The sequence below is a fragment of the Eptatretus burgeri genome, chromosome 17 (genome assembly GCF_056783735.1).
Source record: "Eptatretus burgeri isolate ZD-2024b chromosome 17, Ebu_testis_v1, whole genome shotgun sequence".
In the NCBI taxonomy this organism is placed as follows: domain Eukaryota; kingdom Metazoa; phylum Chordata; class Myxini; order Myxiniformes; family Myxinidae; genus Eptatretus; species Eptatretus burgeri.
The window spans coordinates 35,977,821-36,049,909 of NC_140977.1; the positions used below are offsets into that span (position 1 = coordinate 35,977,821).

General features: G+C 44.1%; 1 protein-coding gene across 2 annotated transcripts; it reads right to left on the reverse strand.

Annotated features, from left to right (window-relative positions):
- Positions 1–11,906: 11,906 nt before the first annotated feature.
- On the reverse strand, positions 11,907–60,286 carry IGSF22 (immunoglobulin superfamily member 22). 2 transcript variants are annotated; one of them, XM_085860779.1, is made up of 26 exons: positions 60,154–60,286; positions 57,199–57,304; positions 49,393–49,527; positions 44,767–44,900; positions 44,276–44,375; positions 43,911–43,950; positions 42,562–42,745; positions 39,810–39,926; positions 35,767–35,929; positions 32,577–32,849; positions 32,274–32,434; positions 31,233–31,368; positions 30,992–31,116; positions 29,946–30,087; positions 29,429–29,725; positions 28,893–29,047; positions 27,709–27,856; positions 27,072–27,245; positions 26,776–26,904; positions 24,550–24,852; positions 24,349–24,437; positions 22,620–22,812; positions 18,532–18,831; positions 15,947–16,092; positions 14,280–14,460; positions 11,907–12,299 (listed from the first exon to the last, which is right to left on the reverse strand). In XM_085860779.1, the coding sequence occupies exons 2-26, from the start codon at positions 57,275–57,277 to the stop codon at positions 12,295–12,297; spliced, it is 3,909 nt and encodes a 1,302-aa protein (XP_085716905.1). In that variant the 5' UTR covers positions 57,278–57,304; positions 60,154–60,286; the 3' UTR covers positions 11,907–12,294. The 2 variants fall into 2 exon arrangements, with proteins under 2 accessions (XP_085716905.1, XP_085716906.1); XM_085860780.1 differs by lacking the exon at positions 60,154–60,286 and adding an exon at positions 57,923–58,180.
- Positions 60,287–72,089: the final 11,803 nt, after the last annotated feature.

Here is a 72,089-nt window from a genome sequence, read left to right on the forward strand (position 1 = left end):
GGACAGAAAAGCAAACTCTCAGGAAGGGAAAATTGGAGATTTTGGTTGGGGGGGTGGAGAGTTCAGGGGGGTAGTAATGATCATGGTTTTTGAAGGAGGTTATCTAAGATGGAGGCAAACAGCTGGCTTGAAGACCTAGAGGGAAGAACGAAGTTGAAGAGAAATGTGGAAGTTGGTCCCACAGGTGGGGAAAAACGAGGAACGAATGAGTGGAGAGGAGCAGTGATTCTAGATTTTGGGAGTTTCACCAGAAAGGGGTTGATGGTGGACCGTGTGCACCCTGCAAAAACCTGGGGTTGGGGTGAAGGGGAGGGGACAAAGCATGGAAAGAGCAGAGGGTACAAGACCAGAAAGGAGGAGGTAAAAGATTGAGAGACCACCGATGTATCTGCGCTGTGGATTCATTCACTGGATTAATATAATTCAGCCTTGTGGATGTGACCAAATAGCTGCACTGTCCACACGGACTAAGTTACAGTCGATGTACGGTATACGTGCAACCCCATAGTCTGCAATCAGGGTGTGTGACGTTGGGTGTGTGACAAGGACGAACTGATTAGATGTTGGTGAACATCCGAATTCGGATCTGATAATTTTTTTAAGTGATTCTTCACCATTGAGAGATCGGACCAAAAACGATGTAGTCCTGCATAGCATGATATTTCAAAAATTTATTGGGCCCGATATGTTCTCGTGGATCAGGTATTACATGGTGGAGGTACGTGCTCTACCGAGTACCCTTCTAGTTTTCATCTGTGCCAATGCCATGAGTACAATGTACCAAACAGTGGACGTTCAAAGATAACCTCAAAGCCACCATGAAGGTCTGCTCCATTAACATTGATACATGGAAACTGGAAGCAGATGCTCAATCGCATTCAAAATGGCGATCTATCATGGCAGACATGTCTCTGTTCCACACTGTTTTTTCCTTCCCTCTCCCACCCCTCTTGTCTCCTGCTCCCCTTGGTGTATGTTCTGTGTGTTACCTCTCATATGAGCCTCGACAGTGTATACAATTTTTTTTTGAAAAATGGTGTTAAGGTCTTCCAATCGTTAAGAACAACGGTGGAGAGAGACGTACAGAGAGGACAACTGCTCATGCCATGAATCCACCACCACCTCTACCAGCCGACGACTGATGTCCTCATTGTGGGAGAGCCTGTGAGGCTATAACATTGGGATTATATAAGCCACCGGCAGGACAATGGGCAACACCGCCACCGCCTCCACCAAGCTACCCATAAGTATCAGAATCATTTCCTCGCCGAGAGTTTGCCAATAAAAATGAATTATACAATGGACATGTTCATTTGTCAAATTTTGTTCAATTCAAGGGGCATATTGTTTGGGATCCTAATTTGTCAGGTGATGAATAATAGGAAAGGAGCCTGGGTCCTGGGAATAATTCCACCATGTAGTCGACATTCTGGAAATTGGTCGCCATTCTGGAGAAAGACCACCGAAACCACAATCACAATTATCCTTAGAATTCTCCGGTAGAGCCATAGTCCTTCAAAGATTGATGCCACATCGTGTTCCGATTTGAAACGATCATGTAGCTGAGTCTGACTCACGGCTCATGGCATGAAATTCCACAAACATGTGTCTGGCAGTCACTCCAAAACATGGACCTGAATGGCCACCGACTCCAAGTCGTGAAATTTATGAAACGAATTTTAGTGATTTAATCAACTTGTGAATGCATTGTCCCTCATCGATGACTCATGGGCACACTATTTATGTTGTCCACTGAAAAACATTGTGATGTTATCCGATTTGGTGCTGCCAAAGTGGTTTCTTGGCAAGGGTTCATTAATCCAGGGTGGTTGGCCATTTCCTTCCCAGCAGTAGTTGGGACGGGGATTTGTAATTTGTTCATCATGCCGGGATAGCTCGCCTACTTCGCGAAGGACAGTCCACCATCTAATACCAGCAGATGTGATGCCCAGTTTAACGTCCGTCCGATGGACGACACGCACATTGATGAATCACCCTACCTGTGAAACAATAGGATGACAGTTTCTACCTGGGTCGGGATTCGAACCCAGGCTGGACGGCCAACAGCTTAGAGGCGACAGCTCTGTGGGCCAGGCGGTTGTGCCAACAGCTCTGTGGGCCAGGCGGTTGTGCCAACAGCTCTGTGGGCCAGGCGGTTGTGCCAACAGCTTTGTGTACCTCCAGGTCAATAGGGCCAGGTGGTCGTGCCAACCGGAAAGGTTCATGTGAGACACTAATTCGTGTCCCTTAACAATTTTGATATATATATATATATATAGTCGAGGCTCGTGGAAGAGATAGTACGAGTACACTTAACGGATCAAGACAAAAGGAACAGTTAAGAGAGAGGGGCAGGATGGAGAAGGCCAAGATGGAGACAAACTTGGACAAACAATGGGATGGGGGCGGGGGCAGGGGCAGGAGAGGATGGTGGACAAGATGGATACAGAACAGAAAATGTAGTGTCGTGGCAGAGGTGTGAACAGGCAGACACGAGCCAGAGGGTACCACAACTCCGCTTTATTGTCTCGAGCGAGAGTGTGGGCGTAGGATGCCCGTAACTCCGCTTTATTATGCACACGATGCACTCTGCAGGCACACGACCTACAAGACACTGCTAATGATACCACATGCCGCTAATAATGCTACTGGTGCTACAAGTCCCGAGCGGGTGCGAACAGCTCTATGCATTGCAGACACGTGACTACCATCACAACTCCTCCACGTCCCTCAACGCTCTACGCATTGTGCTTTGCACGGGTATGCCAATACACCACAGAAACTTGTAATGTACTCGATAGACAGGGACGAAGGCTCTGAAGTGGGAACAACAGGTTTAATTCGGACACGGGCACAACACAGCACAGCACAGCACAGCACAGCACAGCACAGCACAGCACAGCACAGCATCCACACATGGGCGGGTCATCTGACTCGCTAAACCACGCCCCGATGCACCCAGGTATGCATACATTATCATAAACCACTGATCAATACGTATCAAAACTCAGGAGGGAAAACTGTAAATTTGGAATGAGGATTGTTTTGGGGGTGGGAGGAGGGTTTTGGGGGTGAGAGGAGGGTTTTGGGGTGAGGGGAGGGTTTTGGGGGTGAGAGGAGGGTTTTGGGGATGAGGGGAGGGTGGGAACATTTGAATTTTACTGAATTGGACTTTTTTAAACTTCTTTTCGAGTACTTGACAGCCTTGTGCTTGTATTTTTATGTCATGTAACCATTTTGAATAAATTGGCCCTTAAGCAGGGAGGGGTGTGTTTCACTAGCAAGTGGCTTGTATCGCTTGCCAAGCCATCCGTTCCACATTCCCCGCGTTGCAAGTGGCTTGGAAAATCATCAATAGAGGTGCTTGGCCAGCGGTGAGCAAGCTGCTTGCCAACACAAATTATCTATCTATAATTCCAGCAGTGTGTGTGTGTGTGTGTGTGTGTGTGTGTGTGTGTGTGTGTGTGTGTGTGTGTGTGTGTGTGTGTGTGTGTGTGTGAGTCTGAGTGTGTGTGTGTGTGTGTGTGAGTGTGTGTGAGTGTGTGAGTGATTGTGTGTGTGAGTGTGTGAGTGTGTGAGTGTGTGAGTGTGTGTGTGTGTGTGTGTGTGTGTGTGTGTGTGTGTGTGTGTGTGTGTGTGTGTGTGTGTGTGTGTGTGTGTGCGAGTGTCTGTGACCGCTGTTTCTTGACAACCTCTGGTCCGATCCCAAGTGGTTCCCAAGTTATGGCCATTTATTTACCAAACCAATGATAGGAAACTGTGCTGTGACGTCACAATTGACGTTATGTCACAATTGACGTTACGTCACAATTGACGTTACGTCACAATTGACGCTGGGGACCTGAGTATGTGCCTTTTCAAGGTTTGATATCGTTCTTCTTCATCCGTTTCAGCTGTTTCCCAAGTGTTTCCCAAATTATGACAGGACACGGTGCTATGACGTCATAAAAAATGTTTTTTTGTTTGTTTTTTTTTTGCTTGTACGGGCACGCACTCGTATTTAAAAACTACGACAAAAGAACATCGCATTTTATTAATGCGCAGTCTTTATACGGTGTATAATTGACAAAGTTGTTTCCTTCGCTGTCTGGATGGTTCATTAAAGCATTTATCAAATAGCGCTTAAGTTAATTTAAAGCTATTATGTTTTAGCCCGTGCATCAAGTCAATTTTAGTAAATTGTAGCGAAGCTTGAAAGGGAAGAAAGTGCAGTAATAACACTTCCGGTTGGTGGGTGGAGCAAAGAAACCGTCTGTGAAATTCCTGTGAATGGCGACGATGTTGCGCGATCATCGAGCTGTGACCATTCTGAGGTGGCGAGTTGTGGTTTTTAAAGGTTTAAAAGGGAGGTGAAAGCTGCGGTGGTTTAAGGATTTGTTTGTGACATATCCATTTCCACGATGCTGATAGATCTACAAGGATCGTCGCATCGCTCTGAATGACACGAGAGAAGGCAAGCACGGTACTCGTACTACGCATGTTTTGCGGTTGTGAGTTGTTGGCAACGTTTTCTTCGAACTATTATATTACTGCCACATGATGATCACCTTACTCAGTTGAAGCTACCGTAGCGTTGAGTCGTTCGTTTCCTGGACTTGCTGTTGAGTAATCGGTCGAGTCTTTCATTGCGAACGTACATTAAGGAATAATCGGAGCAGATTGTCTGGTTGGCGAACGGGTGCCTCCTCTGTTGGCTCGGACAGTGTTCGGACAGTTCTGCCCTCTCCCTCCCCTCCCCCACCTATAAATGTACAACTTGCTCTTTTGTTTATTTAGCTTCATTAAAACCAGCTCAACAACCCCACCCCCTCCTTATCCCCTCCTTCCCCCCCCCCTTCACTCCTTTATAGTTGTATTTTTATAGTTCATGATTACAAGGCACACTCTGATGGCTGAATTATAATGTACTGTTGTGATGTGTATATATATATATATATATACATATACCCATACCCGTTTTCCACTATTTTAATTGGGCCAGGTGAGCTTCGCTCAATCAGGTATATGTGTGAGCTTCTGCACGTGGCTCTGGTGGTTCTCTCGAAGGCAAACATACAAAATGTCATTCAAACAAACCGACGATTTGATGATATTACTACTATGACTACGACCTTCTGTCTCTGTCTGTGTCTCTCTGTGTCTCTCTGTGTCTCTCTGTGTCTCTCTCTGTGTCTCTCTCTGTGTCTCTCTCTGTGTCTCTCTCTGTGTCTCTCTGTCTCTCATGCCCCAACCAATGTATATGCCACCCACGTTTATTCACTAATGTCCTCCACTTCTTCCTCTCTCCTCTCCCCCCCCTTCCAATATCCTCATTCCTTTCCCTGAGCGATATCTGCATCTCTGTCCTCTGCAGCAATTTCTCCTCTTTCTTTCTTAAAGCCCAGCCTTCCATCTATCGACATATTACTAAAACTCTCATCTTGTATGTATATATGTATGTATGTATGTTCCCGAAATACAGCCAAAATGGTACACGATAGCACAAAAATTTTAGGGCCACCTTACTCACCATTCTTCTGCGGTGTGCAGTATCGAGTTTCGTTCAAATCGGGCAACAAAAAAACTTATTAAAAAAAAATCAATTCCTGATTTGGTGAAGTACTCTTCGGGAGAATTTGATCAATGCAAACAACCTCAGCGGTATGGTTCACTGGAGCTATCTTTTATTTTTTTCTTGAAATGATTTATTTTTAAAATCTGAAACATTTAGTATAGAAAAAGAACGATTTATTTTTAAGCATAAAATAAACATCACTATTTTGATCTAACACTTCCGTGTTCATTAATAAATAAAATTGTGTTTAGAAGATTACGTACATTGATTTCTTCGACTTTCTTTTCTCTGTGTTTTTTTTTTTCACATTGACGCGCAATATCAAGTTTCATTCAAATCAGGCAACGAAAAAAATTATTAAAAAAATCAATTCACGATTCAGTCAAGTACTCTTCGGGAGAATTTGATCATTGGAAACAACCTCAGCGGTATAGTTCGCTGGAGATATCTTTTTGTTTTTTTTAAATGCTTTTTCTTATCAACCGCTGTCAACGGGAACCCGACGGGTTCACGAGTCGTGTGGTTCCAATTATTTCTTTCAAATTATCGCCAGAAAACGTACCTGGTGCAATTTTACATTGTCTTGTCGACATAACCGTGCAGCCACAATGGCAATTGAGAAACGACCAAAACGCCCAATATAATATTCAAAACATCAGTTGCATAAATCCCCTATTCTGCCAAAAGTTGTTTCCAATAGGATAAACGTTTAAAAAGGGGGGAATTACTTTTAACTTCCAAAACTTCACCCCAATCTAATTCTTTTTGGGACGTCGAGGATGTTGGCGATATCACAGAGTGCATCGTCACTTGGATAGGCGATAAACTGGGGACCCATCTGTTAACCTCCACTGGAGGAAGTTGATTATCCCACGGTGTCTTTATTGAAGAGTAGGAGTTATCGCCGGCACTTAGACGTTACACTGTATCGGGAATGCAACCGTCTAGTCACTTGGTCGTCGATGTCACCACACGTTTAGGTTGATACCGGGCCATCTTTGATGTGCTATCTGGAACCCAGGCCAAACTCCAAATTCCTGCCCTCAGCAGCTCCAGTTGAACCTCGAGCCAGTCCAACCGGTTCATGGAAAATTTGGGCCAAAAACATTCCCTGGCCGACCCCACAATAAGGTGGGAATAATTGGGACTGTTAAATATTTCATACTTGTCGTACATTGAGAAATGGTATGAAGCATGAAATGTTTTCTCTGGATTTTGATGAAAAAGGGAATAATTGTGCTTTTCACTGAAGCAAAAATAATTTTGGCCGAGCCAAGTGTAGTTGTGACGCTCCACCAGGCCCGGTTTCTGCAGTGGAAAACGGGAAATGAGAGGTTAAAGTGTTTCGATACACGAAACAATATCTGCTCGATTCCACATTTACACCCTCTTCTTTCTCACCCACGTGCTCCTGTTTTACAGGTTCAGGCGACGAGTTGTTCGCCATCTACCTTGACCTGCACCAAAACTACACGATGCGTTCCACCCTTCGGTTCAAATGTAAATGTGTTTGCATTTTAATGACTCGACCACCTTTGCGTTTGATTTCCATCTTGTGTTTTACCGTTTGTTTGATTTCGAATTTGCCAATCGCTAAGCATCACAACAAAGGCGAAACATTTTAACACTGCCATACAGAAATGAAGCCTGGTGTTGGCTTAGTGGTTAGGGTGGCAGCTTGGGATCCTAGGGTCCTGAGTTGTTGGCTCAGTGGTTAGGGTGGTGGCTTGGGATCCTAGGGTCCTGAGTTCAAGCCCCGTTGGCCACTGAATTAATACACCAGGAGGTTGACTCAGCCTGTCATCCTTCCAAGGTCGGCAAATTGAGTACCAGCTTGCTGGGATAATTGAGCCATTCGATACATTATTGCAGTGCAGTGTAACCTCGATTAACCGCCACCCTCGCCTTCCGCCTGGAAATCAGGATTTCCCAATTTCCATAATGCATTTTTCAATTACGATCCGCCACCGCCAACGTTTTCCCAGTACATGAGTACTTATAACAATGAAAAACACCCTCGTTTATCCGCTAGCGCTAACCGCCAGCGGTCGCCTGTACTTCGCCACATCACGAATATTGTGCAATCATCTAAAAATAACCTTAGTCATCATTGGTGGTCAGCAGGAGCACGTGCTGGTCCCGTCTGCCTCGCTGGTCTGGTCCTCGGTGCATTGAGACTGTTCAGTTCAAATATTTCGTTCAGCATGTCTAGAAGAAAGAGGCCGAGATTGTGTTTGACACTCGATCAGAAACTCATGATATGCGAATACGCAAAGGAGAACTCGTCTGCGAGCCAGCAACAGATTGCTAATCATTTCTCTCTTCTGTGGAAACTTGAACTGAAGTGCCGGACAGTTGGCGATATCGTCGCCGATGCCGCGAAATGGATGAGTGCGACTGATGATATTTTGTCATCCGCTAAGATGCTGCGCCACGCTCGTCATGAGCATATGGAGAAGGCATTGTATCTGTGGTTTTCGGGCGTTCGTGCGAAGAACCTCCCTGTGACCGAGGACATATTACGAACAAAGGCTAAGTTCTTCGGTGAGGTCATGTCCATCGGCGAGTTTGGTTACTCCAATGGTGGGCTGCAGCGCTTCAAACTTCGGTTCAGCATACTGTACTGTAATTTGACTGATGTGTTCAGTGGTACTCAAAACACTTGTACAGATTGTAATTTACGATCTTCAGTTCCTTATCATGGCATAAGCAAATGATATGCACAATACAGTAACTATGAACCCATGACTTTGAGCTCTGTTTTTTTAAACATGTCTGCAGAAACAAATACAGTACGTACATGTGAATAGGCCTTTGTCTGGCGTACGTGTAGTTTACATTTATATATTTTTGTTATCCATTTCTTATCCCTTGATCCAAACAGGATGGAATAGAAGGTAAAATAAACTCGAAAGACTGTTGAAACGCGCCCCCAGTCGATCAATTCTGGCGCACGTGGATGCCTGTGTAGTGGTACGGACAGACCGTGACATTGATATCGGACATCTGACTCCCTTCCAGCAACCCCCCGTTCAACCGCCACCCTCGCATAACCGCCATATACGACCGTGTCCCAGCGCTGGTGGTTAAACGAGGTTTCACTGTACTATCAAATACAACCCAACACTTCGCTGAGGGGAACATTATGGAGGAGAGAGGTGGTGGGGAGACGACGGAGGGGAGGTGGAGAGACGAGACGAGGAGGAGAGGTGGAGAGGCGAGGGTGGGGAGGCGGAGGCGAGGGTGGGGAGGCGGGGAGGCGGAGAGGCGAGGGTGGGGAGGCGGAGAGGCGAGGGTGGGGAGGCGGAGAGGCGGGGGTGGGGAGGCGGAGAGGCGAGGGTGGGGAGGTGGGGAGACGACGGAGGGGAGGTGGAGAGACGTGGGTGGGGAGGCGGAGAGACGTGGGTGGGGAGGCGGAGAGGCGTGGGTGGGGCGGCGGAGAGAGCGAGGGTGGAGAGGCGGAGAGAGCGAGGGTGGGGAGGTGGGAGAGGCGAGGTAGTGGAGGCGGAGAGGCGAGGTGGTGGAGGTGGGAGAGACGACGGTGGGGGAGACGACGGAGGGGAGGTGCGAGAGACGAGGGAGGGGAGGTGGAAGAGACGACGGTGGGGGAGACGACGGAGGGGAGACGACGGAGGGGAGGTGCGAGAGACGAGAGGCGAGGAGGGAGGAGGGAGGAGAGACGAGGGAGGGGAGGTGGGAGAGACGAGGGAGGGGAGGTGGGAGAGACGAGGGTGGGGAGGTGGGAGAGACGAGGGTGGGGAGGTGGGAGAGACGAGGGTGGGGAGGTGGGAGAGACGAGGGTGGGGAGGTGGGAGAGACGAGGGTGGGGAGGTGGGAGAGACGAGGGTGGGGAGGTGGGAGAGACGAGCGTGGGGAGGTGGGAGAGACGAGGGTGGGGAGTTATCAAAGCCAGTGACCAATTGCAAATTAATAGTAGGATAGCAAGACAATTTTGTTTTTTTTACTGTTGAGCTGTTTCATTTCCTGACTTCATTGTTCTCCTGTATCTCAATGTGGGAGAATAGTCAAGGAATATCAATTTACTCACAATAAAGATCTGCACATTTTTCATTGGCATTTGATTTATTACCATTCCTAAATAACTGCATGACACAAGATTGCCTGGGGGTGGGTAATCTGTTGGTACAAATAATGTAATCCTGCAAGGTGAAACCAAACAACATCTTGGAAATAGAAATTTACGTGTTTTTACAGCGCGTGCGCTGTATGCAATTGCACAGAGTTTGAAATGTCCCCTGTGTCATCTACCACGTCTCCGGTGGGGCCAGCGTCTCCGGTGTGTCCCCCCCCCCACGTGCCTCAAGACAGCCAATGACGGCCGTCCGGTAGATGCAGTGCGTAACCTAGACGGAAATGGCTACAATTGACGGAAATACCCTAGTATTTCAATGGAAATTTGTGAAACTAATGCGTTATATATTTGAACACCATTAAATTCATTGCTTGATGGAAAAAAACGAAGAAACGCGCCCTCTCATGTACGAATGAACGAAAGACGTCATTTCAGCCCACCATCACATTTCGCGCCGAAAGACGTCATTTCTGCCCACCATCACATTTCGCATCGAACGCTGAAAGCTAAGTTCTTATGCCATCATTCTTTTGCGGCCTCCTGCCACGCTGTATCGAACGATTTCATTCCTTCTGTTATATATGAAGGTGCTTATCACAATAATAACAAGATTTTTACATTTCAAATATTAAGTACGCTTTTTAATTGTTTTTCAACTGAAAAAGCATAACTTGCATATTTTAACATTAGTGTACTCATTTGCTTCACCACACGCGCTGTATTGAAGGATTTCACTTGTTTTGTTTTGTTTTTGGGTGGGATCGGACTACAAAAGCCCTTACAAGTATATTTAACCTTAAATGTTTGAAGTACGTTTGTGTCAAATAGTCCTGCAAGGGTGGTATGATAACTAGAGCCTTCTAATACAGTATTGTATACAAAACATTGTAATACGTAATGTCAAACTTTTCTTCAGAAACTGCATACATCGGAATACCTTCACAATTACATGATGTAACTGGAAGGACACTCGGTCGAGCACATACCTCTGCTCTGTAATGCCTGATCCATGAGAACACATCGGGCCCAATACATTTTTTGAAATATCGTGCGATGCAGTATTGTATCGTTTTTGGCCCCGTCTCTCAATGGTGAAGAATCACTTTGAAAGTTAAATAATTTTCGTATCCAGATCAGGATCTTCACCAAAATATAATCAGTACGTCCATGTCGCACAACGAACCTGTCCACAAAATTTCATCCGGATCCGTTCACAACTTTTTGAGATTACCTGTACACAAGCAGTCAGAAAGGGGTGAAAACATAAGCTTCACCTTCGGTGGCGGAGGTAAAGAGTTGTTTCACGTAAAATAAGTAAATTTTGTAATGTTTTACTATAAAGTAATACTTTATGTTCTGAAACATTTAAGTTTTAATAAAAACATGTTTACAACATTGTGAAACCTAATAGGCTGTTCACCAGGATTTCATGTCTCAACACGATGCCAAAACAGTGCTATTTTTGAAATAGTAATTGTATATTTTTTGGGCGCAAGTTCTAAAGTAGGTCTTGTTTTGATACGATTCTACAAGCAAATAAAATATTTACATGCCGAATTCCATGCTTCCATCATTATCGTTTGAACAATTCCGAGCTTATCCGCTGGATTCTCTTTGTCCCATCGTCAGTTACACCTTCCTCACCGCTTTAAATAATAGATAAATAAATAAACCACATTGTATTATATAAAAAAATTAAATACTTATATTTGTATTCAAATACCTTTGTCATCTTTGAACCTGTTATTGGCAATTAAACAATGTTTCATAAACAGAAAAATATAGCTTAAGAACTTGACTATATGCTCACTAATTGAGAAAAAAAATGATGCTATTTTGATTTATCCCCCTCTCCTTACGTGAAAAATCTGATAATTATTTACCCTTTCCATTTCCTTATCACTTATTTTCTCTTTCCAGTTGGTCTGCAAGGCCTGTGTCTGTAGCTCAATGGAGTACAGCTCTCCACTATGGGCTGACGCCTGAAGCTGAACTCCCATGCCCTGGCTTGTGTCTGCTGTCCTTCCATTCCCTGCCTGTGTCTTCTATCCCTCCATAGTTCTCCGTATTTCTTGCCCTTTTCTGCTTTAAAACAAAATGCTTTCGCTCACTCTGCGTATGTAATTTGTAGATTGTGATAAACGAACTGATGAAAAAACCCCAAAAAACATTCAAGACCATCACGTTACTGTTGGGTCACATCGGCCCTTTAATCAACATCACCGGAGCCGTTTTACTGGAAGAAAGAAGAATGAGATGGAGGCTTTGTGCACAAACTTTATTTGCATACATTAGAGCAATAACAACAACAATGGATATGCATTGTAAAGTTATTCTCATAAAGCTACCATCCAGCCGTGCAAATACCATCGCTCTGATTAAGGAAGACTGTCTCAAGTTTTCAAGTTTTTGTTACTGTAAGTGTCAAAAATTGTCTTTGCATGAGGTCAGTGGAGAGCATAAATTTTGGCATTCATCAGTCTGAAATGGCGTATGTGTGTTTGATATAGTCTGTGTGTGACGAAGGATAACTTTATTCGGAGAAGCTAGATCCTCCGGCCTTCGAATCGACTTTCTGGAAATCCGAGACCGTCGTTGCTTGAGAGAAAAAGCAACTAATAGAAGATGATGATGTCGTAGGTAGTTCTCATTCTGTAACAAAACGGTGACATTTTATAATCGCTGCATCATGTGTTCCATTAAATATTTTTCTTTTTATAGTCTCGGAGCAAGGACCTGAGTAAAATGAAATCATTCAACACCCCCCGCCCTCCCACCCCTACAGAAAAAGTTTGACTTGAAAAGGTCAAGGACAAAGTGGTTTCGGATTGGAGTCGAGGACAAAGCGAGACGTATGTACCTATCCACAGCACATGAACTAGGACCTGAGCTGTGCAATGCTTTACTCGGCTTTCACGTACTCACGGGGTGTGATTCAAACGGCGCATTCAGGAATCGGCACGAAAAAGGATCTCGATGTCCTACTTGGCAGTAAACAACATCAGATCAGTTTGGGACTGCTTGGAGAAGAACCAGAGCTTCGAACTTGGTGTTGCCTTAACGGTTGTGGTGGCTGGTTTAAGATTTCAGGGTCGTGAGTTTGAGCCGCTATCATTCCGTTGAAATAATATCAGGTGGGTTGACTCAGCCTGTCATCCTTCTGAGGTCGGCAAAATGAGTACTAGCTTTCTGGTAACGGGGGCACTGTATCGGGGGAACAGCCCTTCCAGAAAAATGATGCAACCAGCAGTCACAGACTGATGCTTCAATATTGATACTTCAAAGCCGATGATACCTCAATATTGAAAATGAAAATTGGTTTGGTTTGACCAAAGACCAAAGATAATCACATTTACGTTACCCATCCCCCCCCCCCCCAAAAGTTTAGTACAACGCATTGACGTACTATTGGCATGGATGTGGCTTGTAGAATTTTGATGATATCACAATTTGAAACCACATATTAACTACCTGGAGGTGTTCTGGGGGGTCTATTCTAACACCCTGTCAAGTCAAACCTTTTCAATGACTTTCCTTATTTGGCCTCATGAGAAATGGCTCCGGGATTATTAAACTTTATCTTGAATAGGTGGTGTAATAGTGAGGCCTGGTCCAAGTGGGTGAAAATCTGTAACGTGATTGTCTGACATTCCCAGCGTTACCAGGTGCTCTCCAGGTGTGGCTATGCACAGTACTTCGAAGGGAAAAGGTCTGATGATGCACAATCTTCATCTGGAGAGCTCTAATTGTAAATGATGTTTGCTGTGCCGTTATCTGAGTTGCATTTTGCTGACATTCAGACGGGCAGGTGAAGCTGATACAATAAATATGGAAGATGCACTAAATTTATGGTGTGTAATTAGAAATCGTTTTTGTTTTTCTTTGAGTAATTAGAAATTTCCAGTGGTAATCTTTAAAGTATGAACAGCTCGCTATTCTCCAAAAATGTGTGCTGGCTCACAGGTCAGTATTGTTTTTGTCTTTTTTTTTTTTTTACTTATCACAGCCATATTTGAACGTATGCTGTGGGTTGTTGGTCCATATTGTACGAAGGGGCGCTAACGTCCCAAATCGGGGTTGGATTTTGTGTGTATTGGGGTCAGAATTTGTTCATGGTGCCGGCGATTGCTCCCTTTCTCTTTGCAAAAGACACAGTTTGATCTTCGACGTCCACCGACAAATGCTAGCAGGCTGGACATGAGACTTGATTTTTTGGCCTCAGGTTTCGGTAATTTAAGCGAGCAACAATGATTACAAAAGTCATAAATTCACCAGTTGATTGTGAGCAGAGCCATACCCGTTTGAGGGGGGCACATGCTGTGTGAGGCCAAGTCTTGATCAGGCATGTTGACGTGCTATCGTTACCAATTGAATGGGGAATTTATTTTCTTTTTGTCATCGTGCAGTTATAATTTGATAGAATCAAATTCATCAGGTCAAGCCTGTTAAGAAAACCAGCCAAGATCCCATCTACGTATCATTTAAACAAGAGGGGGGTGGGGCCGGGTTAAAAAAGTGTGTGTGTGCGTGTGTGTGCGTGCGTGCGTTTCTGTTCTATAATTGCCCACAGCTACTGTTACATTTATAATTGCAATGTGGTTTCTACATCTATATGCGGCTATCGAGACTGACCGATGACCATGAGAGTGGAGCCACATGTGACCTCTCCGAGGTGGTTTTTGGCGGTGATGGTGTAATGTCCAGCATCCTTGGAGTTGGTGATGGCAATGTTGAGTGAGCAAACACCGTAAGTGTCTGTGCTCCAACAGTTGGAGTTTTCGTCCAGTGGTGCAGCATCTTTCAACCAATGTACCTTGTGGGAGATACGAGCAAATAACTTGGTTTATTATCGCCAGGCTTTTTGAAAAAAGTATGGGGGGGGGGTTATTTTAGTCTGTCTGTCAGTCCGTCACGCTATCTCTTACAAAGTGGTTGTGTCGAAACTCACTAATTTGATAGTTATGATCACCACATGGCAAGAAGTTGCGAGAGCAGTATAATTTTTGGCAGAGTCAAAAGGTTAAATACCCCCCCCAAAAAATGCAACTCATGACACATTTTAAAACATTTTAAATGAAACTTTGTATATGCAATCAATATAAGGGGATACATGAAATATGTCACTATTTTTTGATTTGATCCCCAATTCATGACCCAGGGGGTGGGGACTTGGGCACAGGGTAATGACTAGCTTGGTAACTGAACATACCCTGGGTTTTCCTCCCTTTCAGTTTGTTGCTAAACAGCAGTCACGACTGTTTGGAAAGGTAATCGTATGTGTTTGTGGTTTATAATAATTTTTTTTACTTCTGGTGGAGGTGTCCCACGAAACATCACGATAAGCTATTTCTATGTGTTATCATGGAGTTTGTCCAAGGAGGAAACCCCCCCCCCCCTTGGGGAAGGGGACAAATGAAGCTGTTATAACATCCATAATGTGACCCTTAGTTTTCTTGTCAAGTTTGGTTGAGATTGGATAAATAACGACCGAATGTATTGCAGTCATAAAAAAACACACTTTAACATGTTTAATGCCCTTTTGTTAGTTATTACGTTTATTTGTGCAAAAGTGTCATTTGTTACTCGTGATAGTAAAAAAAAAAACAAAAAAAAAACATTGCTCAAAGAAAACGAGCTTGGCTAGAAAATTTTTATTTTGCGCCACCCGTGCGGGTGACTCCTGCAAACCGCTCCAATACATGGTGTGTGAGTTTGTAGGTGAGAGAACTGAGCCTGAACCTAACCACCCTTTTCCCATATGCCTGAGGTTTTATTTTATGCGTTGGTTTCCAGGAACGTAATCCCCCCTGTAAAACAAGTGTTTACTGTACAATAAAACCGAAAAGGTCTTTTTTGTCCGCTTTATGAACATTGACCTCCATTGTCTACATACCACACAAAACAAGTCCTGGCGAGGGTCATGCAATCTCTGATCGCTCTTTCTTGTTTTGTTCTGTGATGCCTTAGTCATTAATATCATCGCTTAAAAGTAAATTTAGGAGAAATGTTTCAATGAAGTTTGCTTGGAGTTCACCTTGGCAGATTCGAACACAAGGATGTACACTGTGCAGTGAAAAACGGTGTTGAGTGAAACCCGTCGACCTTATTTCCCACATGATGTAGTACTTTTGACTTTGGTTAATATCCCGAAGGAAAAGCTTTCGAAGACTTCCTGTGGATCGGCGTTTAAAAAGATATTCACACCCATAAATGGCATCTGTAACACACTTGCATCACATGATTTTTCATCCAAACACCGCAATTTCCCTCTGAGACACATCGGCAGGGAACGCATATACCTTAGGGTTCGGATGCCCTGTAACAGCACAGCTGATCTTGCAGTCACATCCGCATGGTATGCAGTGGTCTTTGAGTTCCAACACAAACTCCGGAGCACTCTCCCTCTCCTTCTCATGGTATTTCTCAATCTTCACGTCAAACAAGTCTGGATGGGTCGGTGGGTTATGCACATGCCATGAATTAGTCGTTTTTCAGCACTTTCCATTTTGCCAAAATTGTTAACTTGTTTTATTTTATGACATCTACTTCCGAGGGACATGCATTACAAACGGTTGTTCATGTGAACCAATGTTGGGGTAAAGGGTTTAAAACAGGCAATTCACTTGGATACTTGCAAATCCTGCAAGAAAGTTCATCATAATTGTAACCTTGAAATCCCCAAATTTATTTTCAGGGTGCAAGGCGATAATGGTGTCGTGGAGCCTCACTCTATGTTCTTTTATATGCAGCATGTGGCTGTGAGTTTGCATCAATTTTTCTGTTGGGGGTGTGGCTGTGCCCTCTGTAGGGTTGTGACAGGTATTTGTAATTTGTTCAGGATGCCGGGCGATAGTTCGCTTGCTCGTCGCGTAGGACACCATGGGATCTTTAACGCTCACAAACTGTTTTGTCACATCAGATGTCCTGTTTAATATAAATCTAATGGATGGTACACGCGTTGATGAATCGCCTTGCCTGTGAAACACCAGGATTACAGTTTTTAGCTGAAACCAAGGTTCAAATGCAGGCTCGACAGCGAAGAGGCAAATGTGCACACCTCTCTGCTATCCTGCCAGCCCCTTCATGTTAATATGACCTATTAACTGACATCCATTATCATCACCACTGGTAAGGTGACTGCAGTTATTGGCAATGCAGTTCTTCTATCTCTTCTGCAGTTATTGGCAATGTATTTGATCCTTTGTCCTTCGTATTGCTATTATACACACTAACATTAAATTGTATGCTTTTTTTTTAATATGCTCTGCACTAAAATTTCTCTCAATTTTACGATTACCGGATGTACCGTTCGCAAATTAAGAGCAAATAAGTGGTGCTTAAACATCGGCATTCCATTTTGTTGTCTTAAATCGTCAAGACTCTCACCAAGATAGTCTCAGTCATTATTTCCACCACTGAGGGTAGACGCAGGTTGTTTTCACCTCTTTGTCTGTGAGCAGGATAGCAAAGTTATGGATGGATTCCAATGAAATTTGGACAGGTTGGGTGTGTGACGAGGACAAATTGGTTCAATTTTGGTGAATATCCAGATGTGTAAACGAGAATTTAAAAAAATTAATTTCACCCCAAATGGAATGCGAGACCATTGCGACGCCTGCTCGCCTCTCTGCCCAACCCTTGCCTTTTGGAAGTCACGCACATTCTTCCAGAAACCCTTGCTACCCTCCCAAAGTCTAAACTTGGTCACCGTTCATTCATCCCACCTTTGGAACTATCTTCCCAAGTATGTTGTTTAGTTCTACCAACAGCACCTCATGCTGTTCCCCATATCTATCTCTGAGCTTTATTCCAAGGGACAAGGCTGAGACCTTGTCCCCACCGTTCACCCCACAATTCCTCATCTTGAACTGTGATACATACATCGTTGCTCTTGTCCTACTATTTTCCATTCACCCCCATGTTGTCTGTTGATTCTTTGTGCCTTGTTATTTTTATTATTATTTCTTTAACGGCCACAATTACTTGCACATTCTTGTGGGGTTGGCCAGCGAAGGTTTTCGGCCTAATCTTTCACAAACTGCCTGGTCAGACCTGACGTTTGACCAAGTAGTTCGGGAAGGAATTTAGAATTTCGCCATTTTGTCCGTGATGGCTCGTCTACTTCTGCTCTTCAATAAGCCTTTATTGATAGCTGTATAAACTAGAACAGTACTCGGTAGAGCACATACCTCTGCCAGGCTGAACAGTTTACGCTTTGTATTCCACTGATAGGCCGGATCTGCATCTCAACCTTAACCAAAATCGAATTGGTGTGTTCTTGTCGCCTCACCATCTCATCCACCTAGTTTTGCCATAAATCGTGCACAACTTTTTGAAATGTTATGCTATATGTCATTTTTAGCCCTATCTCTCAATTTGAGAAGAATCACTTAAAAAAAAAAATTCTCATATTCGGATCTTCACCCAAATCTAATCGATTTGTCTTTCACATATCCAACCTGTCCACAAAGTTTCATCCGAATCCGTCAATTTTTTTGTTTGTTTGTTTGATACATCGTGCTCACAAACACAGGCCTGAAAAACATAACCTCCATCCACCATCGCTGGCAGAGGTATTAAAAGTAAAAGGAATGGAAATTTGAAGATTTCATGGAGCTCAACTTAAACAATTGGCAAAACCAAAATGTCAGTATATTACAGCCTTCACAAGCGAGTATGCAAGCCAGATCTTGATGCACCATTATCGAGTGGTGGAGCAAAAGCAGCCTATGCTGGATGACAAAATCCATTAGTGAATGATGGCTAGCACTTTTGGAAGCATATATTACATACTGTTAATGTGATGAAGGCACCTGGTGCCTCACATTTTTGGTAATGAACAGGCAATAATTATGGTGGAAAACCTGCATGTTATCACACTCACTCTTCTGCTTGGGTACGAGCCAGGCTTCTTTGCTGTCTGAAGGGTCGCTGCAGCCTAGCTCTGACTTGGCAATGATGCGGAAGTAGTATTTGCGTCCTGGAATGAGGTCTGTAGCGATGTACTTGGTATTGGCAACACGATCGGACAAGGTGTACCACGTCATTGTGCTGGAATCTCGCTTGAGGACGACGTAGTGAAGCCGATCAGTGGGGCTGTCATCGGGCGAGGGTTCCCAATTGAGTGTCACAGTGTTTTGTATCTCTTCTGCAAGGCAAATCTTACCTGGTGGCCGTGGAATATCTGTGGGAGGGTGAGGATCAGGATAACATGTCAGTTTTGTTGATATAATATATAAATTTGTGTATACGGTTGCATCGCATGCAACAGACTGGATTATCATCCTGGAGGTGGTGGGTTCAAATCTGGTTTAAGACGATATCATCAAGGATTTGGAATGCATTGTTACGGGTCGTCAGGATTTGGAATCGGCGTTCAAATCCCAAACCTGACCACCAATATTATGAGGGGTCATGTCCACCAATTGGCCGAGGCACTTTCAGCTGGATTAAGGACTATTTGCCAACCTCAAATTTAGAACACCCACGGCCGATTGAGCGGCACACTCGAGCACCTTGCCTCGCCGGGGTCGTAATCAAGATGAACCCGAGCGTTGGTTCTGGCCTGCGAGCAGGTGAGTTTAATAACAGGCTCCCTGAATATCCTCCAAAACCTCGTTTTGGAGGATATTTGGGTACCCAAAACCTGAATATCCTCTAAATTGATTTAAAGCTAACTCTGCGATCGTAGCAGTCTCAATGACTCGGAGACCCGGTGAGTTTGATAAGTGGTGTAATTGTAAATGGGGAGGGGAAGGAACAAGGAAGTTGCAATAAAATGCATTGCAATGTTATTTACAATAAATGATACATGTGTTTTCTTGGGACTGGAAGGCTCATATTCAACTATTTTAAGGCCTCAGGCACACCACAGGAGAAAGACCTCTAGGTATAAGAGGAGCGGATGACGTGATGGGAGGTGCTCATTCCGCCTCCACATTAGGCCAGTCGTGCATTCCCTTCCTTCCTGAGAGCTCCACTTTAGATGCGACCTAACTCGACTCAACTCGGTCACTGTATGTACAGGTCGGAGCTCTTTCTTTGACCTCAGGTGACATCCCATGTTGTCACTAAGCCCAATCCGCTCTACAGCTCATTGGCTGTTCAGGCGCCACTCAAGCCACAGCCCTTCCCCAAAACTTCTCGGGCGGTCTCGAATGGTCAAGGCTTGGCCAGAGCACGCCTGAACTGCTGCCTCATAACCCACAAGGCCACTGCCTTTTAAAAGGATAAAAAGACAGATTTACAAATGATAAACCACCAGAGTGAGGGTTTGAGAGAAAAGCGTGTTTAGACACAAACATTGGGAGAGGAGATGACATGCTTTCAATTTGCTTATCGACGCATATTCCTATTGCAGTTCATTTTTCCTCAACTATCCGAAAACATGAACTAAGGGAATTAACTACTTTAATCTCCACATTCTTCACCATGCGAAGTCATTTCCGCAACAATATGCTTCTTGATCGTAATCTTGATAGTTTCAGGATACGTCCCACCGCGTTATCGGATTACATGCGAAACCCCAGTTGGCTAACTAATGACTTTCACTGATGTAACCTGCTTCAAAACTTGTGGTTGGCATCTACATTTCATGGTTAACTCTTAAATGCCTCTCCAAAGCATTGAAAGCTACTTTTATGTTAGCAACACAGCAACTGTTATATTACACTGAACAACAAAAATTTTTTACTGGAGATGTGTAAAGTGATTTAGACTAATTTGGGTACGCTGATTTCAAAAATCATAACCGTTTTGCTGTATCACGTCAGGATTTTCAGGAACAGAAATATTCCCATTGCCTAGAAGTCAGGATTTCAATGAAATTTACAAAAATTCATTTATTCATTTATTTCATCATGAATGCTTCAAAATTATAGAAATTACAGAAAAACTCCACTAGAATGTAATTAAAAATGCTTTAGGCATTTGGCTTTGCGTTTGTGCTGCTCTGTGTCAGTTTCACGATGCAGGAACCAGCAGAAATCGCCCATCATGTTCGGGTTGTGCCGCCCTTGGTAACGCGTCTCCATGAGTGAAATCTCTTGGTGGAATCGCTCGCCGTGCTCGTCCGAGATTGCTCCCAAGTTGTCAGGGAAGAAGTTCAGGTGCTGGTGTAGGAAATGGATTTTCAGGGACATCCTGGAGCCAAGTTTCCTGAAGGACTCCAGCAGCTGCTGCACTATTTCTTCATAGTTGTCCGCGCGCTCGTTCCCCAAGAAGTTGTCCGTCACAGCTTTGAAGCTCCTCCACGCTGCCAGCTCTTTGGGGTTTAGAGTTGTCGGAAAAGTTTCGTCCTTCATAATCTGTCGGATTTGCGGTCCAACAAAGACACCAGCCTTGATCTTGGCCTCCGACAAGGTGTTGCCAAACTTTTCCTTGAGGTATAAAAACCCACGCCCATTCAGATCCATTGCCCGTACAAAACTTTTCATCAAGCCGAGCTTTATGTGGAGTGGTGGAAGGAAAACCTTGGCTGGGTCGACAAGGGCGACATGCTTCACGTAGTGTCGACCAGGTACATGCTCTTTTCGCTCTTCCCAATCTTTCTTCGTCCAGTGATTCTTGTCGTCGCTGCTATCCCAGAGACAAAGGAAGCACATGTATTTCGTGTAGCCTGACTGCAGCCCTAACAACAGCGCCACCACTTTCAAGTCTCCGCAGATGTGCCAGTTGAAGTCATTGTACTTGATGGAATAAAGCAGCTGCCGCATAGTCTCATAGGTCTCTGTCATGCCGAACGCGTGAGCCAGTGGGACTGATGGTTTCTTGTTGCCATTGTGGAGCAAAACAGCCTTCAAGCTGTTCTTCCCCGAGTCGATGAAGAGGCGCCAGTCTGCAGGATCGTGATCACACCCAAGTTTTCAACAGACCGTTGATGTCATTGCAGAATGTCATCGTGTCTTCCATCTCAAAGAACTCAGCCATGTCTCTGTGACGTGCTCTGAACAAGGATATCTTGGTGTTAGGTTCAAGTAGATTCCACTGCTGCAGCCTTGATCCAAGCAGCTCTGCCTTCGCCTTTGACAGCGAGAGATCTCTTACAAGATCATTTAAGTTTCCCTGGTTCAGATGGTGTGATTCTTGAGTGTCGGGTTCAAAAGGTTCATCATCACCATCCTCTTCACCACTGCTTACAGCTATGTTCTGATCAGCTGGAGGTGTTGGAACGGGGTTCTCGTCATCATGAGGCACAGGTTTACGAGCAGAGACGCAGTCAGCGTACTTGATGTGACCTTTATTCTTCTTGTTGAAGCCGGCGATGCTTGTGCAGCAGAAATAACAATCATCATGATGATTCTGCGGCTCACGCCATAGCATGGGCACCGCAAATGGCATGCTCGTGCGCTTGCCCACCAACCACTGAGTCAAGGTTGTGTGACAGCTTGTGCAGCAGATGTGTGGTGCCCAGCTCTGTTCTTGGTCCCCCACCTTACACCCGAAGTAGTGAAAGTAGGCGGCCTTCATTTTCACTGCTGTAGATATACTTCGCTGTTGATCTTTTTTGGTATACCGACCACAGACATAACAGAAGTTGTCAGGATGATTGGTACAGGAACGCCTACTCATCTTTATCTGAAAGAAAGAAATATAACACAAGTTAACAACAATTGTACGAAATAGACATGTTAAAGACATATGTAAATTTCATTGAAATCCTGACTTCTAGGCAATGGGAATATTTCTGTTCCTGAAAATCCTGACGTGATACAGCAAAACGGTTATGATTTTTGAAATCAGCGTACCCAAATTAGTCTTAATCACTTTACACATCTCCAGTAAAAAAATTTTTTTGAAATTTGTTGTTCAGTGTTATTAGTGTACCCAGTCTAATGGACTGGGTAACCTCCTGTTTTTCTTCTGTTAATTTATTATTATTATTATTATTATTATTATTGTTAATATTGTGTGAACATTATTTCTTCGGTTAGTCTGCCTGGCATGTCTGGTGTACATCAGGATTCCTCTTACCGGCCACCTCAATATGAATGTTGAATGTCTCGCTGCCAATTTCATTTTCAATGGTGATTGTGTATAGGCCGGCATCCGACCTGTCTGCGCTGGCAACCTGCAGCTGGGAGAAGCCTTTGGTGTTGGCGACGCTGGCACGATCAGCCAATGCACGTCCATCCTTTAGCCATGCGACTTTAGGCTCAGGAACACCCTGTCACCGGGTGCAGATAAGTGCTGACGTCACTGCTGATGTACAATTTAAATTTAAGGTGGATGCAAACAGACATGCACAGGAACACGTCAAGTCTTCGCGTAATGTTGTAACCTAAAAAAAATCATGCCTCTGCAAAAATGAGAAATAATTTAAAATGTTAATCGTGAACTTGGGGAATAAATAGCATGAATGATGTGCTGCCATGATGGCTTTAGGAGGTACACACAGCACACTTGCTTCTGAGCAATCTAGCCTGGGTTTGAGTCTCAGCGCAGCCTGTTATCCCGGTGTCTCGCAGGTAAGGTGAGGCATCAATGTGTGTGCCTTCCCTCGGCCAATGATTGCATTCTCAGCTATGTGTTGCATATGAAAGAAGAAGAAGAATGGTGGCAATTTGACACCATATATTTAATTTAAAAAATTCATAATAATGCATGTTTAACATGGAAGAACGGTTATGTGTGCCATTTTTAAGGTTTGGTAATGAATTTGAACATTTATTTTGTATTTTTACTGATATTACGTTTTGTTGAACATGCCTGGTTTTGGCTTTATGGTTAGGGTGGTGGGCTCAGGATCCTAAGGTCCAGAGTTCAAATCCTGCTTGGTTGTTTAATTAATACCCGCTGGGGTTGACTCAGTCTGTCATCCTTCTGACGTTGGCAAAATGAGTATCAGCTTACTGGGATGATTGAGCCATTTGAGTATCCTGCGTTGGAGTGGCGAGCCATCCGGGATTGTGCCCAATAGCTCGGGTGACTGCTTTGGCAGCACCAATGCTCTGTACAGAGTGTGGTCTCGATGGATGGATGGATGGATGGATTGGGACCATACTCTGTGCAGTGTTGGCGCTGCCAAAGCAGTCTTCTGTGATATTGGGCACAATGGTCCCAATGGATGGATGGAAGTTTCATTGTGCAGAGTTGTAGGCTATTCACTTCACCACCACTTCACTTACTATTCATAACAGTAGCTGTGGGTCAAAATGAGTTGTTTCCAAACCAAAGTTGGAAGATGAAAATAAGGTGGATCAAATATTGGGACGATTAGGAAAGCAAGTACAAAATGAAATTTTTGTATATGTTGTGGGCCCATACACATATCGTGCTATGATGGGATAGCCAAATGGTAATTGGCCAACTTTGAAACCGTGCGTTAAAAATTTAACAATGGCTCCCTTTTTTCCTAGCAGCCCAATTGCAGAAAGATAAAACGTCCCCACTCCATTCAATTCGCGGACATTTTTTAACGTCCCAAGCCAGTCGATTGCAGACAAGTTGCATTTTGTCGTTGAGTCCGAATTACGACTGCTTCAACTTTTTTTTTTTTCTATTCTGTGGGTCAGTTTCTCATGTCCGTGGTCACAGTTACTCCCACTTCAAGTCTTAATTTCCACTTATAACAAGTTGTCACAACAATTATGACATGTATTAGACAGCTTGAGATAATTACAAAGATGTTTAAGTGTCAACAAAACTTCATATGCAATCCAACTGGAGTTCGAGAGACTTTGGAGAGAGACACATGACTCACTATAAAAGGGATGTTCAAGCGGATGGCATCCCCGGCTTTGAGGAAGAGATACGACTTGTGTCCGGCTGTCAGCTTAAATTTTGGGCGCACTGCAATAATCACAAAGAATGTTGTTCGGTCACCCTCCCACCAACAAAGCCAATCTCAAGTCAAGATCTCAGCTGATACTCAGAAGTGAGGTCTTGGTATCCGTTTACTTACCTGGTGGGGGCATGGCCACCACGCAGTGACCCAGATCACATGGCTCGCCAAGCCCGGCTTCATTTATTGCACGCACTCTAAACATGTAGCGGCCTTTTTCCCGGAGTCCTGTCGTCGTGAATCTTGTGTCTGTAAGAGTGTTCATGTTACAGCGTGACCATTCCACTCCATCTTCAGGCTTCATTTCCACTATGTAGCTGAAGGGCGTGAATCCTCCGAGGTCCTTTGGCTCCTTCCAAGCCAGGGAGATACTCGAGTAGGTGGTATCAATGACTTCCAGGTCTTGCACGGCACTTGGAGGGTCTGCAAGATAGGTCAACAGACGGATGGTGGATTTTCCTACAGAACATTCGTATTAGTTCCAATCTTTCATTAATATAACTGAACTGTTCGATAAAGGCCCTGTCACACCTTGACGATTTAGCCAGTGTATGCCTGACGTATGCAAAATTGGGCTAAAACGCCGGCACACGTCGAATACGTTATGGGTAAGTTTGTATACGTTAAGAGCACGCTGGCAAACGTCGTAGTTCTCCGAGCTGTTAAGACAAATTTTCCATGCTTGAAATTTCCCGACGTATGCCAGCGTATGACTCGCATGTTCCACATAATGCTGGCCATAAGATGTAGGCACGTTACGCGATCGTTGACACACGTCGACACACATTACTTGTAAGTTACTCATAAGTCGAAACACGTCGAGGTAATGTTTAGCGTACCCGAAACTTATTTCTAACCGATGAGTAACGTGTTGTAGGCACGTTACGCTACGCGATCGTTGACACACATTACTTGTAAGGTACTCATAAGTCGAAACACGTCGAGGTAATGGTTAGCGTCAGTGTTCCAGACTCCCTGGTTTTTCTTTTCTTTTTTTTTAATTTTTTTTTTCTTCGGCATGACGGTGATGTTGACACTTTGATTTCTAGTGCGGTTATAATATAATTAAAAGGCTGCCACTCAACGATGTAAATCATAACCGTCATACCGAAGAAAAAAAAAAAACCAGGGAGTCTGGAACACTGACGCTAACCTTTACATCGACGTGTTTCGACTTATTAGTAACATATGTCGACGTGTGTCAATGATCGCGTAACGTGCCTACAACTTATTCCAGCATATGCGGAATGTGTGTCATACGTCGAGAAATTTTCAACATGCTGAAAATTTCTCAACGTACTCGGCGTACAATGACGTATGCCAGCGTACTACGACGTATGCCAGCGTACTCTTAATGTATACAAAACTTACCCATAACGTATTCGACGTGTGCCAGCTTGGTTCGGCAAATTTTTCATACGTCGGCATACGCTGGCTCAAACGTCAAGGTGTGACAGCGGCTTCACACTTCGATGTCTAGTGCGGTTAAGATTTGAATCGTCGAGCCACAGCCTTTAATAGCCTATGCCACGTGATCATCGGCGATACGCTGCCGTGCTTTGCATAAGTTAGACTATCGTTGGGCATAGGTTGTGAACGCCGACAACACGCTCAGCATTCGTTGGTATAAGTTATCTATATGTGATTAAAACGTTCTGTTTACATTACTAATATGTTATGCATACGTCCAACACGTTATTATACGCCCAAAAATAAAAAAAACCATCAATAGTTCAGTGTACGCCAGCGTTTTACATACATTTTGATACGTTGCCATAAACGTCAAGGTGTGACAGCGGCTTAAGACTGAGTCAAACGGTTTTTCTCCCCAATAGGGAGGAATTATCCTCAGTTATGATCACCACATGACAGGAAGGTGCAAGAGCAGTGCCATTTTTAGACCCGCACCCTGGGGTAGGTCAAATACCAAAATCAAAAGGTCAAATTCTAAAAAATGCAATTACAGACATTTTTAAATGAAACTGTATATGCAATCATCGTTGGGGGATGCATGAAATGTGTCACGATTTTGGGGGATTTGACCCCCAGTTCATGCCCCAGGGAGTGGGGACTTGGGGTCATAATGGGGGGGAAAAAAACTCAGAATTTGATATTGGGTCATTCCTGGTGGAACTTTTTGCCCTCTTTCGATGGGAAGTGTGGGGATTTGCGATGGCGTGCCATTGACTTCGCCCTAGTCTGATTTTGTATCTCAATGGAGATTTTTTTCCATGCACGGATGGAACCTTGTGTTGCTGCCACGATGGTTATTGATTAGGAAGGGTCAGAACGAGGGAAAGTGATCACCACTTGGTTGTGCATTCTTGTAGTGCAAGACCAACTTACGAATCGGGTCGCGAATAAGAATTGCTTGAGACATAGGGCTTGGGTGTCCAGGTCCAGCTGCATTCACAGCTCTCACACGGAATTCATATTCCATCCCTTCCACCATCTTCCCAGCCACCAACTCTGTCCCTGCACACAGTCAGTCCAGCCTTTGGTGACCTGCTGTAAGATATGCATTCCTATCAAACCAAGTTCCAGTCAATTTACTATGATCGGCTAGCCCATGGCCTTGTTTGTACCATATGAAGGCTCTGCGCTATAATAAGATGCAGAGATTGTGTGAAAGTAATCCTTACCCTGTACAGGTTCCGTATTTACTGTGACCCAAAGGTTGCTGTTCTTCTTGCGTCGTTCCACGATGTAACCACGAATTGCATTTCCACCATCGTTTTGCGGTGGAACCCAGGAAAGTGTCACTGAATCCTTGGTGACATTTGTCGCCTGTGGAGCAGTTGGTGCATCAGGTGCCACTGTTGGAGAGCAAGGAAGACTAGTTTATGATTGGTTCGTTCGTTGGTTAATCGATTAAATATTTCTAAATCTTCTTCTTTGTATGCAGCACAAGGCTGTGCGGTAGCATCATTGACTGAGGGCATGGCTGCGCCGCTGGTGTAATGCCCTTTCGTGGTTAGTGCAGAAATTTGGAATTTGGCCATGGTGCCGGCCACAGCTCGCCTACTCTTCACAAAGGACACCGTGGGATCTTTAACATCCACAAACTAATTCTGGCAGAGGGGATGCCCATTTAATGTCCATCCAAGGGATGGCACACACATTGATTGATTAATGATGAATCGCCCTGCCTGTGAAACAACAGGATGAAAGTTATTGCTGGGTCAGGATTCCAACCCAGGCCAGACAGCTTAGAGGTGAGTATGCGTACCTCGAGACCATCCTGTCAGCCCATTACAGTATTTCTAAATAACATCTCACCATACGGTTCTCCAGCGTGGACCTCATCCGACTCGAGCGCCTCGCTGAGACCCTCGCTGTTGACGGCATGAATCCGAAACTGGTATTTCTTTCCTTCTTCGACCTTTTCATGTGAGAAAGTTGTGCTGTGCTGATCTACTTCTCCCACCTGAAAAATGAAATAAATTCTTGAAAGGAACCAGAGAAGCACTTGCATTAAATGACGCGTTAGATCAGTGATTTTCACTATTTTTTTCAAAGGGATCCACTTTTGCCAATAAAGGACATCAGTGTGAGAGCCGCAACACCGCCTACAGGACTCCAAAATGGCTGCCATTAGGCCCCACTTCTACGTACTCTTTTCCCTTTTTTTTTTCTTTGTGGTTGCTGGGCTGCAAGCATAATTGTTTGTATACTGCAATCTACTGATGTAGTGACGTTGCTTTTAAGCTTCGCATTGGAACACACATTTGAAACCATTGGGTCAGTTTGATAGCATTTATGGCAAATTATGATGGGGGTTTTTCACATTTGTGTATTATCGACCTCACGTCAGGGGCCGCACTTTCAGCCACCAGGGGCCGCCGTGCAATGAAGAACTGGGCATTAGATTGACCGAATGCATTTTATGAATGGATATTCATCACATCGGTCCTTTAAGTTTTGGTGTTCAATCATACCCACACCTACAACCAAGACTAATAAATAGCCAACATATTGTGTATTTGTCTTATAATTCTCAAAATGTTAGCTACTCATTTAATTGTGAGAAAATCCATACATTATGGGTGTACAGTACAGTAAAGAGGGTATATCGGGTAGAAAATGATGGAAGGGTTTGGGGAGTTGTTACCATGGAGAAAGGAGATGAGGTGAAAGGGAAGGAAATGTCGTAGAAAGCAAGGAACGTGTCTGGAGGGGGACGGGGGGGGGGGGGGAGGTCATCAAAATTTTCCACTTGTATACGTAATATGTAGAAAGCAATGTTTTCCCCTCGAGGATGCCGATATTTTCATTTTTAAATTTCTACCTCCATATATTATCATCATCCTCTTATTTGCACCATAATTTCACCAAATAGCTTTAGTTAAGCCAAGTATATCCAATTGGGTTACTGCGGTGCGCCATCTATAAAATCCCAATGTTTTGGTTCCCCATCGGGTCTTTAGTGGCCACCCGAAGTTCCTTTGCAAAATGAATCGTACTTTGACCCAGGTGTTGCGACCCTCCTTGCGGCGCTCGATGGTAAAACCGGTGATGGGACGTCCGCCATTGTCCTTGGGTGCTTTCCATTTCATGGTGATCCTTTGGCCAGTGTGCTCTGTAAATTCCACCGGGCCCTGTGGGGGCTTTGGAATGTCTGTGGACGTTATGCAAAGGGAAGAACAGAGTATAACTTAGATCTGACATTTACGTGAAGTTCATACCACTCATGTATAATTTCTAAAGTAATAGAAGCGTTTTTCGGGGGAAAAACTACAACTGTCACACATTGCAATCCAGCTGTTGGAGCAAAAGCACACAAAACTTCACTTGTTAATACTTATGGAGATACAGTACATCTTCTCAAGTGAAGGAGCAAAATTATTGCTGAAGTGATTAGCAATGGTCCTTGAGACATTGTATTAGTGCATGTGATCACGAGGATGTCGGTGCTCGTATCTCGGGTTAGAAAACAGAAAACAGAAACCAAATGTACAAAGGGGGGAAAGAAAGGCAGGAATTGCAGTGGAAAACCCACCCACGACATTAAGCAGTATGTTGACGATGAGTGAGCCAGCGCTGCTGCGGAGCCGGAGGGAGAGTGGCCCACTATCATCACGTACACACTTCGACAACATGAATGTTGTGCCATCTTTACGACGCTCTATTTTTGCACGCTCATCCGCCTCCACCTCCAGGTCTCCACGAAGCCAAGTAACTTTGGGTGGAGGTTTTCCCTTGAAAGGAATGTTCAAGGTTGCTGTCTGTCCAGCCTTTACCGTGATTGGCTCTTTCATCAGCTTTTCCACCAGCTCAGGATCTATTTCTGGAGGATCTGAGGGATGCACATGCCGAGAGGGTATGATGAGACTCATAAAGATCTCAAAAGTTTCGACCACACATTTTCCTTACATGAGGTCGACTGCCTTCCCCCACATTTAAGTGACAAAGTTATCGTTGTGCCCATCACCAAATCGGTAGATGATATGTCTCACCTATGCACAGGAAACCAATAATGTAGGCCAAAAGTTCCATTTTCTTCTAGGACACTTTACCTGCAACCTCGAGGGAGGCTTCCGTGCGAACACCTTTGGCCGTGAAGCTGTAGCGTCCCATGTCCTCATCGTGCACGTTTTTGATCATTATACGATGGACTGCTCCTTGTTTCACGATCGTTATATTGTCGCTCTCGGTGATCTAGACATGTAGGGACAGAATTGTCTGCTTGCTTTGGGTATAGCTTTGTAAAAGTGGATGTCATAAACTTAATGCTCTATTCAACAATTCATGAACATACATTTATTTAAGGTCCACAATGGAATTTGCTTTATGTTCCTTGCTTCTGTGCTCATTGACGAACATCCATATTCATCTTTGGATTGGCAAGATGGATCACCTGGTGCAACGTTCACCTACTTTACTCGAATCCAATTAAAAACTGATTAAAATAGTGCGATATGAAAATGGGGTACCTGCGATACGGTAGAGCACATCCTCCTGTCTACCATACGATATCACTGGCTTACGGATGTTAAAGATCCCACAATGCCTTTAAAAGGAGGTGGCCATTGTGGGCTCGTACCCTGACTAAAATCATGTCTTGGAGTCTGAAGCATTACTCATCCCTCTGAATTATAGTTCCTCTGTGAGTGATGCTAAGAAAGCGGTTCTGCAGTTGCAAAGACTTTGTTTTGGTTGACCACCAACAACAACCATCTGCAAGATACGAATCCCATCATATCTTTCACAAGAGTCTGTCGGTCAACCAAATACCTTTTTGGTCGGGATGGAATTACGAAACCCCGAATGTGTTTAAAGAAAAAAAAAGACTATAGATTGCCTATGGACTCCACTGGTCACCGCTCATGCAATGTGGATTTTAACGTCTTGTACGAAATGTGAATAAAATGATACAAAATAAAGGCATCGATTAGATGTGATCCAAAAAGGAGAAGTCAGGTGTGGTGGGTCAAATAAAGTTTTCCTGCATTGTTCAAACTAGCTCATCCCTCGGATACATGGTGAAAAAGATGATCATGTTGGAATAGGAAGCTCAAGTGTTGCACGTACTTCCTCGTGATACAGCCATTCCCACACTTACCGGCTGTCCATCCTTTCGCCAAACCCCATCAACTTTCTCATCATCGAGGATGCAGGTGAATTCTGCACTATGTCCGGTCCGCACTTCTTGGTCAGACAGGCCACTTTGTAACGTTGCCAGACGTTCTGCAGAATCGAGGAGAAGACTTGTTTTGGGGTCTAGTTTTATGTTGGGATGTGAAAATTGGGGTTTTATGAGTATTGTGCATTATTTTTGTTCTTTTCAATGTCATTCAATTCACCATCTACAATCAAATCTGCCCCGGAGCGGTATTCCTTGTCATCAGCTTCCTGTGTGATCACCACGCTGTACTGTCCAGCGTCCCCCTCAGCGGCATCTTCTACCACCAACTCATGCCGACGACCATCCGATACCACCTTAAAAAGGCAAGGAAAACAAAATGGCAGCGAGTTAGGAGAAGGTAAGATCGCAAGACGAGAGCAGCCATCTACATACAAGTATTGCATCAACAAAAATTGCAAACATTTTGACACACCAAAACTTTCCCTAGTATCTTCCCTATAATAATAATAATATAATATCTCGCCTACCGTCCCCCACCACCTCTCCCCCATTCCATTCCCGTCACTTCGGTTAAGAATGGCCGAGAGGTATACACGCTGGCCTCTGAGTTACCTAGTCTGAGTTTGAATGTCGGCACAGCTACAAACTGTCATTCTGGTGTCTCACAGTCAGGGTGAGGTATCATTCATTGTGTGTGCCGTCCCTCAGGTGGACGTTAAACCGAGCACCTCATCTGCTAGCATTAGTTGGGCGACATTTAAGATCCCATGGTAGGTGAGTAAGTAGGTGAGCCATCGCCGGCACCTTGGTCAAATTACAAATTCCTGTCCTAACCTATAGAGTGCACCGCATCGGCGGCACAGCCACGTCCTCGGCCAATGATGCTATCCTGCAGCCTTGTGCTGCATATGAACGAAGAAGACTTAGACCTACTTTTATCTCCTTACAACTGCCCAACTCTTCTCCCTCCTCCGCATCCACTCTACGATCCCTTTCTCTCCACTTTGCCTTCCCTTTTTTATTCGCAAATGTACTTTCCTCCTTTTTGGCCACCTCCCAACCCCCCCTTTTTTTTTTGCACACACCATACTGTATATAGATGAGTGACCGGAAAAGAGAGGGGTATGGGGGATTTAGGAGGAGAGATGAAAATTTCTGCCATTTTTCATACAAGTGTAGTTATGTCATTTGCTAGAGATTACCCTTTAGCCCAAGCGATAGTTGCCAATCCCTTATTTCCTGCGCAGATGTCGCTCACCTTGTACTTTCCACTATGGAAGGCGCTTTCAGGAATCTCTTGCCCGTTTTTGAGCCAGCGAACTTTTGCCTCTTTAGCGTTGATCTCGCACTCAAACCGTGCAGCATTCTTCTCCTTCACCCGGACAGTTTTCATGTTGCTGATAAACTTTATGGGCTCCTCTGTTCATATGCAAACAAGTGGACAGAATGGCAAATGCTGCATACCTAAGTATTTTCTGAAATGGACAATGAGATTTTAAGAAAAAAATACTTCTTCAATAAAAAAAAAACAGTGCAGACATCGAGTTAGAACTTCTCTTACTTTCCATAACGAGCTCGGCCTCTGAACGCTGGTCTGCGATAGCAATGGCATACTTCCCCCTGTCTGCTGCCCGCACGTCTTTCACCACAAGCTGGTGGGTAGTACCTCCATCCAGCACCACGATGTCATACTTGTCACTACGTTTCAGTGGTTTGCCATTGAATGACCATTCCACATTCTGCATGGGCTTGGACAACTTGAGTTCAAATACAGCTGAATCACGCTCTTTCACATGTGTCTTTTTCAGCTTGGATATTATCTCCAGCAATTCATCTACCAGGGAGGGTGACATGGATATATTAAACAAGTTAAAAAGGAGAAACATAACCGAATTTTTCAAACATAGATCACAATTTACAAGGGGCACTCAATAAGTAACCTTAAAATGGTGATATTAATTTGAGAACGTAATGTATGTAGTTCCATTCATTCAGCGGGACCATACTCTGTGCAGAGCGTTGGTGCTGCCTAAGCAGTCTCCTTGGCTCTTGGGCACAATCCAGGACAGGTCAGCACTCCGACACAGTATACCAGCAAGCTGGCACTCATTTTGCCGACCTTGGAAGGATAACAAGCAGAGTCAACCCCACCTGGTATTAATTCAACAGCTAAGTGGGATTTGAACTCAAGATCCTCGAATCCCAAGCCCACCACCCTAACCAGTAAGCCAACACCAGGCATGTGTATAGTTGCAGACAACATGTCATACCTATGGGTAAGAGTCATGTTTTGCCTGTTTAAGATCTGGCAACATTGAGCATATGATGTCAGTGGAGCAGTTCCAAGATTGTGGCTCCCTGAGAACCATGCACCAGGGAGTAGCAATGTTCTGTCATCTGTTTGTTGGGAAGTGAGGGTGTGAATCCCAGTGAAATCCATCGCAGAATGAAAATGCAATGTGGATGCCTGTTTATCGCTGCAGCAGGTGTACGACTGGGACAGGAAGTTTAAAAGTGGAGTGTCCAGTGTGGCAGACTCTGCTCGCTGGGGCTGGTCTCACACAGCCGACACACCAGAAATGGTTGCAGGAGTTGAGCACATGCTAAGGGAAAACCGTCGTGTTACGCTGGATGACATCGTCTCCGAATTAAACATTAGCCACCATTCAGCACACCATTTCATTCGCAACGTGTTGGGGATGTGCAAAGTGTCTGCAAGGTGGGTGCCGACATGACTGGCACCCGAACTGAAAGAACTCCACTTTTAAACTTCCTGTCCCAGTCGTACACCTGCTGCAGCGAGAAACATGCGTCACCACATTGCATTTTCATTCTGCGATGGATTTCACTGGGATTCACACCCTCACTTCCCAACAAACAGATGACAGAACATTGCTACTCCCTGGTGCATGGTTCTCAGGGAGCCACCCACCATCTTGGAACCGCTTGACTGACCTAAAACTCTCAATGTTGCCAGATCTTAAACAGGCAAAACATGACTCTTACCCATAGATATGACATGTCGTCTACAACTATACGCATGCCTGGTGTTGGCTTAATGGTTAAGGTGGTGGGCTTGGGATTCGAGGATCTTGAGTTCAAATCCCACTTGGCTGTTGAATTAATACCAGGTGGGGTTGACTCTGCTTGTCATCCTTGTGAGGTCGGCAAAATGAGTGTCAGCTTGCTGGTATCCTGTGTTGGAGTGATGACCTATCCTGGGTTGTGCCCAAGAGCCAAGGAGACTGCTAAGGCAGCACCAACGCTCTGCACAGAGTATGGTCCCGCTGAATGAATGGAACTACACACATTACGTTCTCAAATTTATATCACCATTTTAAGGTTACTTATTGACTGCTCCTTGTATTTTATACACAAAGTTTGAGGTCAACAGAAGAGTTGATGTGATGTCAACATACTCTGAATGGGGCAAGGTTTTCATGGGAGAAATAGATGAGGAGAAAACATTGACAAATTGGGACAAAGGATACAGGACGAGCAGAGGAAGAGTACGAAATTCCCTGAGGGTTGTATGTACCGATTGCAGTACAATCCTCAGTGAATGAGAACGACCACTCCGAAAGTGATGTACGATATTTGACATTGCTCGAGTCAGTCGTAGTGTGCCAACAATCGAACAAAATATTCACTTTCCTCCCAAATCAAACTGCACGGAAACACTGAAGACAGAGATGATTGGTTATCCGGGATCAGAAGTGATCTCTTGTGAGTTTAAAGCGAATTGTGCAATGCAATCTTTGAGGCTGAAAGCCATTATGGCTCATTTGTCTTTGCCATTGGCAATGGCAACAACACAAATGTCTGACTGTAACATGTGATCTGAACGAAATTCCCGTTGAAGTGCATTTTAAGAATGTCACAGCAGGGATAGACCAGCTTAGTTCCTCATGAGATTGGGTGGTCTTGTGCTTGACCCATGTGTTAAGCTTGGAGCACAGAATAGTATACGAGTACAGTAACCTAGTGACAAGGATTCATCCGAGTTTACAAGCAGCACAAGGCTGCAGGGTAGCATCATTGGCTGAGGGTGTGGCTGTGCTGCTGATGCAATGCCCTCTGCTGGTTAGGGCAATAATTTGGTATTTATTAATGGTGCTGGCGATAGCTCGCCAACTCTTCGCGAAGGACACTGTGAGATCTTTTACGTCCATCAATGAATGCTGACAAACAGGACCCCTGTCCACTGCATCAGCGGCGCAGCCACGCTCCCAGAAAATGATGCAGCCGAGCAGCCACAAGCTGCATACGAATAAATAAACCATGTTGCTCCGGGATTGTCGTTTAGAAAACCCCAGTTGGCAATGACTAATGATTTTCCAGGAGATAATCTGCTTGTTCTGGCCTCCAGGTAAGACCGGTCTGCACTTTGTGGTTGACGCTCTTCTTCGTGCTCCCAGGGCAAATTGTTGGGTGCAAGCACTGAAATGTGACCTCTGAAAGTGCAGCGTTTTCCACCCGACCCCTATCCATACGTAAGTAAAGCCAAATGAAATTAGTTACTTCGATCAAGTTGTTGAAATGAAACCAATTTTGTTCGATTCAGAAATGTCAAATACATTTACCCGCAATATCATGTTCGTGCACAGCTCCTCTTACCGATGCAGTTTCATTATCCTGCAAACTTATGCCGTTACAAACGTTTAACACACAAACAAGAGGCACAGTATGTGCAGATAGAAACTGAGAGCTGATGTACAAACACACAGAAGGTCAAATCGAGGTAAACATACCAATAACTCTGAGTTTGGCAGACAAGGTCTTCTCATTGACCTGAATACTGTATTCTCCGACGTCCTTCTGCTTGAGCTTGGAAATGACCAGCTGGTGCTTCATGCCGATCTGCTTGAGTGTGAACTTTCCCAGACTGACGTTGGGCCGGATAAGTTCTCCGTTCTACTCTCGCAGCACAGGTGATGCATTTCAGGGATGGCGTTGCCGTACATAGCGTTTCATTCATGATTCACTTAACAGGTGCTTACCGAAGTATCATGCTTACTTGTGGTTAGCCCAAGTCTTGCTTTGATTCACGGATGGGTTTTGTCCAGTAGCATATATGGAGAGTCTGGCCAACTCGCTGGCCGGTGCCATCTTGCCTACCAAGCGAGCGAGAGCAGTGATGTGAGAAGTAGGTGCCGATCAACACTGGCATCCTTTACTATAATTCACGGACCGGTGTTTGTATTTGTTTGTGGGTTTGTTTGTGGATTTGTTTGGCGTGTGACTACTCCTCCAGTTCTGGGCAAATTACATCCAGATTGGCTACATAGGATCAGCATGACCCCAATTAATGGATTGGGTTTTTCTTTTTTATCCTTGCCATTGGTCTTGGGTGGGGACGAGGGGTGAACACGAATTCTCCATGTAAATGTGTATCGTGTAGCGCCGCCTCCAGTTCGGGGAGGGTATTACAAGTCTCCACCATTTACAGTGCAGTATTCCTGTCCCCACGTTTTCCATTGCAGTGAGGTGTTTTGAATTACTAGTGCGTGGCCGTACGTGCAAAAAAAAAACTTTCAAACTGCGTGCCAGAAACAACAACCACACAGGCCGTTCCTTCGCTTTCGCGTGGCTGTATGTGCAAAAAAAAAAATACTTTCAAACAACCACACAGGCCGTTCCTTCGCTCTCGTAAACGACGACTGGATTGGGCCATTGTGTTTATCTATAAATGCGCATAAGAAATCGAGAAATTATTAGAATACAGTAAGTCATCACTATCCGGAAGTCCGTACGTTTTGACCCGTAATGGGGAACGCGCTCTAACTTGGCCATAACTTGGGAACCACTTGTCCGATTAATTTCAAACCCTGAAAAGGCAAACAAACAGAGATGGCTGGAATTATAGATAGATAGAAGATACATACTGTGGGTGCAAAGCGCCAAGCAACGTGTCCTGTCATTGGTAACTGAGGATCTCTTCCCCAACGGCCACGCCTACGCAGCAACGTGTCCTGTCATTGGTAACTAAATGACGCCCTTTCCCCATCGGCCACGCCTACGCAGCAACGTGTCCTGTCATTGTTTTGGTAAATAAATAGCCATAACTTGGGAACCACTTGTCTGATTAATATCAAACCTTGAAAAGGCACATCCTCAGGTCCCCAGCAATATACCTGACAAGGTTCAATTCGATCGGACTGGTGGTTGTCGAGAAACAGCGGTCACAGACAGACAGACAGACAGACACAGACACACACACAGATTGCTGGAATTATAGATAGATAAGCAGTCGGAATGTTTTTTTTTCTTCATGCACATAACCCGGATTATTTTGTTTTTGCCCATACAGAGCTGTCAGTTACTTATACACCGCCCAAATAAAGGTATGTGTTGGAAGAACGCGTTGCATGCTTGGAACAAGATCGCCAGAAGGGCGGCTACTCTGCTCGTGCTGAATAAGTCATTTCTCATGTTCAAAAAGTATTACGTCCACGACCTTGTAATTTACTGAGATCACAGATGGAGACATTCCTTATAAGCCGAGATGAACCCGAAGGCTATAATATCAATTCCTCGGCTGTTAGTACGGTTTGAACCTGGTCGTATTACAAACGCTTGCGATTGTTCCTTAGTCCCTCTCGGTTTAATCGAACTTAGCTCCCTGACAGGATTACTGGGAGGCACAAATCTTTCTTAGAAAGGGTTTATGTAAAGTCTGTAATTTGATAATGGACCGCTCGAGAGATTCGCACGGCGACACAACTGAAACCAGTCGTCTCGAGTGGTTCTCTGTGGAATTTGGTGTTCCAAACGAATCGACCAACGATGACGTACGCCACTATAATGAACATTACGTTCTACGAGAGTAGTACAAGCAGGAAATTTCGAGTGCAATTCAAGAATAAACGAAAGAGACGATGAATGATCAGAATATTTGAGCCAAATACATTGCATTCATATGCTTTTGTGGGAAAAATTACACATCCATGCCAGGAACCAAACCCAGGTTTTCTGGTGAACGATACCAGTGCTCTGTGGTCTGAGCTGTCTGGGCAATCCACTAGTCACGCATGCAATTCTCCCACATATAGAGATGCCACTCTGTTTCGGCCACTGCTTCCGGTACACTCGCTGCCAACCATAGTTGCAGCGACGGCCTGTTCATGAGAGGGCCTTTCCCCTTTCATCATCTCTGTATGGGAGAATTGCATGCTCAGCCAGTGGGTTGCTCAGATAGCTGAGCACTGGTATAGTTCACCACGCATGCTCAGCTAGTGGGTTGCTCAGATAGCTCAGACAGCTCAGATAGCTGAGCACTTGTATGCATGCTCAGCTAGTGGGTTGTTCAGATAGCTCAGTGGCTGCGCACTTGTATACATGCTCAGCCAGTGGGTTGCTCAGATAGCTGAGCACTTGTATGCATGTTTAGCCAGTGGGTTGCTCAGATAGCTGAGCACTTGTATGCATGTTTAGCCAGTGGGTTGCTCAGATAGCTGAGCATTTGTATGCATGTTTAGCCAGTGGGTTGCTCAGATAGCTGAGCACTTGTATGCATGCTCAGCTAGTGGGTTGCTCAGATAGCTCAGATAGCTGAGCACTTGTATGCATGCTCAGCAAGTGAGTTGCTCAGATAGCTGAGCACTGGTATGGTTCACCAGAACACCTGGGTTTGATTCTTGGTCTGTGCATGTAATATTCCCATATATACATGTTTGGTTGCCTGTTCATTTACTTTGCATTTACCTGCCATAATTTGGAGCTGTGTCAGCATCCAACAAGTTTTACCGCAGGTGGTTTATAACAATATCAAGTTGTGATACAACATTCAAATTGATCATGAAACACGAAAGAACGGTGTAAGCTTTTCTTTCAAAAAATATCGACAAAAAATCTGCACCATTATTTGAATTTTGAGACAAACAATTAAATTGCATTGTGATACTTTTTGTGCCAAGTTCTCACTTCGTGCCATCTCGTTCACTCCTGCGGTCATGTTTCTGTCCTCGAGCAAAAACAGTCGGACGGTGAAAAATGTTACGAGCAGTTTATTTTTGTTATTACGGCAAATGGAGAAACTGATATCCGAAACTAGATCATCCGAAACCTTGTCACGAGGGAACTTGTGCGTTATTCGGCCTTGACCTGGTCGAACGGAGAAACCCCATGTCGCACGGCATCCCATAGTTCCACCAAAATCGAGCGAAATCTTGTATGAAAATGCCACTTCTGTCCGAACATGAACCCAGAAGTAACTTGCTTGGTCGGCAAAATGGCTGCATTGAGACCACGTGACGTGGATTGACCAATCACACTTCGGGATCACTCACATATTGTGTGTGAGCACAACAATATGGCCAGACTCTCTCTATACATGGTCCTGGGTTTGTCCAGGCCAGACATTGTAAATAGCCCCTTAAGTCTTATTGGTGATGATGATGGAAGATGTGCAATACTCTTTACATGGCAATGGTGCTGCTGAAGTAGGTCTTGAACAAAGGGTTATGATGGGTGATTTGTCTTTGCCATCTGATCAGTCAGTCAGGGCAGGAATTTGTAATTTGTTCACGGTGATGGCGATATGTCACTTACTCTTCGCAAACAACACCCTGGGATCTCTATTATGTGCAGGAATTAATGCTGACAGATGGGACACCCAAATTAACGTCCATACGAGGGACGATTGGTCCCCATCGAGGTAACACCCTGCCCGTGAAGCACCAGGATGACAGTTTATAACTGGGCCGAGATCGGAACCCAGGAGAGACAGCTCAGAGGTGAGTGTGCACACCCCCAGGTCTTATTACTGTCCATAAATCATACAATAAATACTCACCTTTAACCAATGGATTATGGCATTGTTGGGGTCTCGCAGCTCCATCTGGACTTCAAACGTGACAGTTGAATCTTCATGTCCCTCCACATCTTGCAATTGCTGAAGGATTGTCACCGACTGGGGATGTATGACAGTTTTGCGTGCAGTCAAAGAAGCTGTTACACAAGCTCGTACAATAACCGCACACACACACACACACACACACACACACACACACACACACACACACACACACACACACACACACACACACACACACACACACACACACACACACACACACACCCTCTCTGGTGTGGACTGCTCTTTAAAATTGAGAATTTCATTATCTTGCTGGTATTGGGTGCAGTGCAATCCTTTGGAGATGTAAGGGGTAAGGGACTGTAGCTCTGTTAAATTCACGCCTAATAGGCTGAGCCGAGATACTAACTGTTGAGCCAGCAGAACCACATACCGTGTGTGTGTGTGTGTGTGTGTGTGTGTGTGTTTTATATATATATATATATATATATATATATATATAATATACATGGTATACAAAACTTTAGGAACACCAACCTAATATTGAGTTGCACCCCCTTCTGCCGTTGCACCACCTAAATCGTGGGTTGCTCCTGTTCAGATTTGTTGTTGTTGGGGACATGGACTCAATTTGTTGGGGGCATGGACTCAAACAGCTTCAATTTGTTGGGGGCATGGACTCAAACAGCTTCAATTTATTGGGGGCATGGACTCCACAAGGTGTCGAAATCGTTCCACAGGGATGTTGGCCGATGTTGACTCCAATGCTTCCCACAGTTGTGTCAAGTTGGCTGGTCGTGGATCTCTACTCCGAATAGCTTGTTCCATCTCATCACACACATGCTCAGTTGGATTGTGGTCTGGTTACTGGGTGGGCTACTGCAGTTAGCTGAATTCACTGTTATGTTTGTGGAACCATTCCTGGACAATCCTTTCCTCGTGGCATGGGACATTATCCTGCTGAAGAAATCCATTTGCAGATGGATACACTGTTGCCATGAAGGGATGCACCTGATTGGTTGGCAATGATGTTCAGATATCCTGTGGCATTCAAATGTTTCTCCACTTTTATCAAGGGTCAAACGTGTGCCATGAAAACACACACCACACCATCGCACCACCACCACCAGCCTGCATTGACACACACCACCACCACCACCACCACCACCAGCCTGCAATGTTAGAAGGATGGATGCATAAACTCATGTGGTTTTCTCCATACCCGAATCCTCCCACCAGCGTGAAACAGCAGGAACCGGGATTCATCAGACCAGGCAATGTTTTTATTCCTTCGCCCACTGCAAGCGCAGGTTCTGGTTTTTTGCTGAAAGAAGTGGATCTCTGTACGGTTGTTGGCTGCCATACCCCATTCGTGTCAAGGTAGATGAGTTGTACATTATCGTATGGGTCTTTCGACACCAATGTTTTACTGTCAGTTGACTAATTGTAGCCCGTCTGTTGCTCTGTACAATTCGTGTCAGCTTCCTTTGTCCTCTTTCATCAATGAGCTGTTTTCAACCACTGGCCTCCCGTTGGCTGGATGTCCTTTGGGTGGTGGACCATTCTTGATACACATGTGAAACTGTTGAGTGTGAAAAATCCAGCAGCGTTGCAGTTCTTGACACACTCAAACTGGTGCACCTGGTACCTACCACCACACCCTGTTCAAAGGCACTTAAATCTTTAGTCTTGCCCATTCACCCTCTGGCACACTACACAATCCTTGTCTCAAGGCTTTAAAATCATTCTTTAACCTGTCTCCTCCCCTTCATTTTCAATGATTGAAGTGAATTTAACTGGTGCAATAAATAAGGGATCATAGCTTTCAGCTGGATTCACCTGATCAGTCAATTTCATGGAAAAAGCAGGTGTTCATGATGTTTTGTATACTGAGTGTATGTATATATGTAAATATATATATATATATATATATATATATATATATATATATATATGTATATATATACATATATATAATCATGTTCTATACAGAGGGTTGGTGCAGCGAAAGCAATTTATTGGATAGAGGTAACAATCCTGGATGTGTCACCACTCCGGCAGAGGATACTCAACTCAGTGCTGGAATTTGGAATTTGTTCAGTGTGCGGACAATAGCTCACCTTATCTTCATGAAAGACACCATGGGATCTTTATCATCCACCAAATAATTTGGCAAATGGGATTAGTAATTGCAGTTCAGGTGCAGCCTGGGAAAAATTCAGACCAACCACTGCTAAAAGCACCATCACCCTGCTCCACTGCTATTAACTGCGGCATCAGTCAACCAAAATGGCTTTAGAAGCCTTACATTTGTAAATGAAGCCCCCCATCCCTCACTGGGAAAAGGAATGGACCAGAAAAGAAAAGGAAAAGACATCATGGATGTGTTTCTGGCTCAGTGGGCAACATCAGCGCAGAGTGTACTAGCAGTAGGTGGTTCTGTTTCTTTCACAGATGAAAAACTGAGCCAAAATTCAAATAATTTTCATGTCTTACTTCCTGGCTATAATTTTGAGATCTCATGGACTTTGTAATGGATAACTAAACAGGGTGGATTTGTGGTAGGCACTCCCTATTGGTCAGGACTCTTGCGGTGAGAGCTGGTGTGTTGCAGGGGTTCTTGGTCACCATTACGGGTAAGACATGCTCTACGTATTTGTATATGTGTGGATGTACATATGGTACCCAGTAGCCAAAAGTAAAAAAAAAAAAATTCATTCTTTCATCTTACGTCGCCCTCTTGTTTTTTCTTTTTCATCTGCTTCAGTCTCTTCAGCATTCCCCGGAAGTCTGTGTAACCATATTGTGCACAAACTTTCTCATAGTCTTTCTTCTGCACATGTAGTAGGATCTCCATCATCTCTTTCTCATCCGGAACTCTTTTTTCCTCCTTCTGTATCATTGGCACCTTCACTCTGCACACATGAATTGCTCACCTTAGGCACTTGAACATTGTAGATCATCACTTGACACGGAGTTACCTCTCATAAAGTTGGACCTCCATCTCACGGGTATTATAACATTGGACCTCAATCATCTAATATTGGAGATCGAGGTCCTCCATCTCCTCTGTGTTGGAGTGGTGACCCATCCAGGATTGCGCCCAATAGCCCAGGAGACTACTTCGGCAGCACCGACACGCTGTATAGAGTATGGTCCCGATGGATGGATGGATCTCCTCTGATTATGCAGTACAAGGAAAAGTTGATACAAATGGACGAGGCTATTTAGCCCGTAATTCTAATGTACCATACTGTAACAGAGCGTTGGTGCTGCCGAAGGAGTTTTTGGCAAGGGTTATACTTGGTGGTTTGCCATTGCCTTCCTAGCAGTATCTCGGACAGGAATTTAGAATGTTTTCAGTGAGCTGGCAATAGCTCGCCTACTCTTTGCGAAGGAAACTGTGGGATCTTTAACGTCCACCAACTAATCCCAGCAGACAGGACGCTCAGTTTGACGTCCATCTGAGGGACGATACACACATTGATGAAAATCACCCTGTCTGAGAAACACCGGGATGACAGATTATAGCTGGGTTCGGGATTCGAACCCAGGCTAAACACCTTGGAGGCTAACATACGTACCTCTAGGCAACCCTGCCAGCCTTTAGCCCATAAATACCAGCAATTTATTCACTCCCTATTAAGTTAATCTCGAATCAATAGACCTATCTTCTCTGTCGGCGTACTAACCTCATTCTTACTGTTAGCTTCCAACTTAACATCCACATCCTTCATTTTATCACTGTCTCAGGAATCCAAATCAATCCTTATTAGGCAGGGATTCCAATCAAGAGTACTTTATGCTGTTCAGCGCCTGTTAGGTTGCCAAGGCATTTATTTCCATGAGCAAGTGGGCACACTCAATGGCAAACTCTTGGAGAAATACCAAAGAATCTTTAAACACCCGTGACGTCAGATGTATGCTCGTGTGATGAGATGTTTCACAGCGGGTAAAGATTTTTCGATATGCAGAGGCATTTTCTTTTATAACTCTGGAAACTTTTGTTTAAGTGCCACTTGTGCATGGAAATGCAGTACAGCATCAATCTCAGAAAAGTTTGGATGTTGTGAAACATACCTCCTTTTCATCAGTGATTTGAAATCCACTTTATCTGGGTCTGTATGGAGAAGAGAACAGCATAAAGGTGACGACGTACAACACACAAATTTGGAATAATCAAAACATGTTTTCATTACACCGTACACGCTGATACGCCGTATAAACAGATTCTTATGATTGGATTGGCTTCAAAAGTGGACTTAAGCCTTCATCACCTGTTAGGTTGCCAAGCCACTTTGGAATTTAAACCCAATGGCTTCAACCTTGTTGAAGCTACAATTAAGGAATCTTCAACAAAAAAAATTAATAATTATATTGACAATGAGTGTGGACATTTTTCGAGGGAGGATTATATGTCAATCATGGCGCGAGTTGTGACTCACTTTCGGTTACAACAAGTGTGAAGCTGTAGGTCAATTCAGCGTAAGGATTGCTGACGACGCACTTGTATGTGTCCGAATCCTCGATCACGGTGTCTTCAATCTGAATATAACAAGAACAATCATTGTGAAACATTGACATGATGGCGATATTGACGTACTGTAGCTTCTGCTTTTATGGTGTGTTTTTGCCTTTCTTTCTGCGTGTTTTATACTCATTTCATCTCGAACCGCAAAACAAACCTTAAAACTCAGCATCAACCTAAGAAGAACAATTTTTGGACTTGTCCCCAAACATGCATGCGTTGTTCGGGTCTTAAAATCCGAAAATGAAACCAACAATGATCTACGAGAATCAACTCGTATGGGCTCGGCAGAGATGTCCAGGCGCACTTAGAAAGTCCTGGCCCAGAGGATGGGACATCGGGTATCTCTCAAGACTGCGGTTACCATACCAAGACTGTGTTGGGGTTTAATGTGGAGTACATTGGCACCTGCAGGACGTGCTCCTGAGTGGCGGTCTCATAGCGAGTCTTGCAGCGATCAGTACAAGCCTTGTCACCTCTTTTCCACTGAACTTGTGGCTTTGGATCACCAGAGATTCGTGCTCGAAACACAGCAGACTTTCCTGCACAGTCACAGCATAGTCAGTGCCACTTCGACACTTATTCTTCATGGTGGGGAATGCCAGGGATTGTGAGAAAAGGTGCTGCAATTGTCAGGTATTGAGGGGTGAGTATAGTCAACTACAAAAGTTTTTTTTTTCTGCAGGTATTTTAAAATTAAACAATGTACAATTTATACTCATGGAAGAACTGTTGACCCATAGTAATAATAATAATATATATATATATATATATATATATATATATATATATATATATATATATATATATATATATATATATATATATATCTTCCACCATATAAAACACAATGTGTGTTTGTGTATTTGTTTGTGTAATAACTTTCCCCCTTCAAAAGGACGATTTAAGAAGGGGTTTAAAGGCCCAACTATGAACACGACTGTGTGTTCACTACGGTCTGTATTTTCAGCATAACAAAACTCGGAAAACATTTTCAATCAAAAAGTAATTGCGTCTCTTCTTTTGGAAATGTAGATGGCGACTTGTTTTAATGCCAGCGTACACAAGCGTTTAAAAATATAACAATAAATACAAGGTGCAGGGAGGTGAAATTTGCTGCACATGATGTGTGACGTGCGCAGAGTAAAATGAGTGTTCATTTACATTCGTGCGATGTCTCATAAATAAAGAATATGTAAGCACATCTGATGCTAGGCCGAGGCTTCAGGCTTCGGCACGCTCATGAGGTTGCACCCTCAAAATGAAAGGTCCCAGAAGATAAAGAAAATAGGGTAACATTTGTACATATAGTGTTGTAAAATCACGTTTTTTTTCTTGCTACAAAACATCGTATCTCCTCGTCTGAATATTTCGAATAAAATAATTCCAACCAGTTATTTTTGATGGGCTTTTACACTAGAATATGTTTGTGTATGTATGCATATATATATATATATATATATATATATATATATATATATATATATATATATATATATATATATGTGTGTGTGTGTGTGTGTACAGTAAACCCTTAAATATTGTGGGGGTTACATTCCTGAAAAGTGCTATGATATCCAAAACCACAAAAGTTAAAACCAAGGACCAATGGGGAAAAGGGGGAATGGGTTGCTGGGCTTAGAGAAAATGTAGAGGAAAATGGGTGCGGCCAAAAATAAATACATCAGAATTGAAACGAGAAGGGCACTCGGTAGAGCACATACCTCCACCACGTAATGCCTGATCCACAAGAACATATCGGGCCCAGTACATTTTTGAAATATCGTGCTATACAGCACCATATCGTTTTTGGCCGGATCTCTCGATGGTGAAAAATCACTTGGAAAATTAAATAATTCTCGTATCCAGATCCTAATTCGGATCTCCATCAAAATAGAATCAATTCTTCCTTGTCGCACACCCAAAATGTCCACCAAGTTTCGTCCGAATCCGTCCACAACTTTTTGAGATATCGTGCTATAAATCATTTTTGGCCCGATCTCTCAACTGTGAAGAATCACTTAAAAAATTCTAGTAGTCTGATCCGGATCCGGATCTTCACCCAAATCTAATCAGTTCGTCCTCATTACACGCCCAAACCTGTCCACCAACTTTCATCCAGAACCGTCCACAACTTTTTGAGATATCCTGCACACAAACAAACAAACAGACAAACAAACAAACATAAAAACAAACAGACAGAGAGGGGTGAAAACATAACCACCTTCACCTTCGGTGGCGGAGGTAGTAAACAAATAAAATAAAGATAAATTGGATTTACAATGAAACCTCCTGATGCGTTGGAGTAGGTCACACATTCAGAAACAGATAAAACTATAATCCGGATGTGATAATTTTTTTGAGTGATTCTTCACCGTTGAGAAATGGGGCCAAAAACGATACATCACGTGATATTTCAAAAAGTTGTGGACGAGTTATGACAAAACTCAGTGGATGATTTGGTTCGGTGACGAGAACAAGCCGATTCGATTTCGGTGAAGATCCGGATCTGGATCCGGCCCATCAGTGGGATACAAAACATAAACTGGTCAGCCTTGCGGAGTGAGGTACGTGCTCTACCAAGTGCCATTCTAGATAGTATTGTTGTTCAGTTGGAGTTGCCCAGTTAGTGAATACTGGGGTTCATGTGTTGCAATTGGTGCCTTGTATGTGGTTTAGTTGCTTCAGTAATTAGGCTTTTCAGCACAAGTACTACCTAACTGACTAACTAGTCCCTGGTGTGAGCTTTTCAACATTGAGAAGGAAGATGTTATGAGTTGTTATCATGGAACATGACCTCGGATTTGTCTACGCAATAAACGGTTCCAGTTCATGCCTTCGTCGGTCTCACTACACCTCCAATCAAGCCTCACCAGACCATTCCTTTAATTACACACTACTTAGTGTGTGCAAATGAAGGAATTGATGATCCTGCACAAATAATGTTTGGACGAAGGTTTTCTTTGTTATGACTGGACCATCAATGAAGATGAATCATCATGCAGAATTGGAGCTTTCAATGAACAATGATTTTGACATGTTAACAATATGGTAATCAGAGCTATTGTGGTTTGTGACAGTAGTGTGTTGTTGTCGTCATTACCTTGAGTGTATATTTTTTCAAGGAACCACTGTAATACGTGTGTGCATAATTGTGTGCGTTCGTGTGTGTCCTTGCATAATGACGTTGCTATTTTTTTTACATGTCTATGAAGAGGTGAACCCCCATGCAGACCAACTTTAACAGACCCCAGCTTGTGAAAGGGGTCGCTTAAACAGATACTTTGGCAAGACTCTGTCTTTTTTACCTTCGCATTCTGCGAAAGGTTATGTTTTGGTCGGCGTGTATTTATTTATTTATTTATTTATTTATTTATTTATTTATTTATTTATTTATTTGTAATCTTGTGATTCGTATAACTCAAAAAGTATTAAACCGAATTGCATGAAATTTGGTGGGATGATTGGTTATAAGCCAGGAAGCATTCGATTAGATTTTGGGATCGTTCGGGTCAAAGGTCAAGGTCATGAAAAGGTCAAAATCGTCTTTTTACGATAACACGGTCAATTTTTATTCAATTTGCATGCAACTAACGCCAAAATGTTCAGAATTCAACGCCTCATCTTGTGATATGCAATATGACACAATGACGCCCATACTCTTGTTACCGGTTAGGGGTCAAAGGTCAGGGGGGTCACGACCTTGAAAAATATGCGGTTTTTGTCATAACGCGGTCAATTCTTGTCCGCTTTACATGAACCCAGCACCAAAATGTTCAGAATTTAATACCCAATCTTGTGACACAATGACGTCATAACACATGTCACCGGTTGGGGTAAAATGTCGGGGGGGGGGTCACGCCCTTGAAAAATATGCGGTTTTCGGCATTACTCAGTCAATTCTTATTCGATTTGCATGAAACCAGCATCAAACGAGATTACCTTCTTTTGTTGAAACGTTGTATTCACCGAGCTTGCGAGTGAAGACTCGCTAAAACGACGTGAGTTGATTGTTGTTTAGTCCGTAGCCCCCGAAAGTCGGGGGGGGTCATGACATTATAGATATGTGGTTTGTGTCATAAGACCATTCATATGAAACCAGTTCCCCACACTCATACCAAGAACAAAAAAAGTAGTGGCGGCGAAGGTATGCGCTCTATGAGTGCCCGTTCTAGTTTTTTTTTGCGACGCTTCCCTTTTGACACTGCGTTAAGATTTATGTTAAATCTCCTTATTTTTTTTTCATCTGCAGGACACGGCTGCAGGAAGCATCATTTTCAGGGGGTTACAGCTGTACCACTGATGCAATTCCCCCCTGTCGGTTGGAGCAGAAATTTGCAATTTGTTCAGGGTGTCTGCGATAGCTCACTCTCTCTTAACAAAGGACACTGTGAGATTTTCAACATCCAACAACTAACGTCAGCAAATGGGAGACCCAGTTTAACGTCCACCAGAGGGACGGCACACCCAATGATGAATTGCCCTGCCTGTGAAACACCAGAATGACAGTTTATCGCAGACCGAGATTCAATCCCAGGCTCCACAGCTCAGAGGTGAGTATGCATACCTTAAGGCCATCCTACTAGCCTTTTACATTTGGTAATCAAACTTGAATCAGAAAGAAGGAAGTGCACAGCCCGGGCTGTTTTGCACACCCTTCCTAAGAAGTCCTCAAGATTTCACGCTTGTCTGAATTTGCATCAAAGAGAAAGTACATATTGCAGCCACTTCTGACATTCTCAAAGTTACATTTCTGACTTTTATATAAGACCGTGAGATATGTGTCACTGCAGGATACAGATTTTTGCAAAATTTCATCCAGGCCCTGTGGTCGTAACTTATTCTTTTGACAGATGGTCAAAGCAGCCAAAATAATTAAATTCCTTGCTGAAATTCCACGCGGTCTTCCCTGTGATTTCGAGCTTGAGTTCAATGGAGTCGTGAAAAGATTATTTTTTATTGTTGTTTAGTTCTGCACTTAATTCCTTGAAAAGGTTTTTCACTCTCAAGTACGGCAAGGTGTTATATACCCACCTTCCTGTAAGGTAACTGGATATGGTTTCATGATGAATTCTGGAGGACTTTTACCCGGAGGGACCTGAGAGTTGTGGGTCACAACGCTGACTGAGCTGGAAGCCAGTGAAGATTTACGACGAGTTGTCGTTGACTCTGCAACACAAAACAAGCAAGGAACGAGATGACCAAGTCAGCAATAATGTTGGAGCCCTGTTCAGAATTCATTGTTGAGTTAATTAGAGACAGGTCATTGGATGATTTTTGAGGACTTAATAAGGGTCATGTTGTTAATCCTGTTATAAATGGATCTTGCGTACAGTGCAGCTTGCCCTTTACGAAGGGTTAGGAAAATGAAACATCACAAATTCTTGATAATAACAACTTCAATTAATAATTTCCTTTGAATGCAAAAACCAGTTTTTAAAAGATACATTTAAGCTATCATGGTCGAACCTACAGATATTTTCATGATATTTTTGGGTGGTCGCAAGACTACCGTTATTCTCAGGTTTTCCATCTGTCTGTTTGTATGTAATGGACAGCTCTGGAGGCCAGAGGAGTCAACCGATTTTGATGAAACTTGACTGGTAGGTTCATACGTGGATCTCGTTGTATGCTTTTGAGCACCGTTGCTATGGACACCACCGTTGCCTAGCAACGGGACTTTGAAATTTTTGAAAAAAATCCTAAAAATATTTATATATATATTTTTTTTCGAAAATCAAAAATCGGCTTCAGCGCTTTTATGCACACTATAATCAACCTCTTTGTCAAAAATTTTCAGCCCGATCCGTCAAAAACTGTATGACTAGTATGCAATTATATAGCGACCACCCATGTAGCCTACAGGCTTGTAGATATATAACTATACAATACAAAATAATTCGTTTTCTACCCTCCTGATCAGAGTTACCTGAAGCCATGGGAGCAGCTGGCACATCTTTATTGCCAGAAATGGCTGCATCACACATATTGCGAGAAATGACCTTGATGTGAGGCAGAGGATTATCATCTGGAGAACAATGGCTACGATCATCCGTCCAGTATAAACACTGCCCGGAAGAAGACAATGGCAAACCTTTCTCCATACGTGCCAAGAAAAACAATCATGTTCAGAAATCTAACACCTAAAACTGTGGTGTTGGATGATGAGTCCCCTCAGGTTTGAAAGTGCTCAAATGGGTGGCTACTGGGGAAGAGTAAAGTGCGTTGATGAGTAGGAGTAGCCGTTGTGAAGGAATGGATCAAACCCGCAAGGAAATCCAATCGCTGAGGTCTCCAGACCTGCAAGTCTTACTCTGAGCTTCTCAAACATTCACAAAATTTGGAATATGGAATGTGAGGTAAATTAATCATGGAAAAGTTCGACGTTATAATGAGAGATATGGGGAGGACAAGAACTGAAATTTTGTGGAGAAGCGAACCTAAATGGACTGGTTTGGGGCAGCTTCAATCTGATGATTACAAATTGTTCTTTTCTGGTCACAAAACCTGTAAAATAAATGGAGTGGCAGTGATTTGCAATGAAAAGACGGCAGTGTCAGTGCTGGGGTACAACCCAGTCAATGACAAGTTAATAACAGTTTCATCGAGAGGATATTCAGCGAACACCACCATCATTCAGATATATGCTCCAACTCTACAGCAGAGGAAGAAAATGTGGAAGAGTTTTATGGACAGTTGCAGGAAGTGGAAGAACTGGTGCCTAAAAGAGATGTTTTAATTACTATGGGAGACTGTAATGCAAAAGTTGGAGAAGCAGGAGCACCAGCGATTGCAGGAAAGCACAGATTTGGTATCCAAAATGAGCCAAGGGAGCGAATGCTGGAGTTCTTTTGTGGATAATGAGCTCATAATTACAAACACATGGGTCAGACAACCCAAGTGTAGACTATACCAAATGGACTTCACCTAATGGGCAACATAGAAACCAGATAGACTACATTCTAATCAACAGAAGTTGGAGAAGTACTGTGCAATCTGCCAATATCTGACCAGGCACAGACTGTGGGACAGATCATGAACTCCCCGTGGAAAAGCGACTCATCAAATTGAGAAAGGTGAAAAAAAAAATCTAAAACTCCGACCAGATATCACCTTGAAAATGCATCTTAACCAATATGTAATAAAAGAAAAAACATTTTTTGCAAAGTTGTACTTGGATGACATAATGCCATTGTTTCTGCAACTATTTGTTGCCAAATCTGCAACCAAGTGCAGACAAATTGTGGCAAGAGATTGAAGACATTGTAAAAGAAGGAGTTAAAAACAACATTACAAAAGCAATCAGAGAGAATACAGCTGACAGAAGAGGCAATAAATGTTGCAGACAGCAGAAAGATGAAAACCAAAGGTGCATCAAGAGAGGACATTAAGCGGTTAAATGTTTACTTTAGATCGAGTAGAGGATTGAAGCAGATAGGCTGACGGGAGATGTTTAGGATCAGACAGTTTATTTAGAGACTTTGTTTTAGTTTGACATTGGGTTGTAATTATTTTATTTACATTTGGCAGACTAATAGAGTCGATGCTTTCCTTCTTCCTCTCTTTATTGATTCTTTATTTCCTAACAAGGAAATTCTTTATTGATTTATTAAATACGATGTTGAGGTTTTTTTTTTATTGCAAAGAACTGAGCCGAGCCAACAATAGTTAGTGAAATGTTGAGGTCTTGTCGAGGTTCTCTCTCTCTCTCTCTCTCTCTCTCTCTCTCTCTCTCTCTCTCTCTCTCTCTCTCTCTCTCTCTCTCTCTCTCTCTCTCTCTCTCTCTCTCTCTCTCTCTCTCTCTCTCTCTCTCTCTCTCTCTCTCTCTCTCTCTCTCTCTCTCTCTCTCTCTCTCTCTCTCTCTCTCTCTCTGTCTCTCTCTCTCTCTCTCTCTCTCTCTCTCTCTCTCTCTCTCTCTCTCTCTCTCTCTCTCTCTCTCTCTAGAGTCCAGAATGAGGGGGAAATCGGTGATGGGATGAGTGAGGTGAATGAGGTGTGTGGCAAATATTTTAAACAATTATTGATATTGAATTAATTGTGTGAAGTGGGTGTATGGGTGATGAATAAGAGGAAGTACACCCCTCCTCGGACAGAATCTCTGGTTAGAGTTAGGTAGATAGCGGGGATTCAGCCTTTTTGGAACGGGATGCCATTCCGATGTTGTTGCTGAGAGAAGTAAGTTCTATTATTTGTGGGGTACAAAAATAAATTGATGGGCTGGGGGTATGGCTCATGGGGAGTAGGTTTTGTAGAAGGGCACTCTGGGTGCTGGTGTTACGAATTTGGAAGCTTACTGCACACAACACTCAGAGTCCCTATAGATCAGCTATATCGGTCAGTATGTGTTTCCAGTTAGGGTCCCGTCCCTCGTCTAATGGGAATTAAATGTTCGTGCGCTGCAGAGTTATTTTGACAGTTAGGATTTTTACATCAACGACAACAATGCCTACCTTCGCTCTCACAACAGCAACACTCTGCTCGCGGCATCTTCGCGTGCTCGCCAGCAAGCAAGTGCATTGGTGAAGTCTAACATAGACATGGTGTCCCTCTTTAGCCAATCGGCAAGGAGTGGGCGTCTCACTCGCCCCGTTTCCGACTCCACACGATCGCCGTTACGCACGTGGCCAGAGGTGAGGAGGGAGGCGGAGCCACAAACGCCTCTGATGGGGACTCCACCCAGAAGGGTGGGAGTTGCCCCGCCTACCTTGGGCCTGTACAATGGAGGACGGCCAGTGAATCGCGCGATGGGTCTGACCAATGAGGAGGCGAGTGGCCAGGAAAAGAAGCCCCTTCCTCCTGAAGAGGAAGAGTGGTTGTCTGGACCAGCGTGGAAGAGAGATGGTGTGCTCGTGGCAGGAGCGTTGTCCAGTATAAGTGTTCGGGGCGTTCTGTCTGGCGGAGAACGTCAAGGTCGCCTGTTCGCCTTGTAAAGGTCAGGTCACCTGGTCGCCTTGTGAGCCTCGTCTCTGGTCTCGTCTCGTCGCTGGCTCTGATCTCGTCACAGCGATCCCTCACCTTGTCTCGCATCCTCTGGATTCGGCTGCCCTGGCCCGTCCTTTGCGACCAGAGCTCCGGGAAGGGGTGAATGACCAGCCACGTGCTCATGGCCCAGGTAGCCAGCCATCCTGACTCCCAGCCGAACTGTCCTCCTCAGCTGGAGAGCCGAATAAAGACCATTGGGGTCCGTTTCTTTTGGGTGTGCGTCTGTGTGTGGGCCCATCTATAAGTAGGAATTGTTAAGTGCTTTTTGCTGCACATGATTGCATTGCTTAGTCGGTTTAACTCTGCTCTTCTGTGTTCCCCTCCCACACTATTGAAATAAATATTCCTATTGTTGAATGTTTCAGCTCGTTCCTGTCCTTTCCTGCATTGGCTTAGCACGGTGCGTGTTGGGGGAATTAAAAAGGCCGTTGCTGCAGTAGTTGCGCATTTGGACCGACGGGACCTCGGTAACCATCCGCTCGGGTTACGCACGGGTCGAGCACGGTTACGGCTCGTCCCGTTCGTGCTCTGTCGAGGGTGTGAATTCCTCGGTAGCTCGCCATGTGGGCCTCGAGGTATTTTGAAGTTTGGCAAATAACCCTGTCCCACACGGTTGACTTATTGACGATCCATGGTCCTGTAAGGGACCCATACCTTCGGAGTTATCGGAAAGGTACGATCTAGATTCCAGGTGTTCGGTGGAGCCAACTCTACTGCTCCATCTAGCGGTCGTGCTCACCGCCGATACCCGGCCCACAACACTGGGAGCGTGCTGGCCTGCAGGCCATGGGCTCTGAGGGGCACACCAGATTTGTGGGCCTGTGTACCCTGGGAGTGGACCTGAGGCGCCACATGCCAGGAGAGCACTTGAGGGGGTGCTGAACTTTTTATTGTTGTCAAACTTATTATTATTACTGAACTTATTATTGTTGCTCAACTTACTCTTGTTGCTGAACTTATGATTGCTGAATTTATTATTGTTGCTGAACCTGTTATTTTTAAACTTATTATTATTGTTGAACTTATTATTGTTTCTGAACTCATTATTGTTGAACTTATTATTAGCCCCCATTGGACTTAGTCCAAAAAGGGGGCTTATGGATTTGGTCTCGATTTTCATGTGTGTGCGTGCATGTGTGCGTCCACAACCATATCTCGGACATGTATGTACCGATTTGATTCGAACTTGGTACGAAGACAACAAATGGTGGTATACATATGCACGCCATTTTTTTCAACATCAGATCCAATATGGCAGACTGGCGGCTATTTTAGTTGTAAAAATAAACCCCAGTGTCGAACATGTACTCCACCATTTCTCAGATATACATTTACCGACCTTTTTAAAACTTGGCATGCAGATAATGAATGCTGGCTTACAAAAGCACGTCAGTTTTTTCGAGATCACATCAAAGATGGCCCACTGGCGGCCATTTTGTTACTTAAACGTGTCCCTAACTATTTCTCCGACGTGTATGATCTGGTTTTGTTCAAACTTGGCACAAGCACAGTACATGATGGCATACATGTGCCCTCACTTTATTTTGCAATACGATCAAAGATGGCAGACTGGTAGACTGGCGGCCATTTTAGTTGTACATAAATATGGGCTTGCCCTTTAACTCCATGCAGCAAAATTACGAGAAAAACGGGGACTCTGACGTTTTATGTCTTTTTTTACTTCTTATTGTTGAACTTGTTATTGTTGCTGAACTTACTCTTATTGCTGAATTTATTTTTATTGCTGAACTTACTATTGTTGCTGAACTTGTTATTGTTGCTGAAGTTATTATTGTTACTGAACTTATTATTGTTGCTGAATGTATTATTGTTGCTGAACCTATCATTGTTGCTGAACTTATTATTGTTGCTGAACCTATCATTGTTGCTGAACTTATTATTGTTGTTGAACCTATCATTGTTGCTGAACTTATTATTGTTGCTGAACTTAATATGGAATAGGCAAAGCCAAGAAGCGAACGTAGATTTCTTACATTCGCTTCTTAAATATATCAAATTAAACCGTCTTTTTGCTATGAAAAAGTAAATATTACCTTAACATTACCTTCACAACAACAACTACACCGCCTAGAACATGATCTCATCTGCAAAAATAAATATTACCTTAACATTACCTTCACAACAACAACTACACTGCCTAGAACAGGATCTCATCTGAAAAGAAAAAAAAATCCTCAACATTACCTTCACAACAACAACTACACCGCCTAGAACAGGATCTCATCTGCAAAAATAAATATTACCTCAACATTACCTTCACAACAACAACTACACCGCCTAGAACAGGATCTCATCTGAAAAAAAAATTCCCCTCAACATGATACTTCAACATCACCTTCACAACGACAACTACACCGCCTAGAACAGGATCTCATCTGAAAAAATAAATATTACCTCAACATCACCTTCACAACAACAACTACACTGCCTAGAACAGGATCTCATCTGCAAAAATAAATATTACCTTAACATTACCTTCACAACAACAACTACACCGCCTAGAACATGATCTCATCTGCAAAAATAAATATTACCTTAACATTACCTTCACAACAACAACTACACTGCCTAGAACAGGATCTCATCTGAAAAGAAAAAAAAATCCTCAACATTACCTTCACAACAACAACTACACCGCCTAGAACAGGATCTCATCTGCAAAAATAAATATTACCTCAACATGATACTTCGACATTACCTTATTTCCGGTAATGCCGGAATATTACCTTCCGGAATATTCAACGACAACTACACCGCCAAGAACAGGATCTCATCTAAAATAATAAATACCAGAAGTGAACGTAGAATTCTTCTTACATTCGCTTCTGACTTTACCTATAACTTGTTCACAACTGTATACGCAATTTCTGGTTACTTTGGCCTGGATTCGGGATCACCGATCAAATAACGTAAATCACGATTAAAATTATTTTTTGATGATGCGGGAGATATCTTTATTAAAATCAGTGGAGGAAATATACACCATGTCTGATATTATTTGGGGCTTTCATGTCTCCGACGATGCCTTTATCTCCCGGCATGCATCATTCCCCATGACAAAAACTGGAAACAAAAAAAAACAGAAGCAAAAAAAAAAAAAACGGAAGCAAAAGGGTCATAGCCAACGACACGGATTCACAATTGGAAGGGTATTGTGTTGTTTTTGTTGTTTCCTATTCTCTCATGTGCACGCGTTAAGTAATATTCACAAGATAGAAATAAAACCCGATGGTGTTTATACACCGCACAGCATTTAAAAACAACCGGAAGCAAAAGGTCATAGCTAACGACACGGATTCCAAATAGCCAGGGGTATTGTGTTGTTGTTGTTGTTGTTTCCTATTCTCTCATGTGCACGCGTTAAGTATGAAGCTCACTGCGTTCGCTATTGTTATTGCTGAACTTATTATTGTTGCTGAATGTATTATTGTTGCTGAACTTACTATTGTCGCTGAATTTATTATTGTTGCTGAATTTATGATTGTTGCTGAATTTATTATTGTTGCTGAATTTATTATTGTTGCTGAATTTATTATTGTTGCTGAATTTATTATTATTGCTGAATTTTTTTTTTATTGTTGCTGAATTTATTATTATTGTTGAATTTACGATTGTTGCTGAACTTATTATTGCTGAACTTATTATTGTTGCTGAAATACCTCGTGTTTTTGTTGTTTTTTTTTCTCCTTCAGAAACAACTTTTCTTCGTCGTGGTTGGTGTTCATTACTTGCTTGAAAACACGTTGAATGGAAGTTTATACTTTTACCAAAACACTGAGTAATTCATTTTTATTTAGCTGAATGAGGAACTGCTGAGTACGGTTCAAAATATCTTACCTTGTTGTACGGAGGTAATTCCCTTATGTGTGATCTTCGTCGTCTTGGTCGTGGTTTTGGTTTGTGTGTGGTATTCCATCGTGGCAGAGTTAGCTATTCCTTTCTTCTGCAACAAAGATGTATCCCATGCAGGTGTTAACACATCACCTTTAATAATGACATCATTTTCATTGTACTTGCTTCCAGGGGTGTGTTCATTTACCATCCGTTACTTATCAACGGTTTTGAATGGAGTGCTTGTTTGAGTGCTTCAGCCACTTAGAGAGCACTCCACAAGAAAATTGCTAACTGAACACACTGCTGGTTTGAAAGCATCACACTGTGCCACCTCCCCTCTAATCAAGTGAGTTTTTTTTTTAAATAATGGTTAAAAGGTGAGAATCTGCAAATAAATAATTTATATCAGATGTGAAAATTGTTAAGTATTCTTCAGAACCAAGTTTTACCCTCATTAACCCATCCTCTATCATGACACTTCCTCTTTTTTTCATCACAATCTGTGCAAACATACTTCAAATCCAATACAATCCACATTGTCGTCTATTGTTGTGTTTAACCCAGCTGAACCAAGCTGTTAGGGTTAGTCTATTTTGTCCTTCAACCCTGCTGTTGGTGTTCTCTGTCTCTGTCCCTCCATCCTCTACATGGTGTTCTTCCACAACCCTCAACTGCGGATGAAAAAAACGCCATTCACAAAACTGGGACGTACAATGCAGAGCCTTACCGGGGTATGTAGATCGCAGTTGATCAGAGGTCGAACGACCTATATAACAGTAAATCTGCGTGCAGACTCATGCACTGACAGATTTCACGAACTGGCGACAAGGCTAAAAATGTCCAGAAAAAAAAGGTAAAAAGGTCAACGTAACGTTGGTTCCACGATGGGATATTTGACTCCGAGGGTTGTTCGAAATGTTCTATGATTGAGATTCTCACAGCATTCAAGGTTGGAGTTCCCCAAGGCAGTGTTCTGGGCCCAGTCCTATTCCTAATCTTCATCAATGATCTCTCTGACTCTCTGGAAAATCCCCTTTATCTATTTGCTGATGACTCCACCCTCTGCCGTGACATCCCTTTTCCCTCTCTTCAGACCTTAAAAATAAATCACAAGCTGGTCAAACACTTGGAATATGTCTTTCAATCACAAATCTCACACTCACGATCTCGATCTCTCTCTCTCTCTCTCTCTCTCTCTCTCTCTCTCTCTCTCTCTCTCTCTCTCTCTCTCTCTCTCTCTCTCTCACTCTCTCACTCTCTCACTCTCTCACTCTCTCACTCTCTCACTCTCTCACTCTCTCACTCTCTCACTCTCTCACTCTCTCACTCTCTCACTCTCTCACTCTCTCACTCTCTCACTCTCTCACTCTCTCACTCTCTCACTCTCTCACTCTCTCACTCTCTCACTCTCTCACTCTCTCTGAAAGGATGGCAAACCCTCCTATCAACTTTCTTAGCAATCCTCTTGAGGAAGTTCAGTATTCAAACTCCTGGCTCTCGCTCTCAGCCATGATCTTTCTTGGGAAAACCACATTTCAATGTTGGCCTCCAAAGGCAGTTGCCGACTGGGCATCCTCCATCATACAAAGACCTTCCTTGGCACACCTGAACTCCTATCCACCTACAAGGCCTTCATCTGCAGATTGATGGAGTACTGCTCTCCCCTCTAAGCTGGCTGGCCTGCCTCACGTCTTTCTCAGCTTGACACTGTGGAAACTGAGGCCTTCAAGATCAATGGAATCTCCTGCGCTGAAACTGAGTCCGTGGGTTAATCACTTCGCCATCACAGACAGGTCGGTGGTCTCTTTGTCTTCTACCGCCTCCTTTCTGGCCTTGCACCTCTCTGCTTTTTCCATGCTTTGTCCCCCCCCCCCCCAGGTTTCTGCAGGGCTCACTTGGTCCACCATCAACCCCTTTCTGGTGGAACTCCAAAATCCAGGATCACTGCTCACCTCCATTCATTTGTCCCTCTTTTTTTCCCACCTGTGGAACCAACTTCCACATCCTCTTCATTCTCATTCCTCCCTGCAAGTCTTCAAGACAGCTGTTCACCACCATCTCGCATCATCCGCAATCTAAAGCCGTGATCTTTTCTACCCCAGTTAAACCGCCCCCAGTTTTAATTTTAAAATATTCTTATACATATATTCTGATTCTTCTGGACCATACTCTGTTAAAGAGCGTCGGTGCTGCCGAAACGGTTTCTTGGCAAGGGTCATGTTGGGTGGTTTGCCGTTGCCTTCCCAGCAGTAGTTAGGACAGGAATTTATAATTTGTTCACGGTGCTGGTGATAGCTCGCCTACTCTTTGCGAAGGACAACGTGACATCTTAACTTCCACCAACTAATACCGAGAGATGGGACGCCCAGTTTAACGTCCATCCGAGGGATGGTAGTGGCACACACATTGATGAATCCCCCTAAATGTGAAACACCGGGATGACAGTTTATACCTGGGCCGAGATTCAAACCCAGGGTAGACATCTTAGAGGAGAATGTGCGGACGTCGAGGCGATCCTGCCAGTTCCAATATATGTATATATATATATATATATATATATATATATATATATATATATATATATATATATATATATATATATATATATATATATGTATGTACACACACATACACACACTTTGTTATACGTTTTTGCTGTGCCTTGGACTATTGTGAGTACCTCGTTGGTCAAACTTTTTTGGACACCCATAGTAAGTTACTTTTTGCTGTGAAAACTACAGAAAGAAGGTATTTTATGTCATAACAGTCTCAGCTATTTTGAAGGACGACGGATTTCTTTGTCCTCTATTTTAAATCTCAGTGCCTGCAGAATTAATGAACAAATTGTTTCGAAATCACATAATCACCGAAACGTTTTTATGCTAAAATAATATCAAATGAATGTACATGCACAATATAACCTCAGAATACCAAGCTGGAAGTTAGTTTGCAGCTCACCTTGAGGGTACTCTCCTTGCTGTGTGGCTCTCTGGCCAGGCAGGGTCCGCACCGCAGGCAGCGGAGAGCAAGGAGACCAAATCCTTCCAACCTTATACGGCCAAGTGCTCGGTGAAGATCGCTGCCTCTGGAGGCTTAGTCGCCTCTGAATAGCAAACGACCTCTACCCATTGGCCCTCAGCTTCTATCCCCATATCTTGACTCTTTTTATTGATTATTATTAAACGTTTTTCAATGTCCTTTTGTTTTGTTATTTCTATTGTTTATGATTTCATTTTGACGCACCATACTCTTTGCAGGAGCGAAGGTGCTGCCGAAGCATTTTCCTGGCCAGGATTAATACTAGGTGGTTTGCCATTGCCTTCCCAGCTTTTTTATCCGTGATCTGTCCTTTTAAACGCTGAATGGCAAGCGAGGAAGCAGCACGTACATCTTTGGTATGACTCGGCCAGGGTTCTAACCGACTACCTCCCAGACTCTCAGAGTGGATGCTCCAACCATTCCACCACCGAGACTGGGATTTCTATTGTTCGTTCTGATCTCATCAGCTTTGTATCCGACATTCTCTAGAAAATGTTATTGCTTTGCCTTATGATTAAATATCGCATTATAATCACCTTTAAAGGTTACCTTTGCTGACGACCAACCTGTCCAACCTTCATCTATCTATAATTCCAGCAATGTGTGTGTGTGTGTGTGTGTGTGTGTGTGTGTGTGTGTGTGTGTGTGTGTGTGTGTGTGTGTGTGTGTGTGTGTGTGTGTGTGTGTGTGTGTGTGTGTGTGTGTGTGTGTGTGTGTGTGTGTGTGTGTGTGTGTGTGTGTGACCGCTGTTTCTCGACAACCCCTGGTCCGATCTAATTGAAACTTGCCAGATATATTGCTGGGGACCTGAGGATGTGCCTTTTCAAGGTTTGATATTCATCGGACAAGTGTTTCCCAAGTTATGGCCATTTATTTACCAAACCAATGACAAGACACGTGGCTGCGTAGGCGGTGCACGGCCGGCCGGCGAAGACGTCACGTGCCGTGCCGGTTACGATGGGGAAAGGGCGCCATTTAGTTCCCACGGCGTAGGATTGGCAATGGTCAATGGCAGCGAATGTCATGGCAAGCATAGACAGGGAGGTAAACTTGATTTTAACTTGGATTTTAATTAACTCTCTGTGGGTAAGTATCACAGCAGTTGTTACTTCAATGCAATCTATAATTTGTGGAATGCATGTGAACATTCCGTACGGGCACGCACCACTTCCGGATAGTGATGACTTAATGTATTCTAGTAATTTCTCGATTTCTTATGCGCATTTATAGATAAACACAATGCCCCAATCCAGTCGTCATTTACGAGAGCGAAGGAACGGCCTGTGTGGTTGTTCGAAAGTTGTTGTTTTTTTGCACGTACGGGCACGTACTAGTTATTATAAAAGGAAGTATATTTGAAGTGGGTAAAAATTATGTGGCCTACTTTTGTTTTTTTTGAACTGACGTTTATCAATATTGTTGTGGTTACCAAATTCGCAAACCACCATTCAGGTCCCTTAGGTGAGGTATCTCGGTAAGTACATGTGTAGTTAGGCCCAAACCCGTTGTCTAGTGGGAATACATGTCATTTATGCGTGCTGCGACTCTTCAGGATAGCCGTTTTTCTTTTGCTATCTTTATTTTGGACCAACCGCCATGATTACCACCACAACCACAACATCAACCACCAACCACAACGCCGCTTCACCACAACCGCCACGACCTTCCCATCACACCTCGCAACCGTCGCATCGCCACCGTTCTTACGCCGCCTGTGGGTGCCAGTGTTGGACTCGTGCAGGGCGTGCGCCGAACAGCGTGTACAAAATCACGGATTTTGTGCTTCAAAAACGGATCAAAAACGACACACGCCCACTTTTTGCCGTCCAATCGGTGAGCGAGGGGCGAATTGGCCCCGCCCCCAGGGCGATCGATATATGCAAATTTATGGATCAAAAAGCCTTCACGCCCACTTTTTCTCGGGCCAATGGGGAGCGAGGTGAAAGGTCGAAGGGAGGGGGTCAAAGATGAGAGGGCGAAGCTACGGGGCTGATAAAAGGACCGTGTTCGTCAGTCCAGAGAGTCGAGAGTCGAGAGGGCGGAGAGTAGGAGAGTCCAGAGGCGGAGAGGCGGAGAGTAGGAGAGTCCAGAGGCGGAGAGGCGGAGAGGCGGAGAGTAGGAGAGTCCAGAGGCGGAGAGTAGGAGAGTAGGAGAGTCGGAAACAGAGAGTCAAGACTTCGCGGGCGGTGGAGTTGGCAAGAAGGAGCTGGTCGTCGTGTGCGTTGGAGTCGGAACAGAGGGGACGGAGCTGTGGAAAGGCAGCGACACCAGACGAGGGGGTGCTCGCGTCGGGAGCTGCACCCCAGGGAGGCCGACAGCGCGACCTGGCCGAGGTGGAGACGCTCGTCGCGGGATAATAAAAATCCTCTATACCCCGAGCATCAGCAACCCCCTCCTGTTTCCCCCCGCGCTGAGATAGTGCGACCAAGGGGGCCCCTTTCCCACCCCCTACCAGACACTGTCCGCGAGGCCCACGGAGTTGAGGCGCCATCGCCGCTCCGCGTCTCATCACCAGACGGGTAGGCGCGACCCGGTCTCGGCCTCAGGCCCGCCTCATCCTTGAGGGTATTCTTTTCCTTGGTTTTGGGTATGTGTTGTCGGCGCCGTCTGTGAAGTAGAATTGTATAAGTGTTGCCGTGTGCTCGGTAGTCGGTATTAGCTCTGCATTGTGTTTTCGCTTTTACATTTGCTTTTTGTGTAAATTACATTGTGTCTTTTCTGTGTGCATTTGGTGGAATTGTATATGTGTGCTCCCGTGTGCCGCGAATAAATGTGCTTTGTGTTGAACTGTTTCCCGCTTCGCTTCGTCTTTTCCTCTATTGAATCCCCATCTTGCTTCACGTAAAGGGTTGGTAGTGGGCTGAATATGCCCGATAATTAATCGAACCGTCGAGGTCGACGATAACACCGCTCGGTTATTCTGATAGTACGGAACGGGTCGCTTAAGTGGCCCGTGTCCGAAGTCGACCTGCGGCGAGGTGCGATCGCCCGGTCTACCCTCCGCGTGGGTACTTAGGTAGGTCGAATTTGGCGAGCAACCCTATCCCACGCGGGGGCTGATTGGCTCGATCGCGGTGAGACCGAAAGGTCCACCCGTGACTGGTTCCCGGCGTTAGTCCGAGAGGGTCACGACTGGATTGTCTGTCCGGTGGGCGACGTGCCGCGATTCGAGTTACGTGGCCGTCAGCACGCCGGCGGGCGCGAAATCCGCAACAATATGTTATATATTGCACATATCTACAACAATATGTAATATGTTATGAGCAGAATATTAACCCTTTGATGTGAGGTCTTTGTGGACTCCCCCTTCCACAACCCTGACAAAAGGTATGGGCATTCTGGATTTGGCCATCACAAACCCTCCATTTTTATGAATGAAAAATATTGTTGGAATACATGAACCACCCTCATCCCCCCTCGCTCCTAAATCCTAAAACCTGCGCTGACTCTACTAGACTGAACCAAGCCATTCGGACTATAGCACCAAAATCAGAGGGTGTCAGGATGGGCCAGAGGTATGCATGCTCACCTGTGAGCTATCTAGTCTGGGTTTGAATCCCAACCCAGCTACAAATTATCGTCCTGGTGTTTCACAGGCAGTGTGATTCATTGATGTGAATGCTGTCACGTGGATAGACGCTAAACTGAGCATTCCGTATGCTGACATTAGTTGGTGGATGTTAAAGATCCCACAGTGTCCTTCACAAAAAGTTGGTGAGATATTGCTGGCACCATGACCAAATTCCAAAATCCTACCCTGACTGACTGCTGGGAAGGCAATGGAAAACCACCCAGTGTAATCCTTGCTGTGAAGCAGCTTTGACAGCACTGAATCTGCCTTTGGGCAGAGCAGTAGTATTACTTTCACCAAAATCCTATCACCAGCTTATTAGCTATTTACTTTCACTTCCTGTATCCTATTTACTAAACCTACAGCCTACAGGCCTGGTGTTGGCCTCACGGTTAATGTGCTTGAGTTCAAGCCTCTGTTGGGCTGTTGAATCACCACCAGGTAGGGTTCACTCAGCCTGTCATCCTTCTGAGGTCGCAAAATGAGTACCAGCGTGCTGGTAACAGGAGCGTTGTATCAGCAGCACAGCCACAACCCCATAAAATGATGCAGCCAAGCAGCCACAAGCTGCATATGAATAAATAAATAACAACCTACATGATGTTGAAAGCCTGATGGTCTTCATTTTCAGTAGTCATCTTTTGTTTTTATGAAAATACAGAAAGATTGTTTAATATGGATGACAAGTCTCGATAGCAGTATTGTGAAATTTTTTATTGATAGGTGGAAAACTTGACTTCTCCCGATGCCGTCACCAGTCGATTGTTCGTGGTAGGGAGTTCACATATCTGCAGTTGTATCTCACCACAAAATTGGTTGTAGTTGGGAAGAACCAGATTCAAAACTGAAAGGCACCAGCAACTAGTAAAGCTACTCAGTCGGCAAAGACCTGGGCCTTGTCTAATGGGCAGGTATCCGAGTTTGTGCTACCTTCTGTTTTGATTTTTTTTTTAAAGATAAATACTGTTGCAGCTCTGCGAAGCCGACACTCCCCTGAGGCAATGGCATCCAACATAAAGCGATCCCGAGACGGTTATCTCGTTGGTATGTGTTTCGTTAGCCCTTCCATATGTCTAGTAGGTAAATGGGACAACATGCGTTGTTCGGTCTTCAATCCCCTGTTCTTTCACTTATTATATTTACTTTATTTCACACACAAACCCTGACATGTATGCAAGCACACCAGACCAGAGACTCTAACTGAGGAGAGTCATGAGGAATATCACCGCAGCCTCATTTGCACACATGCACCGATTCCACTTTAAACAGCGTGCCATAAACCAACCGACACCTCACCTCGGACTCTCACCACGCTCACCACGACGCTACAATGCTTACCATAATCACTACAAACACCTTCCAAAAATTCCCACAACAACCTGCGCCCAACCTCTTCACCACAAATGCCACAACCATTACCAACCACTTCAATCTCATCACCACAATCACCTCAACTGCTCCTAATGCTCCAACATCCTCACCACAAATACAACCGCTTTCCCCACCTCATTATAACCGCCACAACTGCCAACAGCTCCCTGGACACTCACAGCAGTCATTGGAGATGCCAGGGAATAAGGAACATAGCGGGTGCCGGCAAGCCAGAATACTTCGGCGTGTAACTCGGAGTGTGATGGGCGCTGGGATTCATTCATTGATGTCTGGATAGCTCTGACACACCGTTAACGAACAGCATTCGGTTGGAGACCAGCGCGTGTTCGTGGCCGGAGAGCGCTCCCGAAAACCCGCGGCCAATGTAAATCTCAGAGTTGTGTTGCATGGCCAGACTGAGGAGCAACTCAGGCCATTTTCAACTCCGAAGCCTGGCAGGGCAGGGCTACTTCTCGGGGTGGCATCTACGCAACAATAGGGATGCACGGTTGATCCGCTTTCTGGCTCCTCCTCTACTCCAGGCTCCATAAAAAAAAGAGAACAAATCAGAGTCTTTAGGTTGGTCTGTCTCTTTCGTCCCATTGTCCTTTGGCCAGAGTTTTTCCAAGGCATGCATAGTCTTGCCGAACGAGAGCCGAGCTAAGAGGGCAGCGCTGAATTGTTCCCGGGTCATTGTCTGGTCATTGCCGGGTCGTCACCGCATCATCGACACTCGGGTTCCACGGGATTTCACAGCCACCATCATCATAATTAAACACATTTACAGACTTTCTTACATGTGCCCCATTAAGCTATCTCTCACACATCTTTTTCTCCATCTGTGTCTCCTCCACTGTAGATGCATCACTGAAAGAGCATTACTGATTCGCATCTCTTCACACCTCCGTCTTCGACAACACAATGCACCACATTTTTGCACCTCCCACTCACGCACCATGGACACCCCAGTTTTCTTCCCTCCCCTCCCCTTCCTAGGCGATTGGGTTGCATAGGTCGGTTAACTGCACCAGGTACAACAAAGTCTTTTGCACCTCAACTGCTTCTCCTCTCTCGGGCTATCTCTAATTTCCTCAGGTGTGTATCTGATGGCGCCACATGTGTAACATAGGTTAAGATTGTAGAAGATTATATTGGGGTAACTCTGTACTGTCTCTTTTATAAATAACTATATTTTCTTTTGCTGCACCCATGAATCCTTGTTTTCCCCTGCTGTACATTTTGTGAGTAAACTCTTTACTGTGCCAGATGACTTTCCTCGCCCACACTTATAATAAATTGCTTTTGTTATAAATGAAACCAGCCTGTTTCGTCTTTTCCTTCATTGGCCCAGCTTAGTTTCACCGGGAAGTTATACCCCACCAAATTTGCTCTTGTTAGCCAGCGCACACTCACTGCATTGCTCGGCAGTATTCCGAATGTGCACTGAGAGCACGAGATCCCAATTGACTCGGCCATCTACAGGTAAGGTATCACGCGAAGTAGTGTAACCCGGCCCGGATTGGCAGTGCCAATCGGCGTTTGTGGTTGCTTAGCAACCTGCCGGTGCGCAGAGTTATCTGTGTCCGGCAGCCTCAGGACCAGTTGATTGGGAGGAACCCGAGTGCTTCCCCTCATGGCGAGCCCCGAACCCTGGATCCACAACAATATTTACAATATAATTCAATATGGTTGTTTTGGGGAATTAGACAAACTGTAATACTCAAACTTGCAAATGTCAACTCTTGCTATTTGATGCTCTTTATTTCAAGTTAATATTTACTTAACATCCACATCTCATGATTTTGCACTTGCACATACAATACGATTGACGGTCTATGTGGTCACAGGAGCACCCTCACCTGCTCACCCTCCCGAAGTCCAGACTGGTTCTCCATGCACCTGTATTCATTCATCCCCTCATTCTCCCAATTTTGGAATCATCTCTCTGTGTCCGTTGTCTCATATTCCTCACTTCAGTCTTTCTGATGTGCTGCCCATCATGACCTCACACTCTCACCAACACACATCCATGATCTTTTCAACATATGCTGATTCCTTTATTTAATTTATTTAAGTTTATACAAAGTCGAAGGTCATGGAGGAGCTACAACATGGAATGGATCAGGATGTAACAGAACAAAAGGAACAGTATAAAGAGCGGAGGCAAAACACACCAACAACACGGTTGAGGGACAAAATAGAGGGAGACGTGGGGAAGTAAGGAATGTGGGGAAGAATGAGAGCTAGGGGAGGACACAGGAAGTACACGAGATGAATAGAGATGCAAACTCAGGATGGAAAAACTGGAAACTTGGAAAGCAGTGGGCTTGGGGAGGGTTAATGGTAGTAGAAAAGATCACGGTTTTGGATGGGAGATGATCTGAGATGGTTGTGAACAGCTGTCTTGAAGACCTGGAGGGAAGAATGAGATTGAAGAGAATCTAGAAATTAATTCCACAGGTGAGGGGGGGCGGGGGGGGAGGAAGAGTATGAGTGGAGGTGAGCAGTGATCCTGGATTTGGGGAGTTTCACCAAAAGGAGGTTGCTGGCTCTGGCAGACCCTGTGCACCCTGCAGATATATGGGAAAGGGGTGTGGTGGGGGCGGGGGGGGAACAGTATGAGTGGAGGTGAGCAGTGATCCTGGATTTGGAGAGTTTCACCAAAAGGAGGTTGCTGGCACTGGCAGACCCTGTGCACCCTGCAGATATATGGGAAAGGGGTGTGGTGGGGGGGGGGGGCAGAGCACGGAGAGAGCAGCAGGTGCGAGACCAGAAAAGGAGGCAGTGCAAGACAGAGAGACCACCGACCTCGACCTGTCTGCGATGTGAAAGTGAAATATTCTTTCCAAGTCTGTTAATCGTTATTCTTTTTTTTTTGTTATTCCTCCTTTCCTCCTTGTGTTTGTCCACCCTCCTCCCACTCCACCGACACCTATACCCTTTTGATAGTCTGGAAACCTAGTGCCATTTGTTGTTCAGCTCCCCTGATGAGTCTGGACCCTTTTATCAAAAAATAACAAAGTACCAACCCAGATGCCTAATCTTGTAATAACATACCAAGGGATCCTTACATCCACATTGTTTCAGATATGGGACAGCCAGACTGATGCTCCTTGAAAGGTACACTTGTTCGTGTTATCCGATGGAGATGAGGCTTGGGCATGAAATGTTCAGCCCTAGTGATTTAATTTAAGGTTTTTTTTCAATGTCCAATTTAGAAACATTGCAAACAGTCATATGGAAATTCTCTCTCATATCAACATAACTTATTCTTGGTATCAGTTTCCAGGTCTTAAAAATAGCCTCATCGGGTTCATTCTGCCTCATGTCCCACAGGATTCTAGAAATAATTCCAGTTGACTGCCCCACATCGGAGACGAGAAAGTCAAACCCTAACCTCTCCAGAGATCTACCGCTGAAGCATTGCTAAGCCCTAAAAGGGTGTGAGGCTAACAGGGAAGCAGTTCTGCCAAGTCTGGAGACCCCTGTGCACCACCCAACCGTTTTTGAAGTGTTGAGATATACTGTACCTGCATCTGACGGAGTGGTGTCTAATTCCTGTACGCGGCTCAATATTGCTTATTGTTTCAATAATAATTCTTGTTCATAATACTGTTTTCAGCAAAAACGATCAAAACGTTCACCATTGAGTTTGTAAAATTATTTTGATCAATTTAAAGGTCCACAGAATTAGAAAACCATGATTGGTTTAATTAATAGATATGGCTTCATTTAATACTTAATCGTTGTTCTTCTCTTGAATAAATATCTTGAAAGGAAGATTTTAATGTTATTTTGGGGTCCTTGTAAGCTCGATTGCCCCCCCCCCCCAAAAAAGACACTCAATTGGCCCTGCTCCTTCCATGACATCATCTTGAATTTGGGTTCATATATGTAAGGTCTCACAGCACTTTCTCCAAAATGAGTTTGACTATATGGTGTTAATCTTGGGATTCTTGATCAGAAAATTGTCAAATTCACTTTCTGACGAGTCTGAAGCGAGTTGTGCGGACATTATCCATTGCTTGCTGACAATGTCCCTCGATGACGTCATGGAAGTTTATTTGAAATTTTTAGGGGCACGACCTGACGGGTTTGCTCTTTTAACTGTAACGCCTCAAATAATTATTAGAATTAAAAACCACATTCAGTTATTTATTACTTAAAAATCAATATAATAACCACTAATTTTTTTTTTCTGATCCTGTGGACCTTCAATAGGTAATATTGAATGAGGAGCTTTGGTCTCATTTGAAGGATTCGATTTGTGCAGGTTTTGGCTCTGATAAATTGTCCAAGAAGCTATACAGCGCTTGCTTGAGCGCTTCGAATCAAGCAAGCCGCTTGGCAAGTGGTAAGAAAGTTGCTTGCTAACGGAACACATCCCAGGATGGATGTCAAATAAGGGGGAATTTAATTTGAAAAGTCAACATCGAAGTATAAAAACAATGGAGAAAAACAACAATATCGTCTTATCATGCTGCCCTAAAAATTTTGGTCATTCCATGGCTTTCATTCCATGCACGAGCACCCCCTCCCCCCCTACATACTTTTTCATACATACGATGTAATATATTAATTAAACCATATGTCGTAGTGTTGCAGTTCTGTAAAACCACATGCCTCTAAGGCAATGGCACACAACATACAGTGATCCCAAGGCAGTTATTTCAATAGTATATGTCTTAGATAGTCCCTTCCATATGTGTAGTGGGTTAAAAGGGGAAAGATGTGTTGCGTGGGACTCTCGTAGTGAGGTCTTTCAGTTCTCTTATATCCTCCACTTTAACCTTTGACCTTTTTCTTTCCGTTACAAGAACCATGCAAACAAGCACACATGCCACGCAAATATGAACAAGAAAAAGAGCAATCAGAGATTGCAAACCCTCGCCAGGACTTCTTTTGAGTGGTGTATTTTTTTTATAGTTTTTAGGGTAAACCCAATATGGCTGCCAAACCATGTGACCAATGACATCATACGAGGTGTGTTCAAAAAGTATCCAACCTTAATTTTTCGTGCGTAAACAAATGAAGCGAGGGAGGCATGGTTTGGTGCACGTATGTAGGCGATCCTAATCCGTATGCGTGAATATTTTCCCACCTGCAGAAGCTGTCAGTCGCCGACAGACCGCCGATGAGTGAGGAAGTGTAAGTGAGCACCGTCGGATTTTCGTTTTGACAAAATGACGGAAAAACTTGAACAACGCTACTGCATCAAATTTTGGGTAAAGCTTGGTGATTCCCAAGTGGAAACGATCCGCAAGATTCAACAGGCCTTCAGGAACGAAGCAATGGGCACCACACAGATAAAAGAGCGGTACAACCGCTTCAAAGATGGTCGCACATCAGTGGAAAGTGAAGCACGTTCTGGTAGGCCCTCAACATCCCGAAATGAGATCGTCATTGACCAAGTGAGGACCCTGCTGATGCAGGATCGTCGAATCACGATCAGAGAACTTGCAGACAAGGCGGGCGTCAGCATTGGATCCGTTCATTCCATTGTGACTGAGGATTTGGGCTTAAGGAGAATCTTAGCGAAGTTCGTGCCAAAGCTGCTAACGATCGAGCAGAAGCAACTCCGTTTGGAGATCGCACAGAACATGCTGGAGACTGAACAACGATCCCAACTTCTTGAACACAGTGATCACTGGCGATGAGACCTGGGTTTATAGGTACAACGCAGAAACCAAGTTCCAGTCATCACAATGGAAGCATCCAACATCCCCGAGGCCAAAAAAAGCAAGGAAGGTCCGCAGCAATGTCAGTCATGCTGACCGTCTTCTTTGACTCCAGTGGCGTCGTTCATCATGAGTACGCACCACACGGCACAACCATCACCAAGGAGTACTACCAAGAGGTACTGCGACGCAAACGACCAGACCTGTGGGCAGTGGTCAATTGGCAGCTCCATCATGATAATGCACCCGCCCATTCTTCACATTTAATGCAGAGTTTCCTGGCCAAACACAACACACCTGTGCTTCGTCAGGCTCCCTACTCTCCCGACATGGCTCCGTGTGACTTCTGGCTTATCCCCAAGCTGAAAATGCCCCTGAAAGGGACCAGATTTCAGTCCAGAGAAGACATCATGCGGAATGCAATGGACCAGCTGCGTGCCATCCCAAAAGAGGCGTTCCAGCGCTGCTTCCGACAGTGGCAGAACCGTTGGGAGAAGTGTGTGGCAGCCCAAGGGGACTACTTTGAAGGAGATTAGTGTAAGTTTGTTGTATCTGGATACGAGTATTTTTTATGAACAAAGGTCAGATACTTTTTGAACACACCTCGTATGTGTGAACCTTTTGTTCCTCATGGACAGGCAGTCGTTTTTATAAAGTTTTGCCTCGATCTCTTCAGCCACTCCAGAGAAAATTTTTGAAGGTTTTAAAAAAACAATATGGCTGCCGAATCACGTGACTGATGACATCAAGAATTTTTCTTCTGTGGACCATTTTATCCCTAGATGATCCTCAAAAATTTTCATACTGATCGGATGTGGTGTTCTACGTATACAATTATGACGTCATAAAGAGAGCACCTATGACATCATTAAAAAATTAAACTAATTCCCCATGAGGATTCGCTATGTGCCAAGTTTCAATTTTTTCTTTAGTGCGGTTTCAGAGATACAGAGGTCCAAAGTTTTTCCATTTTTTCCAATATGGCTGCCACACCACGTGACCTAGGAAAAACACAAAAGTTCTGTGTGGACAAACAGACAAACAAACCCAAATGCTCTCCTATGGCAAGGGTAACGGTCTGAGGTTGCCTTCCGCGGTCTGAGGTTGCCTTCCGCGGTCTGAGGTTGCTTTCCGCGGTCTGAGGTTGCCTTCTGCGGTCTGAGGTTGCCTTACCCGGTCTGAGGTTGCCTTACGCGGTCTGAGGTTGCCTTACCCGGTCTGAGGTTGCCTTACGC

What these genes read in the sequence shown, in the direction of transcription:
- IGSF22 (XM_085860779.1), bottom strand. Translation starts at nt 57,277, where the DNA reads ATGGAATACCACACACAAACCAAAACCACGACCAAGACGACGAAGATC. An exon ending in AAATCACTGATGAAAAGGAG is followed by an intron (nt 42,746 to 43,910) that starts GTATGTTTCACA and finishes TCATGTGTGCAG; the next exon opens with AGTGAAGGTGCCAATGATAC. An exon ending in CATACTGCTTAATGTCGTGG is followed by an intron (nt 29,048 to 29,428) that starts GTGGGTTTTCCA and finishes TAACGTCCACAG; the next exon opens with ACATTCCAAAGCCCCCACAG.